The 71593-nt window shown below is 46.9% G+C and overlaps 1 protein-coding gene across 2 annotated transcripts; it reads right to left on the reverse strand.

Annotated features, from left to right (window-relative positions):
• Window positions 1–16552: 16552 nt before the first annotated feature.
• On the reverse strand, window positions 16553–46556 carry GARS1 (glycyl-tRNA synthetase 1). 2 transcript variants are annotated; one of them, XM_083466859.1, is made up of 17 exons: window positions 46536–46556; window positions 39556–39657; window positions 38294–38396; window positions 35398–35539; window positions 34685–34773; window positions 32748–32824; window positions 31101–31246; window positions 29480–29629; window positions 28596–28758; window positions 26601–26765; window positions 26369–26477; window positions 25847–25991; window positions 23821–23906; window positions 22517–22626; window positions 20812–20905; window positions 18692–18882; window positions 16553–16851 (listed from the first exon to the last, which is right to left on the reverse strand). In XM_083466859.1, exons 1-17 carry the CDS (start codon window positions 46539–46541, stop codon window positions 16726–16728), a joined length of 2004 nt encoding a protein of 667 aa, XP_083322985.1. In that variant the 5' UTR covers window positions 46542–46556; the 3' UTR covers window positions 16553–16725. The 2 variants fall into 2 exon arrangements, with proteins under 2 accessions (XP_083322985.1, XP_083322984.1); XM_083466858.1 differs by lacking the exon at window positions 46536–46556 and adding an exon at window positions 44911–45440 and having other exon boundaries at window positions 25847–25992; window positions 26370–26477.
• Window positions 46557–71593: the final 25037 nt, after the last annotated feature.

Raw genomic sequence — 71593 nt, forward strand, 5'->3', positions numbered from 1 at the left:
AGCTGGAGGATAGGGATGGGGGGAAACCATCCCCAGGCGTTGCTCTTCTAAACACTGATTCCCACCCGCATCCCTTAAATTAAGCAGACGAGAGATTCCTTCCTCCGGTAGCTTTCCTTGATTTGGCCGCAGAATTCCTTTGGACCTTTGCAGAGAGCAAGTTGACCATCGTCACAACCCCCCCCCCCCAAAAAAAAAAGCCTAAAGCAAGATCTCTTTCTTTCCAGCTGGTCACCAGGGCCGGAAAGGTAAGGCGAAAAAGCAAAAAAGAACTAGACCCGTCGGGTCGCACATTCATCCTGCAGCACGACCCCAACGGTGCAGAGCATCACAGAATTGCACCCATTGCTCTACGCGCATCCGGATTGGGGCGCAATTGCTTCTTCCTCGGCCATCGCTCCGTTGCGCTTTGGAAAGAGAGTCCACAACTCCCCAGTTTTTATCAAAGGGGCTCCTGGCAACCACATGATCCCAGCATCTGCTAGCGATTGCACCTCCGTGTATCGGTGGCTGGGTATCCCCAATGAAGAGAGTCCCGCTTTCATAGAATGTACGGTTGGAAGGGAGACCAGGGTCATCTAGTCTGACCCCCTGACACTTTTGGCCAACGTGGAATTCGAACCCACGACCCTGAGATTAAGAGCCTCATTCTCAACCCACTGAGCTATCCCAGGACTTCCCATTGGAGGTGGCCATTATGGGAACAGTACGCTGGGCTAGACCAGTGGGGTGGGGCTTTGGCCTAACTCTGTAGAGCTCTTTTTTAATAATTATTACACCCTTCATCATTTTAATGAAATTAGAAGACGTTTAATATCAATTCACGAAATCAGCAACATTTAATGATACGTCCTTTTGAATGTTTCTTACGATATGATAATCTTCATTGTCATTGTCCCATACAGAACAACGAAACTGAAAATCTACATCAGACATTCAAAAACCAACAAGCCTTCTATCCCAGCTATCCCACCTGGTTAACCCCCTAAAAACTCTGATACCCCATAATTAAATATGATATACTCCCATAGAGACTACCTCACACTGTGTTTATAACCCTGTACCTTCTTCCAGAAGGCAGAAGCTGAAAGAGATCATTTCCGGGGTGCGCACTATCCTGCACTATCTCTGCAGCTTTCTTATGGCACCTGGAAGCATAGATTTGATTCAAGGTGGGAAGAGTGCACCCAATTATTCTCTTATCACCGTCAGAGTAATAATAACAATAATAGTTTTTGTTTTTATTATTTATACCTCGCCCATCTGGCTGAGTTTCCCCGGCCACTCTGGGCAGCTCCCAGCAGAACACCAATAACAATAATAAAAAAATCAATAGCCTCAAACATTAAAAACTCCCCTAAACAGGGCTGCCTTCAGGTGTCTTCTAAAAGTCAGAAAGTTGTTTATTTCCTTGACATCTGATGGGAGGGCGGGTATCTGTATCATGCATTTAAAGTATTTTAAACGATTGACCATGGGATAACATATTAGGACAAACATAATATGTTATAACTAGTGATATTCTTCCTGTAGCCTGGGGGGGGGGGTAAAGAACACAGATCTCAATGCAAGCATGTTTTTAAAATAAAAATTAATAAAAACTGCTACAAAAAGAAAAAGAACATGCTTTGTGGGTGGAAAGTTCCGGATTTATATATATTACCTACAGTGTTGCATTAACATCCCAACTTTTCCTCCGTGGAGCCCAAGGCGTCGTTCATGGTTCTGCTCCGCATTTAATCCCCAACAACAGCCCTGCGAGGTAGTTTAGGCTGAGAGAGGCAGCGACTGGCCCAGGCTTACCCAGTGAGCTTCATGGCCAAGTGAGAATTCGAACCCTGGTCTCCCAGGTCCTAGTCTGGCTAATCCCTAGCATCTCCGTTTTGACAGCGGAGGGAAGCTATCCCTCAGCAGTGGAGCATCTCCCCCTATTTTTGCAGAAAGTCCCACTTTCAATCCCTGACATTTCTAGGTAGCTCTGGGAAAGAGCCCTGCCTGAAATTCTGAAGAATGCTGCCAGTCAGTGTTGGGAATACAGTGGTACCTCAGGTTACATACACTTCAGGTTACATATGCTTCAGGTTACAGACTCCACTAACCCAGAAATAGTGCTTCAGGTTAAGAACTTTGCTTCAGGATGAGAACAGAAATCGTGCTCCGGCAGCGCGGCAGCAGCAGGAGGCCCCATTAGCTAAAGTGGTGCTTCAGGTTAAGAACAGTTTCAGGTTAAGTACGGACCTCCGGAACGAATTAAATACTTAACCTGAGGTACCACTGTACTGAACTGGGTGGACCAATGATCTGACCTGGTGAAAGGCACCTTCCTGTGTCCCCATGAGAGTGTGAGGAAGCATGGGTAGGCAAACTAAAGCCTGGGGGCCGGATCCGGCCCAATTGCCTTCTAAATCCGGCCCATGGATGGTCCAGGAATCAGCGTGTTTTTACATTAGTAGAATGTGTCCCTTTATCTAAAATGCATCTCTGGGTTATTTGTGGGGCATAGGAATTCATTATTATTTTTTTCAAAATATAGTCCCCCACAAGGTCTGAGGGACAGTGGACAGACCCCCTGCTGGAAAAATTTGCTGACCCCTGTGACCATGAGATGAGTTCAGGTGCCCTGAGGTGAGAGTAGAAACAGCAGCTTCCTTATCTCTTATCTGTGCTATTCTTATAGCCTTCCTCAACCTGGTGCCCTCCCATCAGACGCAACCAGGTTGCCAAAGGCTGCAGTTGGGCAAATTCTCCCAGCTTTGAGTGTTTGCTGCAAGGATGCAGAAATTTGCCTTGGGCACAGATTCCAGCTATAACTTCCTGCCTTTTTCTAACTGCGAAGAGATCCTTCAAAACATGAATTCGCCAAAGCGGGGGTTATTACAATACCACAGGGGTAGCCAAAACAGTGGTTTCCAGATGATGGACTCCAGTTCCCATGAGCCTCAGCCAGCTTGGCCAGTGGCGAGGGAGGATGGGGGTTGGAGTCAAAAACAGTTGGCTGGTCCTACTGTATTAGCATCTTAAAAAGCAGAGACATCACCTTGCCAACAAAGGTCCGTATAGTTAAAGCTATGGTTTTCCCAGTCGTGATGTATGGAAGTGAGAGCTGGACCATAAAGAAGGCTGATCGCCAAAGAATGGATGCTTTTGAATGATGGTGCTGGAGGAGACTCTTGAGAGTCCCATGGACTGCAAGAAGATCAAACCTCTCCATTGTTAAGGAAATCAGCCCTGAGTGCTCACTGGAAGGACAGGTCGTGAAGCTGAGGCTCCAAGACTTTGGCCACCTCATGAGAAGAGAAGACTCCCTGGAAAAGACCCTGATGTTGGGAAAGATAGAGGGCACAAGGAGAAGGGGACAACAGAGGACGAGGTGGTTGGACAGTGTTCTCGAAGCTACCAGCTTTGGTCAAAAGCTACGCAGTTTGACCAAACTGCGGGAGGCAGTGGAAGACAGGAGTGCCTGGTGTGCTCTGGTCCATGGGGTCACGAAGAGTCGGACACGACTAAATGACTAAACAACAACAACATCCTATCTCCTCTCATTCTCCTGTTTTCCAATCTACGAAGAGTCGGACATGACTAAACAACTAAACAACAAACAACAACTGTATTAGACTTTCATCAGCTAGGGCAGTGTTTCCCAACCGGTGTTCCGCGGCACACTAGTGTGCCGTGAGACACCGGCTGGTGTGCCGTGGGAGGGAGGCGGGCGAGTCGGGCGGCGAGAGGCGGCGGCGGCGAGGATCCGCGTCGAGCCGGGGGCGGCTCCGCGGTGCTGGTGCCGAGCGGCGGGGCAGCGCGCGCAAAAGGGAGGAGCGCGAGACAGCGGAGGAGGAGGAGGCCGGCATGTCCGGGCAGCAGCAGCAACAGCAGCAGCAGCAACTCCCGGCGACGGCTCCTCCTCCGCCCGCTATCGCCGCCACCACCACAACAGCCGCCGCCGCCTCAGCTGCCGCCGTCCCTCAATCCCTCGCTCTGCTGCCTCCTCCCACCCCGGCAAGGGGAAGGGAAAAAACTTTCACTTTTGTGCGTCCCTCCCGGCGTGACGCTGCGCGCTGACGTCACGGGGCGGGGCTTTAATGGTGGTGTGCCGCGAGATTTTTTCCCGGTAAACAGGTGTGCCGTTGCCCAAAACCGTTTGGGAAACACTGAGCTAGGGGACCTGTGTCTTCACCCTCTTGCATAACTCCTTAACTCTTCCCCCCTATGGCTAGCAAGAATGGAATAGATTATGCAAATGTTGATGGTTATACAAATGTGCCCTGTTTGCATAATTTATACAGGATTGGCCAGAATTTGATTTTTCTTGGCACGCACTTTGGATGGCACAGATGTAGCATTTACATTTTTTTAAAAAAATAGATGAACCACTGCATACACAAACATTGCTGCCCATTTAGCAAGTGGTATCTATGGTGCTAACCGCTTGGGGAGCTGATTGCGTGCGTTGTCCTGCTAAAGGGACAAAGAGGATTTCGTTTGCCTCAATGCAAAATGGTCCTTGACCATTGACAGCAATATTCAGTGCCAAGGTGAGCTGCAGGTAGCTGTCCGGGTGAGCCAGGATCTGTGCCAGACACTCAGAGGTAAAGAAGAAAGCCAGGAGTCTAAAAATAAAAATATAATAAAAAATAACCATTCCGCTCTCATCGCAACAATTCCCATAGTGGTTTAACCGTTAATTGCACTTCCCAGCAAACTCGGAATTGTAGCTTAATGGAGTGAGGTTGAATCCCAACAATACAAAATTACAAAATTACCTTTTCTGGGGGAGTAGGCAGGGGGGTGGGACTCCCTGGTCCTGAATCGGGTAATTGTGCCCCTAAAGGACCAGATGTCAAACAGATAAATAACTCAGTGACTTTTAGAAGACATCTGAAGGCAGCCCTGTATAGGGAAGTTTTTAATGTCTGGTGTTTTATTGTGTTTTTTAATATTTTGTTGGGAGCCGCCTAAGGGGACTGGGGCAACCCAGTCAGATGGGCGGCATATAAATAATAAAATTATTATTCTTGTCGGCGGCGTCTTTGTGAGGGAAACAGGGGTCTCCTAAACATCTCTCAGGACCCTTAACAAGCTACCCCTCCCAGGGGAACACCATAACTGTGGTACCGTGGTGCTTTAAATGTACAGCGGTACCTCAGTTTTTGAACGTCTCCATTGACGAACATTTCGGTTTTCGAACGCTGTAAACCCAGAAGTAAATGCTTTGGTTTTTGAACATGCCTCAGAAGTCGAACATGCAACGTCTGCTGAGTGCAAGATCCTGAGGCTATTGAGTTTTCGGTTTTTGAATTGTCTTCCGGATTGGATTAAGTTCGAAAACTGAGGTACCACTGTAAAGTGCAAAGGAGGCCCAGTCTGAAACAGGGAAAAGGCTTTCAGTGTCATGCATGCTTCCACCATGGGAGAACCATCTCTGACTCTATATTGAGAACCCTTATGCTTCTGTTTAGCCAGCTAAAGGCTCACCAATGTGATATACAGTGGTACCTTGGTTTTCAAACTTAATCTGTTCCGGAAGTCCACTCCAAAACAAAAGCGTTCCCAAACCAAAGCATGCTTTCCCATAGAAAATAATGCAAAATGGATTAATACGTTCCAGACTTTTAAGAACACCCCCTAAAACAGAAATTTCACATGAATTTTACTATCTAATGAGACCATGGATCCATAGAATGAACGCAATAAACAATGTATTGCAGTCACACAGTCAATCAATCAGTAGCTGAACTGGGTTCCACATGGTCACAAAAACGAAAACGAAAGAGCCGCAAAAACAAAAACGCAAAATAAATAGCAAAAACAGACAGATCTCAGCGTAACACTTAAAATGGAAGTGTGGCACTCAAAACAAAAGTGTGCCACTCAAAACGGAAGCGCAACAGTCAAATTGGATGTGTAACACTCAAAATGGAAGCATGGCACTCAAATCAGAAGTGTAACACTCAGAACAGGGCATGTTCAGCTTTTGAAAAAAGTTTGCAAACCAGAACACTTCCAGGTTTGCAGCATTTGGGTTCCAAATTGTTTGAGTACCAAGGCATTTGAAAACCAAGTTATCACTGTATTTGAACAGCAAAAAACCTTGTTGCGCCTTCAAGACTTAACAGATTTGCTATTATAGACTCTGGAAGGGACTCTAGTCCACAATAGCTTGCTCCCTAATACATGTGTATGTCTTTAAGGCCACAGGGCTGCTCTTTGAGCTCTTTGAGCAACAGACAACGCCTCCAAGAAATGTTTATATAGATGAAGAACGTCTCCAAAGCACCCCTTGTGCAAGGCTGCCGTGGATTCCTAGTCCCTTCATAAAACTATAGTTCCCAAGGTTTCTTTGTTGGGAACCAGCGCCAGTTGAAAAATCTGGAAAGTGTCTTACATTTATAGTGTGGCAGTAAATTTCATTTAAGGGATGCAGGTGGCGCTGTGGGTTAAACCACAGAGCCTAGGACTTGCTGATCAGAAGGTCGGTGGTTCTAATCCCCACGACGGGGTGAGCTCCCATTGCTCAGTCCCAGCTCCTGCCAACCTAGCAGTTTGAAAGCACATCAAAGTGCAGGTAGATAAATAGGTACCGCTCCAGCGGGAAGGTAAACGGCGTTTCCGTGTGCTGCTCTGGTTCACCAGAAGCGGCTTAGTCATGCTGGCCACGTGACCCGGAAGCTGTACACCGGCTCCCTTGGCCAATAAAGTGAGATGAGCACCGCAACCCCAGAGTCATCCGCGACTGGACCTAATGGTCAGGGGTCCCTTTACCTTTACCTTTAAATTTCATTTTACGTTTATGGAAGCTATAACGAAAACTGCCGTTAAAAATCCTCACATCATCTGAGGCCACTGATGCATCTAGCTCAGTCTAAACCACTGAGCCTCTTGGGCTTGCCGATCAGAAGGTCAGCGGTTCGAATCCCCGCAACGGAGTGAGCTTCCGTTGCTCTGTCTCAGCTCCTGCCAACCTAGCAGTTCGAAAGCACGCCAGTGCAAGTACATAAATAGGTACCACTCCAGCGGGAAGGTAAACGGCGTTTCCGTTACTTAAGAAGAAGAAGAAGAAATCCAACTCAAAATAAGTCCCAGCACAAATCTCACCCTGGTTGCAAAAAATGTGAATATAATTCCTTCCCCCCTCCAAAAAAAAAAAAGCACTTCATTTTTCACTTTCCAATATGTTCTTATGCAAAAGTTTGACTCATCCCTCAAGGGCGCATTCAGTTTGTGAATAGTAAAGATTGTGCATAGTTTAACAAAAGGCCCAGGGAGAACTAATTAGCATCCAAGATACAGTAAATGGATGACTTGTTCAATCAAAGGAGGTCGAGAGAATCTCGTTTGCTAATTCCCCATCTGATTTGCAAAATAAATCGGCTGCGCAACAGGTTGTGGTGAGCGGTGCAAGCAGTCAGATATCAAGCAAATAAATATGGAGGGTGAAAACCCAGGATCGCTAATGCCAGCAGATCAGTTGTGTAATCCCTCCCAACCGAGAATATTCGATGAGCGACGTGCTCTGTCCCATTCTGGCTCCTTTGCTTACGGAAACAGTCTCATGTTTGAAAATAAAGGTTGCCTTTATGTAACTTCAATCATGTTCTATAGATAACGCAGAGAACAAAACTGTTCGGAAACATTTTGTCCTCTGAGCACAAACGTTGGACAAGATTAACATTAGATTAACGTTGGGAACATCATAATCCATCATCTAGGAAGGGAGAAAACTCTTATTTCCTTGGCGCTTGTCAATTTGGAATTTAGTCATATTTTACTACAGCAAATACATCTTGCTGGCTTTCCCCGCAAGTTTCCTAGAGCCACAGTCACTTTACGGTTTGAGTAGGACTACAAACTTTCACATATTAACTAGGGTGTTTGATGAAATCAAGGATGGAGAGGTTGGACAACTACAGCTCCCATATTTCCTCATTATTGACCCTGAACTTTGAGGCTGATGGCAGCTGGGAGTCCCAGCAACATCTGAAAGGTCGTTGTGCAGATGAAGTGGAATAAATCCATATTAGCAGTCTGCATTTGAGTAGCATGTAGATAATTGTAATCGACTCTGTTGGGAGTTATAGTTCACGACGTCTAGTGGCCAGCAGAATGGGAGAGATTGCACATCCATAAGGCGGTGGGGACAGAAAGCAACTTGGGTTGACCTCTTAAACATAAAGGGTAAAGGGAGCCCTGACCATAAGGTCCAGTTGTGACCAACTCTGGGGTTGCGGCGCTCATTTCGCTTTACTGGCCGAGGGAGCTGGCGTACAGCTTCCGGGTCATGTGGCCAGCAGCGCACGGAACCAGAGCAGTGCACGGAAATGCTGTTTACCTTCCCGCCGGAGCGGTACCTATTTATCTACTTGCAGTTTGACGTGCTTTCGAACTGCTAGGTTGGCAGGAGCAGGGACCGAGCAATGGGAGCTCACCCCGTGGCGGGGATTCGAACCGCTGACCTTCTGATTGGCAAGTCCTAGGCTCTGTGGTTTAACCCACAGCGCCACCCGCGTCCCCAGGTTGACCTCTTAAAAATAAAAGACAAGGTGCCTGTGAACCAAATTTCTATGATAGGCGCCACATTTTAGAGCTGGCCACACAGAAGTTGGTGGACACAATCAGAAGCCTCCAAGTGCCTGTAGCTGCTGCTGCCTGCTATCTATAGATCAATCTTCTGTCTCTCTTAACAATGCCTGATGCGTTCCACTCCCTCAGGAAGTACCTGGTCTCTTGCAGCCAAGCAGAGCAAGCAAATTATGGCTCCCCCGGGGTACCAGCTTCTGGGAGCTGAGGTGTTTTGGGCCCCCTTGATATCTTTTGAGAGGGGGCCATGCCCTTCCAATGTTGAGGGGGTGGAGGAGGCTGGGCGGCTCCAGGGGTTGGCTTTTTCTCCTCCTCCTCCTTCCCCCGAGGGGAAGAAGGGTGGAAGAAATCATCTGCCGGTAGCAGCACCAGGAAGAGGAGGAGCCTCCGGCCAGTGACACGTGGCTAGTGCCAGTTTTACGTATAAGGTAAACAAGCTATAGCTTACAGTCCCACTCTCTTGGGAGCCCCACAAAAATGTAAAGGGGGGAAAACTGCATGTACATTTCCAAAATATAAGATAAAAAAGAAATAAAATAAAACCTACATACAGCAAGAGTGTTTTGTGTTGTGTAGGCTCCTATGAGGTAAGTCATGGGCCCCACCTGCTAGCCTGCTCCCTAAAATATCACTGATCTGCTCATTTCTCTATATAGGGTGCCTACATTCTAGGTTAGAGCTTAATGATGACCTCACTACAGTGGTACCTCGGGTTACAGACACTTCAGGTTCCAGACTCCGCTAACCCAGAAATAGTACCTTGGGTTAAAAATTTTGCTACAGGATGAGAACAGAAATCGCGTGGCGGCAGCAGGAGGCCCCATTAGCTAAAGTGGTACCTCAGGTTAAGAACAGTTTCAGGTTAAGAACGGACCTCCGGAACGAATTAAGTTCTTATCCAGAGGTACCACTGTATTAATATACTTCTTCTTAATTGTATTTCAGTTCAACAATTACTTTGATAAAATACATATTTTGTTATGTGCAAATGGCTTTAGATACCTATGAGGTCCATAAATGACCATATAGCATATATTCGACACAAAAAACAGCAACAATTTGTTGTTGACGAAGGACAGCTGGACATATAAAGGGCCTCATTACCTTCAGTAGCTTGGGGCCTCATCAAACATAAATCTGGCCCTGCACATGGTCACCGCATTCAGCTCCTCCCAACATCTTGATGTCATGCGCGCAACAACGGTACAACACGTCACGCAAGTAACATGCCCTTCCCCCAAGCTTTTGCCTCTGGGCCTCTTTTATTCCTCTTTGCTTCCATAAAATGCCACGTTGTGGTGAAGGAAACATGAGTGGATGCCGGTGCTGGTGACTGAAGATTGCTAGGTGAAACAGCAACAGCCAGACCAAGAGCTGCTACAGGCCACCTGAGGCTTCCTAACACAGATGGGCTGCTGCCTGACTCAGCCATCGCCATCTCCTTCTGAGCAGCACACTCCTGTTTTCGGAGGAGCGCCTGTCCTTTTTGGCCGTTGATACATTTAATCCTTCCGTGGCTTTCTCTGAAAAGAAGGAGGCGAGGACTGAACGAGCGCAGTCTCACGCACTCCAAGGGGAAGCCAGCTGCGGATTAAAGCAGACAGCAGACATGCTACACAGTCGCCCAGCGCATGAATAAAGAAGGAGCGCATTGGCAGGAGCGCACTGCACCGTCTTGAGCCTCTTATGCATATGGAAGAGTTCATCCCTCCCCTGAGCGGGGACAGGAGCAAGCTGAGCAAATAAAGGAATTGAAAAGGGATTACGGTTGAGCAAACCTGGATTTCCAAGGTACAGCTGCCTGTTTTGCGATGTTCCCCTTTGAGATCGGTAGCATTTCATCCCCTGGCTCAAACGATGCTCTCCAGACCAAGAAATACACCGCCTTCGCCTCTTATCACTTTCCCGGGAATGCATGCTTCTTATGCGCTGCCAAGCACATCAGGACATTGTCGGTGCTCATTTCCTTCTGAAATGGCCCGCGAGAGCATCAGATGCCACTCATGGGGGTCCCCTGCCTTTCTAAAGGGGCTTTCCTTCTTTTGAAATAAATTTTTGATTTACAAGAATGTTGTTTAGTCGTTTAGTCGTGTCCGACTCTTCGTGACCCCCTGGACCAGAGCACGCCAGGAACTCCTGTCTTCCACTGCCTCCCGCAGTTTGGTCAGACTCATGTTTGTAGCTTCAAGAACACTGTCCAACCATCTCGTCCTCTGTCGTCCCCTTCTCCTTGTGCCCTCCATCTTTCCCAACATCAGGGTCTTTTCCAGGGAGTCTTCTCTTCTCATGAGGTGGCCAAAGTATTGGAGTCTCAGCTTCACGATCTGTCCTTCCAGTGAGCACTCAGGGCTGATTTCCTTCAGAATGGAAAGGTTTGATCTTCTTGCAGTCCATGGGACTCTCAAGAGTCTCCTCCAGCACCATAATTCAAAAGCATCCATTCTTCGGTGATCAGCCTTCTTTATGGTCTAGCTCTCACTTCCATACATCACTACTGGGAAAACCAGAGCTTTAACCATACGGACCTTTGTTGGCAAGGTGATGTCTCTGCTTTTTAAGATGCTGTCTAGGTTTGTCAACGCTTTTCTCACAAGAAGCAGGTGTCTTTTAATTTCATGACTGCTGTCACCGTCTGCAGTGATCATGGAGCCCAAGAAAGTAAAATCTTTCACTGCCTCCATTTCTTCCCCTTTTATTTGCCAGGAGGTGGTGGGACCAGTGGCCATGATCTTCATTTTTTTGATGTTGAGTTTCAGACCATATTTTGTACTCTCCTCTTTCACCTTCATTAAGAGGTTCTTTCATTCCCCTTCCTGGATCACTGCCTTGTCGTGGCGAAGGGGCTTGAATAACTCAGAGAAGCTATGAGCTATGCCATGTAGGGCCACCCAAGACAGACAGGTCATAGTGGAGAGTTTTGACTCAACGTGATCCACCTGGAGCAGGAACCGGCAAGCCACTCCAGTATCCCTGCCAAGAAAACAGTGATCATGGATCCCAAGAAACTGAAATCTATATAACAAAATCAATTCTGAATCCAAATATCAAGATTACTCTGAATCTACTAACTTCCCTCCATCGCTTCCATGGGTCCTATTGATACTGTTTTCCACTGCATATCAATACTTCTCCAAATTTTTAATCTTTCTAAAATATCCGTACATTCCGTTACAAGTGCGTTAAAAATCCTGCTAATGTTTTAACCTGCTTGCAATGATCTTGTATATAAATTATAAACTTTCCCCATTCTTTTTTAAAGTTCTTGTCTTCTTGGGTCCTAAGTTTCCCAGTTAATTTCAGCATAGCCCATCAACTTGGTTTGACATTCTTCTCTAGTCATGGTTCCCTCTCTGGGCTAGTAGCGTCTGTGCAGCTGTTGTCCCGAACATAAACAGTTTTTTCTGGTCCTTTGTGATCTCGATGCCTATAATTCCTAATAAAAAAAGCTTCTGGGTTTTTTTTTAGCAAAAGTTATTTTGAACATTTTTTTCATTGCATTGCATATCATTTCCCAGAATTTTTTAATTCCTTTACAGGTCCACCACATATGATAAAAGGTACCTTATTTTTCTTTGCATTTCCAGTATATATTTGTACATGTTCTACACATTTTTGCTCATTTAACTGGGGCACATCATTTTCATATAGTTTTCTTTCAGTAAAGACCACGCCGTAAATTTCCGATCTGTTTTCCAGAGCATCTCCCAGTCTATCTTTTGATTGCTCGGCGGAGATAGCTTGACTACAGTAGTTCGGGCATTGGTGGTTTCAAGACAGGGTTAATGCAATACACTCTTTACGTGGGGCTTCCCGGAAACTGCAGTTAGTGCAAAATGGCACAGCATGCTTCCTGACAGGAGTGAGACCTTGTCAGCATGTGCCATCTCTGCTCAGAGACTTACATATTTGTTACTGGCACATGTTTAATATTGAGCCCTGACCGGCTTATGCAGTGCAGGGAAAGGACCCAAGAGCTAAGGATTTAATCCCCATAGGAAGTCCAGCCTTAGAATCATAGAATCATAGAGTTGGAAGAGACCACAAGGGCCATCGAGTCCAACCCCCTGCCAAGCAGGAAACACCATCAGAGCACTCCTGACATATGGTTGTCAAGCCTCTGCTTAAAGACCTCCAGAGAAGGAGACTCCACCACACTCCTTGGCAGCAAATTCCACTGTCGAACAGCTCTTACTGTCAGGAAGTTCGTCCTAATGTTTAGGTGGAATCTTCTTTCTTGTCGTTTGGATCCATTGCTCCGTGTCTGCTTCTCTGGAGCAGCAGAAAACAACCTTTCTCCCTCCTCTATGTGACATCCTTTTATATATTTGAAGATGGCTATCATATCACCCCTTAACCTCCTCTTCTCGAGGCTAAACATGCCCAGCTCCCGTAGCCGTAAGGTATATGTTCTCAAATTCAAAATTCAGGACTCCTGTAATGTTCTTTTATTGCTTAGTGTTATACATTTAGGTCTGCGGCCCCCTCTGCTGGAAATATAGATTTACTACACTTCTCAACTTCAGGCATCCTTTGTCAATTAGGATGGAAACTTTGAAGACAATTAATTTGCTTGCTTTGTCAATTGAACATTTTGAGGGGTTTTTTTAAAAAATAATCCAGGGTCACCTTTTAAAATCAGGTAGTTTATATTACTAGTTATTACTGATAGTGTTTATTAGCTTGGCCTTGTTTTTTTCAGAGTGTGCTGCTTCTTAAAAAATAATTATGCATGCTAAACAAAGAGAGATTTTCCTTCATGAATGCTGGGCACTGCTTCACTTTGTGCAACTGTTGTTTGTCTGGTCGGCTGTCTTTGATTTTCGTGTTTGTGCATATACTTGAAATTCACTTCTCAGAAAAACAGTTCATCAGTGGAAATTGTACAGTGGTACCTGGGGTTACTTACGCTTCAGGTTACATATGCTTCAGGTTACACTCTCTGCTAACCCAGAAATAGTGCTTCAGGTTAAGAACTTTGCTTCAGGATGAGAACAGAAATTGTGCTCCGGCAGCGCGGCAGCAGCAGGAGGCCCCATTAGCTAAAGTGGTGCTTCAGGTTAAGAACAGTTTCAGGTTAAGTATGGACCTCCGGAACGAATTAAGTACTTAACCCGAGGTACCACTGTATTGCAATGTTACCAGAGAGCAGAGGAGCACTGAATTCCCCCCAGAAAGGGGGGAAGTTGGCATATAATTGATGTTGATGTTGGCACATAAGTGAAAGGCTCAGTTTCACAATTTTGTTGAACTAAGAGGTTGATGAGGTTGAGTTTTGGCAAATTCCTGTTTCGGAGTTTGTGTCAGCACTTACATTTGGGAACACCTTGCCTATTGCTACCAGGCACCTAAAACATTTTTGTTTAGACCAGCCTACCCAGATATTTAGAAAGTCAATGAAAGTTTTTATCTGCTTTTAGTCCATTGTTATTCAAACTTTCTGAAAGTCTTAGATTGTTAATTTTTCTCATTGATACTCTTCTTATCGATCATTTTATCGTTTTTTAGGAGCCACTTGAATGTTTGCCTGTTTTTACACCAAGCAGTGTATAAATTTTATGAAATGAATAAAATAGATAATAACATAGCCATTGGGCTGACTGCTGGGATAAATGAGAAACTGTTGCTGAAGAATGTACTGTAAGTAATCAAGTTAAATTGCATGATTACGTCCAGAACTGACATTTCCCAAAAGCGGCCTGTTAGCCAATTGCAACTCAGAACTGCACACAATGTAGTATTTTGCCCCATTAATGGACTCGGATGGGTAGGCAACCTAAGGCCCAGGGGCCGGATCCAGCCCAATCGCCTTCTCAATCCAGCCCATGGACGGTCCAGGAATCAGCATGTTTTTACATGAGTAGAATGTGTCCTTTTATTTAAAATGCACCTCTGGGTTATTTGTGGGGCATAGGAATTTGTTCATATATTTTTTTCTAAGTAGTCTGGCCCCCCACATGGTCTGAGGAACGGTAGACCAGCCCATGGCTGAAAAAGTTTGCTGACCCCTGGACTAGGACAAGAACAAACCTGAGTGTGAAATCACCAGAATGAGGACTAAGCTATTGAGAGGTTCGAGGTTTGTGCCATCTAGTCAATCTCCTTGAAGGTGGATTGAGACCCATGTTTTAATCTGTAGCTGGCGTCACTCCCAAGAGGGAAGGAAAATCTCCCCCAAATTATGGCATTTACCTGCTTGAAACCCATCTCAACATCTCAAGGTGCAAACTCAAGACCTATCAAAGCTCTAGTGTGAGTTTGAATTTGAAGGATCTTTGCACTGAAACTGGTTTTTTTTTAGTTTGACATGCTCAAAACTCAATTTAAGTCCATATATGTGTTAAGATCCATTCCAGTTTTAGTGAACCACTGGAAACTGAAGAATATAGCCCTCTATTATCTGCTACATCTGCACATCTGAAACAGTCATTTCGGCTTCCTGAGCAGAAAGAATCAGTGTGGAGGGTGTGATGTGTTTAGAAAGGAAAGGAGACAGAGGAATCAGAAACTATGAATAAAATACACAGTAACCATGGTACTGGCTTCAGAAAGTGTGTTAAAGAGTTTGGGACAGCGGGTGGCGCTGTGGGTTAAACCAGAGCCTAGGACTTGATCAGAAGGTCGGCGGTTCGAATCCCCGCGATGGGGTGAGCTCCCGTTGCTCGGTCCCTGCTCCTGCCAACCTAGCAGTTCGAAAGCACCTCAAAGTGCAAGTAGATAAATAGGGACCGCTCTGGCGGGAAGGTAAACAGCGTTTCCGTGTGCTGCTCTGGTCCACCAGAAGCGGCTTAGTCATGCTGGCCACATGACCCGGAAGCTGTATGCCGGCTCCCTCGGCCAATAAAGCGAGATGAGCGCCACAACCCCAGAGTTGGTCACAAATGGACCTAATGGTCAGGGGTCCCTTTACCTTTAACTGATGAATGCACTGACCCCAGTACACAGCATAAACACAACAAACCCTAGATTTACACATCAGTTCAACCAATGAGGTAATGAGATGAGCTCTATTTTGGGTATCCTATCTGTAAAATAATTAAATAGATGTTTCCATAAGACTGGGTAAAGGGATGGATGAGCAAAGGAGCACACATTATTGCTCCCAATTCTTTATAGTTCGGAGAAAACCATCCAAAACCAGGCTGGCCTGGTTAACACATAGCACTATGCCACTTGGTTTTTTCCATGGCTATGGTTGGTTTAACAAGTCACGAGTTAACCACGGAATTCTCCCACAGATGAACAAAGCATGGCTTCTCCAAAGCCTGGGTTTTCCCCCATCTGCTCTTACCTTCTGCCTTTGTAGCTTGGTCAAGTTCTGGGGTGGAGTGACCAAATAAACCATGGGTTCACACATCACGTCAAGCCTTTGTTACAACAAACCAAGGTTTTGCGAGCCAGTAACAAACCACAGCTTCAGACCATGGATTGTTGGCAGTAAACAAACCATAGCTGAGCTGCTAACCAGGGCTCATTCATCATGGTAAGCCACGGTTTAATGAACCATAAAGTAATATAGGTAAAGGTACCCCTGCCCGTACGGGCCAGTCTTGCCAGACTCTAGGGTTGTGCGCTCATCTCACTCAAGAGGCCGGGAGCCAGCGCTGTCCGTAGACACTTCCGGGTCACGTGGCCAGCGTGACAAGCTGCATCTGGCGAGCCAGCGCAGCACACGGAAACGCGTTTACCTTCCCGCTGGTAAGCGGTCCCGATTTATCTACTTGCACCCGGGGGTGCTTTCGAACTGCTAGGTTGGCAGGCGCTGGGACCGAACAACGGGAGCGCACCCCGCCGTGGGGATTCGAACCGCCGACCATGCGATCGGCAAGTCCTAGGCGCTGAGGTTTTACCCACAGCGCCACCCACTATAAAGTAATATAAACCATGGTTTAATATTATCTGGAAACCAGGCCACTGAATATCTGATGGTGACAGCACCAAGGAGAAAGGAGACAGAGAAAGCAAGCTTAATGCGGCAGTGTTTTTAGTCTTTTAACTGTGTTTATTGGATCTGGGAGTTAAAATTAGGCAGCAATTGGAAGTGAAAGGGGAGATAACCAGACAGTCCCTGTTTTGAATAATACACATGATAAATTTCATATTAACATGAACAGTAAAAAGTCGACTTCTTGTTAAGTTTCCGGGGAGTTTGTTTCATTCCTCTATTGTCTCCTTTTTGCCAGTCTCTTGTCCCTCGAAGAGTGGATACTTGGCCTCCACGTCAGCCCAGGTTATGTTGCCGTTTGCAAGGTCGCGAACTATGGTGGGAAGCTCAGAGATCTGGAAGCAGGAAAAAGAAAGTGCACTTTCAGACTCCAGGATCAACACAGAGCTAATCAACTTTCTCAGAAGAACCACGGGGCTCAGTCCTCTTGAGACGGCACTGTTGCAGAATGTAGGCAGCCAGTTGCACCCAGCAACAGGTGAGCTCCTTCTTAGAACTGTAAAGTTGGAAGGGATCACGAGGGTCATCTAGTCCAACCCCCTGCAATGCAAGAATCTTTTGCCCAATGTGGGGCTTTAACCCACCTCCCTGAGATTAAGAGTCTCGTGCCTACCGACAGATCTACACCTTCAAAGGCGCATTGGACAGGATAAACACACACCAGATCACAAGTTAAGATTCTTGTGTGCATTCTCTACTTCACTAGGCAAAACTCCCATCAGTCTCACTGCGTGGGCACTGCTTCCTTTTTCTCAGCATATTTCTGGATTATAATAAGGAGCCCAGGAAAATCCTATCCTTACCCTTGAAATAAAGGTATCTATCGAGGCTCAAGTTATAGGCATGTTGCAGCTGGTGTTTGCTCCCCCATGAACACAGAAGGGTCATGGTTCAGAGGTATTAATAATAATAATAATAATAATAATAATAATAATAATAATAATACCCTGCCCATCTGGCTGGGTTTCCCCAGCCACTATGGACAGCTCTCTACAGAATAATAAACACAATAAAACATCAAACATTAAAAACTACCCTAAACAGGGCTGCTTTCAGGTGTCTTCTAAAAGTCAGATGGTAGTTTATTTCCTTAACATCTGATGGGAGGGCGTTCCACAGGGTGGGCGCCACCACCGAGAAGGCCCTTTGCCTTTTCCCCTACAACCTCACTTCTCACAGAGGGAACTGCCAGAAGGCCCTCAGAGCTGGACCTCAGTGTCCGGGTAGAATGATGGGGTGGAGATGCTCCTTCAGGGATACTGGGCCGAGGTCATTTAGGGTTTTAAAGGTCAGCACCAACACTTTGAATTGTGCTCGAAAACGTACTGGGAGCCAATGTAGGTCTTTCAAGACCAGTGTTATGTGGTCTCGGCAGCCGTTCCCAATCACCAGTCTAGCTGCCGCATTCTGGATTAGTTGCAGTTTCTGAGTCACTGTCAAAGGTAGCCCCACGCAGAGCGCACTGCAGTAGTCCAAGCAGGAGATTCTAGAGTATGCACCACTCTGGCAAGACAGTCCACGGGCAGATAGGGTCTCAGCCAGCATAACAGATGGAGCTGGTAGACAGCTGCCCTGGACACAGAATTGACCTGTGCCTCCATGGACAGCTGCAAGTCCAAAATGACTCCCAGGCTGAGCACCTGGTCCTTCAGGGGCAGTGTTACCCCATTCAGGACCAGGGAGTCCTCCACACCTGCCCGCCCCCTGTCCCCCAAAGACAATACTTCTGTCTTGTCAGGATTCAACCTCAATCTGTTAGATGCCATCCATCCTCCAACCACCTCCAGACACTGTGCTTGCAGGAGCAAGGACCCCAGCATTTCCAGGTTGGTCCAGAAATGGACGCAGCCAGAAACCCTAGAGAGCTGCTGCCAGCCAGTGTAAGCAATACTGGACTAGATGGACTAATGACCAGACTTAGGATGAGAACATAGGACAGCTGCCTTATACTGTCTTCCCCACCATCAGTGGTTATAAGAGGGGACTTGTCTCATTCTCTCCATTGAACGTGTTTTTAGGTCCTTCTGCTTCTACCTGCACCCACACAGATCCTGGCACCAATCGGGCCACAGTTCAAAGCAAGCAGGACTTTCCACATCTTTCTCTTCTGGTTGCTTGTCTCGAACCTCCAACCTGCCCACCCCACCCCCCCACAACGCAAAGGGCACAGCCTACCTCAGCTCGTATCTGGCGCATGGAGTCGCGGTCTCGCAAGGTGGCCGTGTGCGGCGACCGGTTAACCGTGTCAAAGTCAATCGTGATCCCAAAAGCCACGCCGATCTCATCCGTCCTGGCGTAGCGCCGGCCGATGGATCCGGAGGAGTCGTCCACCTTGTGGGAGACCCCGTTTCTTGTGAGGGCTTCGGCTGCGAGAGGAAACGAAGGTGCGCATCGTTTTATTGAGTCGGCCGGCTTTATAGAGAATTTAAATGGGCGCAGAGAAGAAATGAGCGTCCCCCAAAGATTGCCAGAAGGATGACTGGAAACCTCAGCTGATCAAAGGCAAGCCCAAGTTTGTTTTATTTAAAGGGTTGGATATTTGCGCAGCCCTTGATAATTGGGTGGATTGTCTAATTTAAACCACATATACCCAGAGAGAGAGCTGCAACTGCAAACTAAATTCAGCAACGTTGCCATGAACTAGAATACAGTGGTACCTCAGTTTACAACCATAATCCGTTCCAGAGGTCTGTTTGTAAACCAAAGCAGGCTGTAACCCAAGGCACGTTCGCCAATGGGGCCTCCCCCCAAAAATTGTCCGTAATCCAAAAAAAATGGGTTGTAATCCAAAAAAAGTTTGCAAACCGGGACACGCACTTCCGGGTTTGACATGTTTGTAATCCAAAACATATGCAAACCAGACTGTTTGCAAACCAAGGTACCACTGTACAATATATGAGACCACGAAGCCCTTTGGATACATTATGCCTTCCCTAATGCCAAAAGGAAAAATCATAGAATTGTAGAGCTGGAAGGGACTCCAAGGCTCATCTGGTCCTGCAATGCAGGAATCGTTTGCCCAATGTGGGACTTGAACCCACAACCCCCGAGATTAGGAGCCTCGTCCTCTAATAACTGAGCAAAGGGCACCTGAAGCCAAAAGGGAAGCGTATATCCTAAATATGAACCAGTTTCCACGGCCAGTTGTGGTTTTTTCCTGTCGGGGAATGCTCAACCACAGGCGAGGGGAACTCTTTCAAGCCCAAGGGCCACATTCCCTCTGGGTTAACCTCCTGAGGGCCACATGCCAGCAGATGGATGTAGGGTAAAGGGTAAAGGTACCCCTGACCATTAGGTCCAGTTGTGGCCGACTCTGGGGTTGCAGCACTCATCTCGCTTTAGTGGCTGAGGGAGCCGGCGTACAGCTTCCAGGTCATGTGGCCAGCATGACGTAGCCGCTTCTGGCGAACCAGAGCAGCGCACAGAAACGCCGTTTACCTTCCCGCCGGAGCGGTACCTATTTATCTACTTGCACTTTGATGTGCTTTCGAACTGCTAGGTTGGCAGGAGCAGGGACCGAGCAACGGGAGCTCACCCCGTCGCAGGGATTCAAACCACCGACCTTCTGATCAGCATGTCCTAGGCTCTGTGGTTTAACCCACAGCGCCACCCGAGTCCCTGCAGATGGATACAGCCAGAGGCAAAAGCAAGCAGAGCAATAGGTGCAACTGCAGGCTACATTCCACACTTGTGCCAGTGGTTTCTGCATCCACACATCTCTCCATCCAGCAAGCAAGAGGCATGATCACAGTTCAAGCATGCATGCTGGTCAGGTGAAGAAGAAGAGGAGTTTGGATTTGATACCCCGCTTTATCACTACCCTAAGGAGTCTCAAAGCAGCTAACATTCTCCTTTCCCTCCCTCCCCCACAACAAACACTCTGTGAGGTGAGTGAGGCTGAGAGACTTCAAAGAAGTGTGACTAGCCCAAGGTCACCCAGCAACTGCATGTGGAGGAGCGGGGAAGTGAACCCGGTTCACCAGATTACGAGTCCACTGCTCTTAACCACTACACCATGCTGGCTGAAAGCACTCCAGGATAGGGCAAGGCAAGGCCAGTGAGGGGCAAGGTCTGGGATGAAGAGTCCTGAGAGATAAACGAGTCCCAAAGGGTTGCATTCAGATCCTGCCCCTGAGGTTCCCCACCTCTGCTCTAGCACAATGAAGTCGCATCAGTGAAACAAATAGTGTAAAAAAACCTGGTCAATCCCCTTTCCTACTGAACACCCCCAATTCATCGATGCAGTCGCAGCTTTGTTAACACAGGGCAGCCCGGAAGCATCGGGAGCTACTCACATAGTTCCTTCACGAATGGAATGAATTCCTGGTTTTGGCTCAGAGGAAGGACAGAGCACTTGAACGGCGCCACCACAGCAGGGAAACTGAAGTACTGGGGAGAGAGAAAAGCGAGACAGGTGATCAGGCAGGGGAAACCGACAGATCCAGAGTGGAAGAGTCTTCATCTGAATTTGACGGGAATTAGGGGGAAAATTGGAAGGTTCCCCACCACCACCAACTCTGCTCTACATATGCTATGAATTATGTGACCAGAAGACTCTGATTTTGTGCTCTGATTAAGTAGTGAAAAGAACATTCATTTTGATCTTGCAATTTGGACCTTCGGCTGCAGATGCTTATCTTTTCTTTCTTTTTTCCCCAAGTCGAGATTCCTTCACGCACCCAAATTAATGGGAAAGGAAAAGCTGAACCTCAATCTTAAGAGGGGCAAAGGGCACAGAAAAATAGGCAGAATGGAAGCTACTGAGGATCGGGCGGAATTAAATACAGAAAGCTAGAACCTAGGTTTGTGTTCATACAATCTACTCCAGGTGACCAAATTGTTCTTTCCATATATAGAGATAATTTATTACGGTCGGAGAGCAGCTTATAAAACACACTTGGGGGTACATTGCCAGAAAGAAAACAAACAGTTAAAACAATGTACAACAATGAATTTAAAATTTATAAGTGCAATAAGCATATAGACACTTAAAACTTTAAGATAAGCTACCGCATAGATATGACCCAGAGTCACCCATGGAACCAAGTTTGGGGATTTTGTTCACGAACTAGTTTGAGTCGGGGGATGGTCTGCGCCTACAGATCTGCACACAGAATCTGGTGGCCATCCGGGTCGTCTTATGATCTTTGCCTAACAGGAAAAGGCTTTGCATATATACAAATATTGGATATGTGTATAGAAACATAGGACCATTTAACATATGACCATTCAAAAATAAGGCTGGAAGCCTAACTTTTTTTACAACACACACACACTGGAGTTAGAGAGCTACCATATTTTTTGCTCTATAAGACTCACTTTTTCCCTCCTAAAAAGTAAGGGGAAATGTGTGTGCGTCTTATGGAGCGAATGCAGGCTGCGCCGCTATCCCAAAAGCCAGAACAGCAAGCGCGATCACTGCTTTCACTGCGCAGCGACCCCTCTTGCTCTTCTGGCTTCTGAGATTCAGAATATTTTTTTTCTTGTTTTCCTCCTCCAAAAACTAGGTGCGTCTTGTGGTCTGGAAAAATACGGTATTTCATACATTTCAGATTTCCTACAAAGAAATATTCGGAGTAGGAAAATGCTTATCATGACATGTGGAGTGTGGAGTGGGGGTGCAAGTGTTTCACGTGCCCCAACATCAGCTGCTCTTGTGCTTGTAGCTGTCACACTTGTTTGCACACTCCACACACATGAATTGCATACCTGGAAATGAGTTGTGTGCAGGAAGTCATAATTGTGTCAGGTAGCCTGACACAATTGCTGCTTGTCTATGAGGTTACTATTACTCCCATTTTACAGACGGGAGAAACGGAGCGGAGAGAAAGAGCTATGACTCAAGGCCGCTGGGGGCTCAGCAGGGCTCTAAACCAAGTCTGCAATGCCCAAATCCGGCCTGCAATGCCGGGGCTACAAAATCCGCAGAGCCTCCCATAGGAAGCCATCAACATACATCAACTCTGAAACCAAACCAAAGTCACAGGAGGGAAATCCTACCGTCCGTTGCTCATCTCCCTCCCGGATGCGGAACGTGTGCTCAAATATCGTGTACATGATTCTTCCGATACCAAACGAAGGCTCAATCACATTGGGGACAATCTCTTCCACTAGAAAACAGATAGGCAAGAAAAAACGGTATGTTTTGCTAGGCCAGCTCAGGTTGAAAGGCATAGAAGCTTTTCGCGTTCATAACAATTCTGCCCAACAGCAACAGGGCTCAAAGGTTGCCGCTTACTCAAAGGTTACTCTCTCAGTTTGACTGTACGGAGCAATTATATCAGGCTTCCTCAACCTTGGCCCTCAAGGTGTTTTTGGCCTACAACTCCCATGATCCCTTGCTAGCAAGACCAGTAGCCAGGGATGATGGGAATTGTCGTCTCAAAACATCTGGAGGGCCGAGGTTGAGGAAGCCTGAATTATAGTAATAGTAATACTAATTGTAATTTATTACTTGTACCCCGCCCATCTGGCTGGGTTTCCCCAGCTACTCTGGGCGGCTTCCAACAATTAAAAATACATCAAAATGTCACACATTAAAAACTTCCCTGAACAGGGCTGCCTTCAGAAGGGAACAGCCAGAAGGCCCTCAGCACTAGACCTCAGTGTCCGGGCAGAATGATGGGGGTGGAGAGGCTCCTTCAGATATACCGGGCCAAGGCTGTTTAGGGCTTTAAAGGTCAACACCAACACTTTGAATTGTGCTCAGAAATGTACTGGGAGCCAATGTGGGTCTTTCAAGACCGGTGTTATGTGGTCTCGGCGGCCGCCCCGGTCAGCAGTCTAGCTGCCGCATTCTGGAATAGTTGTAGTTTCCGGGTCACCTTCAAAGGTAGCCCCACATAGTGTTGCAGTAGTCCAAGCGGGAGATAACTAGGAATGCTAGTGGCCTCGGTGGAGGTAAGGCACTGCCATGGGAACTGTGCATCCCAGTCAAACCAAGTGAATGGCGTCTGATCACATTTATAATGGTTTGCGCCCCCTGACCAAAAAAAAAAGCCATTTCAGTGCTTGTCACACTGCCAATGAAAAACAGCCATTCCAGCGTTTCTCAAACTTGGGTCCCCAGCTGTTAATGGACTACAACTCCCATCATCCCTGACCGCTGGGGTCCTGGTAGCTAGGGAAGATGGAATTTGTAGTCCAACTACAGCTGGGGACCCAAGTTTGAGGAACACTGCATTGGGCTGCAATTAGATGTGCTACAGTGAATGGGAAGGAAGTCTCCCACTGATTTGGGGCAGGGGACAGTCTTCTGGTTGTGATCTTTACTCTTTTATAGCAGCAGGTATGGGGAGACCTACCATGTAAGGTTTTCTGAAACCTCTTCACGCCGACCATGTCCTTTGTTAGTTGAAAAGTTTTCCCTTCTGTTTCAAAGGTAAATTCCCTGAAAAGAAAAGGGGACTCAGAATCAATACCAGGCTCTTTTCCTTCCAGAGGATGCTGTGGAGTTAAAGGAAAACAGCAGCAGCAGTGCCCTTCCAGTCCAAAAAGCAGGTCCAGCAGATGCCAGGAGAAGTTGAAGGTCATCAAAAGTATTCCAAAATTCCAAAAAATAGTTATGAATGAACAACCAGGTCAGCTCAAGTATTCCTAACAACATCCTGACTAGGTTTATACTTCCTGAAAGTAAACATCTGAGGACGAGCAGGTAATCCTTCTCTGCAAGCTTCATTCAATGGATTTAGACAGTCCAACATCATCTCCACAGGCTTGGTGCTTGGGTGCCAACCCCTAACCTCTACGATCACTATGCTCACGAAGTTTAGAATACTGCATCTTGAGATTAGGGATTATAGAAATTAAGTAAATATTGCAAATGCTAACAAAAATGGTGGTTACGTATTTATCTATAGGAATTACTATAAACCTCCAACTCAAAATATTACGGTGGTGTACAATAAAATCATTAGTAGATAGGTAGCCGTGTTGGTCTGCCATAGTCAAAATAAAAAAATTCCTTCCAATAGCACCTTAAAGACCAACTAAGTTAGTTCTTGGTATGAGCTTTCGTGTCTGAAGAAGTGTGCATGCACACGAAAGCTCATACCAAGAACTAACTTAGTTGGTCTTTAAGGTGCTATTGGAAGGAATTTTTTTAATAAAATCATTAACGTCTCATAAAATACAGAGCCAAGGCCAAATCAAATTATTTCTCCCTTTTGTTCTGAGAGTGTTTGGGGAGAAATTTGTTCCTTTTTTAAAAGGCACTAGTAGGGAAATGCAAACCATGAAATGAAGGGGATTATGGGAATTGGAGGAAAGTATTGCAGATGGAGAACATAGAGGGGGAAAGACTCAGTCAAATCAATTTTGCAACATACTGATTAGCCTAATAAAGGTATTGCTCTATTGTGGATGTATGCCATAGGTAGGCAAACTAAGGACCGCGGGCCGGATCAGACCCAATTGCCTTCTGGATCCGGCCCGTGAACGGTCCAAGAATCACCGCGTGGATCACCAGCGCGCACGTTCTTTCCCTCTCCCTCACACGATGATGATGGCGGTGGCGCCTCCTCCCTCCCTCCTCCTGGCTTCTCCCCGCCCTGTCCAGAGAAGGAAGGGGGCTGGGCTTTGTTGGAGCCAGCAGCAGCAGCGCTCAAGCTACTGCCATCTTAAGCAGCCCCTCTCCAGAGCCCTTTCACACGCTGCTCATCATCCCTCCACCAGCACCGCCAGCCCCTGCCGCTCACAGGACACAGGTAAGCAGCCACCAGGGCTCGTGCTGCTCTTGAATCATTTTTATTTTTTCAAAATATAGTCTGCCCCCCCCCCAAGGTCTGAGGGTCAGTGGAGCAGCCCCCTGCTGAAAAAGTTTGCAGACCCCTTGGCAAATGAGCATTTCCTGATACTTCTATGGATTTGGGGATTTATTTATTTTTAATGCAGGAAAAGTAGTGTCAATTGGGAGGCTTTGCTGACTGGCGGCCGATTCAGTCTCCTTTCATCTTCTAATCCCAATTTTTAAGTAAAAATTGCTCAGGCTTTTTCAGATCTTTCACAAGCTCTTTCGCCCTTGCCAAAGCTCTTCAGTGTGCTGGAAGAGGATCTATGTACAACTGGTTCTTGTGATCCAAGAGCAAATTTCATCTACGAAAAACAAAGATTTCTGCAGACATACTACAGAGTTGACACAAATGACAGTTTGCCAGCCGCATTGTCAACAAAACCCGAGATGGTCCGAGATCAGAAAGCGAAGCCCCAGAACCAAAGCACTCTCTGGGTGACAATTCAGTCGCAAGTTATTTGTGCACCAATCTGAGCATCACGGCACAAATTGGTGGGTGGAAAGTGCCTGATTCACCTCCCTTAGGCTCAAACACTTACCCTTTTTCGTTCAACAATTTCTCCATCTCATTGATGTAGCACTCATCACAGATGGAAAGGTATTCCAGCACCAGTTTGGCGTCCTTTTTGTAAGCCTTGCCAATGGCTCCCTTATTTGCTTCGAACTGAACGACGTTGGCTGTTTTGTGCAGGTTACGTTAAGGAATCCCAAGGGAACAGGAGGAACATGAAAAACTTAAAACAAATCCTTATTTCCAGATGAATAGGCCTTGGACTCTAATGTAACTGAAATAGAAAACTATCTTTAGAAAGATGTTTCCCGCAAAAGCATTTTATTTTAAAATCCGATTTAAATTTTAAAAAATCTGTTTTAAATAAAAAGAATCATATCTGTGTGTGTTGTGTGTGTATGTAAAATATCATTGATTTTTCAGGAAGCTTCAAGAGAGCTTCCTGAATTTACTTCCAGCAGCCTCACAAACGGAAAATCATTAGTTGAACCCACACATCCTCCCAGCTCGATTCCCTGTCAGTTAGAACTGTTTTATTTCTGAAAGGATATGGGTTCCTTCAGAGGCTTTTCAGCTACAAGAGGAACTTTGGTGGCTCTGGCGTGGCAAGAGAGGTCGTAGCAAGAGCGGTCAGCACAGCCAACAATTTCAATCCACCCCTGAAAGAAGAAAAAAGGGTTCGCCTCTGTTCAGCACACCACCGCGTGAGTTAGCCAAACTCTCTCCTCTCCCCGCCTCCCCTCGATTAATACAGAAGCCTCTGCAGCTATCAAATCACTTACGTAGGATGTTTTGGACTCTGCATCCCAGCAGTCGCAGGCGTAGTGGGCCATTTCGTTCTCCATGTGTTGTCGGAAGCGCAGCTTGTTTGGAGAGATGCCGACTTTGACAAGGTAGAGGTAGATGCGGCCAATGAAGTAACCGAGCACCGAGTTATTGATTACACCCTGAAAGGAGAGAGAGAGAGATGGGATGCCCAAAGCCAAAAACTGCTTCCTCAAGTAAATGTGCACTGAAGAATTGATGCCTTTGAATTATGGTGCTGGAGGAGACTCTTGAGAGTCCCATGGACTGCAAGAAGATCAAACCTATCCATTCTTAAGGAAACCAGCCCTGAGTGCTCGCTGGAAGGACAGATCCTGAAGCTGGGGCTCCAAGACTTTGGCCACCTCATGAGAAGAGAAGACTCCCTGGAAAAGACCCTGATGTTAGGAAAGATGGAGGGCACAAGGAGAAGGGGATGACAGAGGACGAGATGGTTGGACAGTGTTCTCGAAGCTACCAGCTTGAGTTTGACCAAACTGCGGGAGGCAGTGGAAGACAGGAGTGCCTGGTGTGCTCTGGTCCATGGGGTCACGAATAGTCGGACACGACTAAACGACTAAACAACAACAACAACAGTGCTGCACACCTTGTGTTCAGTGTTAGAAGCTCAGGTGTACTGTATAAGCTAATCGCAAAATGGCACCTTAAACCTAGGTTGCGGTTGCCACAATGGAATGTCTAGGTGCCTCTTTTTTTTACAACAGTTTTTTCTATTGCAGATGTTATTGTGGCTGTTGTTCATTTCTATACCGCTTTATATTTTATATTTATAAATCTCAAAGAGGTATATAACACATTCAAACTTCAAACTGAATGATCCAGAATTAAACAAATTCAAGCTTCAAGGACAATATTTCAGAACCTCCCGAGTGGCATTTTGCTTTCTCCGATCACCAATCAGAGATCTCCACATGGTCGCAACTGGACCTGTGCCAGTTGCAAATCGTGCCTGGTGCCTAGGGAGTTTCGAACACTGCTTGAGTTGTAGTACAAAATACCGGGCCCTTTTCCATGAAATATCAACAGCATCCTCCATGTATTGAATAAGGAAAGTTAAGTTAGGACCAATCTATCAATTCCACAGGATTTTGATGCTGAGGTGTTTAAAGGCTTGTTCACAGCTGGGCAGCAGGCCCACAACCAAATCTCAACAATGGTTATCAGAAGCGCATTTTTTTGTCAACGTGAAGATTCCTACGTGTAGTAACGGCAAACCCAACATGGCTCTGCCTTGGAAAATCAGAGGATTTTAGTTCTGGAAAGGTGCTGAGACTTTCCATCATAGTTATAGGTAGGTAGCCGTGTTGGTCTGCCATAGTCAAAACAAAATAATAAAAAAATTCCTTCCAGTAGCACCTTCGAGACCAACTAAGTTTGTCTCTAAGAGCCTAGAGCCTAGGACTTGCCAATCAGAAGGTTGGCGGTTCGAATCCCCATGATGGGGTGAGCTCCCATTGCTCGGTCCCTGCCCCTGCCAACCTAGCAGTTTGAAAGCACGTCAAAGTGCAAGTAGATAAATAGGTACAGCTCCAGCGGGAAGGTAAACGGCGTTTCCGTGCGCTGCTCTGGTTCGCCAGAAGCGGCTTAGTCATGCTGGCCACATGACCCGGAAGCTGTATGCCGGCTCCCTCAGCCAATAAAGCGAGATGAGCGCCGCAACCCGAGTCAGCCACAACTGTACCTAATGGTCAGATGTCCCTTTACCTTTAAGTTTGTTATTGGTATGAGCTTTCGTGTGCATGCACACTTCTTCAGATACCAGATGCTTTCCATCATAATTAAGGCTAAACTTGTAGAGTGAATACAGAATTAATCTGTGTTGCTTCTTGTTCAGAAATTGCAATATGCAGACCTCATCTAGTTCTCCACAAAGGTGAGTATCTAGCAGAATTCATGGTGTTCTCTTCCACATTTTCTTCACACGCTTCTACTGCAAAACACACTTTCAGTACCTGCTCAACAGCATCCCCCAGACGCATGGAATGAGCCGACTGCCCACTGGTCTGGGCTTTGGAAGAGTACAAGAGGATGTGAAGGTCTGCTACATTCTGGAACTTAGGGTGATGCTTCTCACTGGGATCCACAAAATGCTCAATTTCTGCCATTGTGAATTCTCTAAAAGACAAAGGCATGCCCTCAGTTTAGTAGCTATTCTGCTTGAGAGCCACTATAACATCTTCCATAAAGGTGAGATAACCCACAAGCTCTGCACAACACCACGTACACAGGTCAACCCATCTCAATGTCTCGTGGCCTCCCAGACTCAGAGAGCTGGAGTCACCCAGTGGACACTGGGATAGGGAACCCAAGGGCAAAGTTCATGCTAAAGCTGCGAGCATTTGGCACCGTATATTCAATTATAAATTATACAATTATTTATTCAACTGTAAAGAGAACGAACAGAGAATATATAAAAGGTCCACCACTTTTTAGCCACCCAAAGAACAAATAAGTGCAGTGAAAATCTCAAGAGAGTTGCAACAGTAACCCGTCTACCTAAAACCATTTCCCCTTTCTCTCAAAAAACCCACACCAAATATCTGCACTGTGGAATGTTCTAGTTCTGGGGATCCAGTTAAAGTCAATGTGGGAAAGCAAAGTAAAAATGACAAATATTCACAAATTTATGATATCCCACAGACAGTGCTGTTGATATTTCCAATGATTATGCAACAGGGTCTTCTTAGAAATCAACTTGTAGAGAGGTGACTGCATGGGGAACATTTTAGGAAGACACACCCATAGTTCCATTCCCTTACAAGTTGAGAGAGAGAGAGAGAGAGAGAGGAAGTCTATAGTTTTAACAAACTCTGTCATAGAAGAATGCTTACAGTACCTGACTCTAATGAGGCCTGAGCGAGGAGAGATCTCATTCCTGAAGGAATTCCCAATCTGAGCAGCAGCAAAAGGAAGTTTGCCTTGGTTAAATTCCAAGAGGCGTTTAAAGTTCAGGAAGATCCCCTGCGCAGTTTCCGGTCTCAGGTAACTTTAAAAAAACACACAAAGGAAATCCAACAATGAAAGCAACTGAGAAGCAGGAAAATAACTCTCCTGAGAGCAGACGGGCCTAGTTCCCCAACTTTTTTATCTGGGGCAAATTGTCTTGCAATCAAAAAGTACAACCAGCATCTCTCTCCCCCGACTGCTCAGACTCCCTTTGCTGGCTTGCTTGGCTGGGGTGAGGGGAAAAAGGTTCTGAGCCTCAATAATTCCCCCTGACCCAATCCCAAATTTATTATTAAGGCTTGCATCTGGTTCCATATTCTCAGTGTCTTCCTGCTCATGTGCTTGTTTTTCTAGGAACAGGAACACTAAATACTGTTCGATTTTAAACCAATTTTCACTTTATTGCTTTACTGCACCCTATGATACAAGTAGCTGACAGCCTGAGGCATCACTGCTGCTTATCCGTCTTAGAGCCACATAATTAAACACCGGGAAGACCTGAGAGCCAGTGTGGTGTAGTGGTTAAGAGCGGTAGTCACGTAATCTGGGGAACCGGGTTCGCGTCTCCGCTCCTCCACATGCAGCTGCTGGGTGACCTTGGGCCAGTCACACTTCTTTGAAGTCTCTCAGCCCCACTCACCTTACAGAGTGTTTGTTGTGGGGGAGGAAGGGAAAGGAGATTGTTAGCCGCTTTGAGACCCCTGAAGGGGAGTGAAAGGCGGGATATCAAATCTAAACTACTCCTCCTCCTCCTCTTCTTCTTCTTTCTAACAGCAACAGCTGTTCAACAGTGGAACGGATTCCCTCAGGAGGTGGTGGACTCTCCTTCCTTGGAGGTTTTTAAGCAAAGGTTGGGTGGTCATCTCTCATGGATGCTTTAGCTGAAATTCCTGCCTTGAAGGGGGTTGGACTAGATGACCCTCAGAACCCCTTCCAAGTCTGATACTTTTCTAAGCTTATAAAATTAAAGATTGCAAGGCTGGTCTAGTCAAAGAGATAATCTGCTGCAAATAACCCACACAGCAGTAAATTTGGTCACCTTTATGTTATATTAGGATAAGAACAAAAACACCCCACATGGAGCTGAGTTGACTACCGTAGCCTCGTGTAAATATTTCCTGTCAAAGGCTCAGGATCGATTCCCAAGCCGCTTCTTGAATTTAGCTCATTCCTAGCTCCATGACGCCTAGCCCTTGCTAAATCTTCCCACCCCAAAATTCCCAAATCACATGTGGGAAAACATCACTACGCTTGAGCATTTGCGGGTTTGGGGTGCGGGAAGCACTCTTAATTGTTTTATATATCACTACCCCAGTCCCTCCTCCATCTTTGGTAGGTTCAGCAACACACACACACCACCCCAAACAAAGATCCCCAAGACCTCCTCCCGGGGAGGGTTAGTTGACTATAAGAACACCACAATGGAATGTATTCAACTGTAGCACGAGTCAGTCACCCTCGCCAAGCCCAGTAGGTCACAAGAAATATGTCAACATCCATGCTTAATATACCCTGGCATGTTTCCTCCAGGCCCGATAGAGGTCTTGAACATAAGATTGAAGGACACCGGAGGACTGAGGTCATTTCCAGTAATGGGAGACTTCACGTTGTAGTTCACAAACAGATCCGCAAGCTCTTCCTGGCCATAGTTGTCCAACTAGGAGCAAAACATGAAAGGCACATCCATTTAACAGGAAACTGCAGCAAATACTTAACTCTATCCACCCTGTCTCCTCTTTAAAAGACACCAGCCCCTTATGAGAAACTGCAACGGATTAATCCTGGCATTTTATTGGGGGAAGCAACAAACATGGATTTGCCAGCGCAGCCTCTTAAAAGGGCATTCTGGTGATGGGATAAGGGGCCAGAGCAACACAGACAAACAGAAACACTGTCACGTGTTTCCCAAAGCGTGCTATGAAGAGGGCTGGCAGGGAAAGAGCCAGGCTGGGGAAGCTGTGGCCCTTCGGATGCTGCCAGACTACAACTCCCATCATCCTTCACTGCTGACCATGTTGCCTAATGGGAGTGAAGGCCAACCAGATCTTGAGGGCCACAGATTCCCCCTCTCCCTACTTCAGAAAGTAAATTAAAAAGCCCACAATCCTCCTATATTTTCATGCCCCAACCCAATGGCAGCTGTTTGTGAGGATCAGGAAACCAAATCTGCAAGTTGAAGGACGTTGAGATAAGCGCACAATGGATACGAGGAGGAACAACCGCTTTTGCTTCTCTTGCGAGGTTATGAACTGCTGCAAATGCCTCCTAGGAAGGAGGGTGGTCCATCTTTCCCTTTCTCTGGCCAACAGCTACTTCTACAGGAGGACAGAGTCAGGAGAGGATGGGCGACAGCAGTGCAAGTGTCGACTGCCTACACTGAAGCTATCAAGTGTGTGTTTCCGCCACACACACGTCTTGCATCTGCTTTGACGAATGGGGAGTTCTCTTCAGGGAAGCAGACATGGGTGCAGGGGCTCCAGCTGCTTATTTCCATTCCTTCCCCTTCTTACTCACATTGGGTCAATGAAAAATGAATAAGCCAACTCCCGCCAAGTGAGCCAGGGCCACAAGCCGACTGCATCTTGGGCCACCCTCAGCACAGGCAGGTGCCACAGCTACAGCTTGCCAAATTTCAGTTCCCCCACCAGGTGGTTGTTATTATCCCAGCATCCACCTTGTTTTATCCAAAGCGAAAGGAAACAGATATATAGACATGGATCAGCTAAGAGCTCCCTTTCAGCTTTGCTCAATCTACGGAAAAGCAAGTTTCACAAATGTCAGCTGCACAGATTTGGACAAGCAGGACTAGAAATTATCCAAAGGCCAGAAACAGGGGAGGAGGAGGAAGTTTCTTACTTGATAGGCTTCACGCTACATGTGGAGCTCTGAATTTGCCTGTAACGGAACCACAGAACCAATTGCCCACCACTGTGCAATTGTAATAGATTCCCAGCAGGTATGCGGAACAAACCTTTACAATCTACACACCGCAACGCAAAGCACACAGCCACTCCACCAAATGAATTCGCCCTGTAGAAAACTCATTTGTGAGATGTCAACTTCCAAGTTCGTCCAGTGTCTTAATTCTTCCCAGGGAACCCAAAGTAAATAATTGAAAGCTTGCGCCTCCGTTTCCGTTTGCACAGCCACATACTGACCTGTGTCAGAACATTCTCCATTTCAGCCTTCTTCTCAGCTGTACATTTCTTGTCCGACATCAGCTTCTGTAAGTGAGCTGCAAGAGAAGGCAGAAAGAAGCGTTCGTGGCCTACCACAAAGCCCACCAGAATGCAGATTCTAAGAACTAGATGGGCAGTTTCCAAATATAGGTCTTCAAGGAGCCCCCAAGATCCCCAAAGTGGAGATCAGTAATGATAGGTTTCTCAGAGAAACATGTCTATCATATCCGTCATTAGTGACTTCCTTCTGCAAAGCACAGCTATAGGAGAGAGTCCCATGCTCCCAGTTCAAGGTGAGCCTGAGGCCCAACCGGTCTGACTTGTGCTCAAAAACCCTCCAGGCTTCTCTATAGTGCATAGGTAAAGGTAAAGGTACCCCTGCCCGTTCGGGCCAGTCTTGCCAGACTCTAGGGTTGTGCGCTCATCTCACTCTATAGGCCGGGAGCCAGCGCTGTCCCCAGACACTTCCGGGTCACGTGGCCAGCGTGACAAGCTGCATCTGGCGAGCCAGCGCAACACACGGAAACGCGTTTACCTTCCCGCTGGTAAGCGGTCCCTATTTATCTACTTGCACCTGGAGGTGCTTTCGAACTGCTAGGTTGGCAGGCGCTGGGACCTAGCAACGGGAGCTCACCCCGCCGCGGGGATTCGAACCGCCGACCATACGATCAGCAAGTCCTAGGCTTTACCCACAGCACCACCCGCGTCCCTACTATAGTGCATAAAGGGTTCCTCAACTCGAGTGTCAATGTAGAAAGAGTTTTTGAAGATAAATGTCTGAAAGCAACCGAATCGGGGAAACCAATTTGGCTCTGCCCTTTCTCCCAACATGTTCAGGGAGAGAAGATCCTCAGCCCTCCCAGAGCTGGCACAATTTAATGTTTCTAGTATCATTTTCACAGAATAAGAACAAAAAGTAGAAGCTGCTGGGTTTGGGCCAAAGGCCCATGTAGTCCAGCATCCTGTTTTCACAGGAGCCAACCAGATGCAACAAATTCACCAAACCCGCAGTTCCCAGTAGATGGTATTGTGAGGCATACAGTGGACATAAGAGCGTAGCTGTCGTGGCTAGTAGCCACTGATTGCCTTATTCTTCATGAATTTGTCTAATCCTCTTTGAAGGCCACCCAAGTTGGTGACCATCATGCCTTGTTTTGAAGCGATAAGCCATAGTTTCTGGGTTTGTCCATAAGAGGAAGTTGCTGGTTAAGTGCTGGGTCCTGGGTTTGTTCCAGGCATAGGCAAATTCTGGCCCTCCAGATGCTTGGGACTACAATTCCCATCATCCTTGACCACTGGGTCCTGTTGGCTAGCAATGATGGGAATTGTAGTCCCAAATACCTGGAGGGCCAGAGTTTGCCTATGCCTGGTTCAGCCGCTTATGCAAAGGGGGAATTGAAGTGGCCAGGAAGAGTCTCCCAGCATCCCACATACAGCTCATTCATATTCTTGGCTTGTTGGGTAGGAGTGTGACCTGTATCTGTATCTGGATGGTGACTGTCAGTATTTCTTGTGGAAGCGAATTCTAGAGTTTATGTGCTGTGTAAAGAAGCACCGTCTTTTCACAGCACGTAGTTAAACTGTGGCATTCACTCCCACAAGAGGCAGGGATGGCAACCAACCTGGAAGGCTTAAAAAAAGGGATTAGAAACTGCCTAAGTCACTCTTAAGACGGCATTCCGTTTCCAGGCAAATTTCTAGTCCTGACAGCTGCAGAGAAAGGAGGGAGGATATTGAAAATATGGTGCTGAAGATATGCCAGCCCAGCATAATACATGGCTTATGCTAACTTGGCTTTCGCTTGGGAGAGGAGAGAGATTATAACTTTCAATCTAAAAACATTTGTTAGACCAATGCTGAGGCAAGGGGGGGGGGGGGACATGCGAAACCAGTCCTGCTCTCAAAGCACAGCATACCTTTCAGGAGGTGATCAGCTCGAAAACACTCCCCGTTTTTCACATCCTTCACCATGAAGTCTGCAAATTTGTCTACGTGGCCCGAGGTCCTGCAATGGTCAAGAGTAGCGTCAACGTGGAAGGCATCAAGATGTATTTTATTCATCGGTGGATTTATAAACCGATTCACAATGCAATGCTACCCAAACAGTGTGTGATTAAAAAGATATATATCACAGACTTAATGGATTGCTTTCAGTAAACCAAAAGCAATACTACTGTGGTAGAATTCACATTCTGCAAAATGGCAGGGTTATACTTCAGGAAACATCCTGAGCAGCCATCTACCTTCTCGCCGCAGCGATACCTATATAAGAGCAAGCGCATGCATATACATACACAGAGAGAGATACCTCAGTTTAAGAACAGTCCTGTTTACGAACGATTCAGTTTATGAACCCTACAAAACCAGAAGTAGTGTTCCGGTTTGCAAACTTTACCTCGGTCTACAAACGGAAACCGAATGGTGGAATAGCACTGGCGGCGGGAGGCCTCATTAGGGAAAGCGTGCCTTGGTTTAAAAACAGATTCGGTTTAAGAACGGACTTCCAGAACGGATTAAGTTCGTAAACCGAGATACCATATATAACACTTTTTTTCACTTTCTTTTGTAGAACTGAGAAAACTTCTAATAAAATATTAATAATAAAACAGTAGTATGACATGCTACTTACTTCAGAACCGGCTCTGGTGTGAGCATGGTGCAGTCTATCTCAAGAATCTGCTCTTCTTGGATGAAGTGCTGCCTCCAGGCATGAACGACATTGTTCTTTAAAGCACAACCCACAGGACCAAAATCATACAGGCCACTCACACCTGCAAGAGAGACAAGCTGTGAACACACACACACACACCATTCAAAATAAATAAGTAAGAAAACAGAATTCTGGTCTGCAATCTACAACATGAGAATTATAAAAAAAAATTGCAACATTTTATCATTGCCATAATATAGAACATAATTAATTGTTATCTCCTTACTACAGTGGTACCCCGCAAGACGAACGCCTCGCAAGACGGAAAACCCGCTAGACGAAAGGGTTTTCCGTTTTGGAGGCGCTTCGCAAAACGAATTTCCCTATGGGCTTGCTTCGCAAGACGACAGCCCATAGGGAAATCTCCGGGACAGCGGGGAAGCGCAGCGCGTCTTCCCCACTGTCCTCGGACCTCCTCCCGCCGCCGGACATCTGAACGAAGCTCCGATGTCCGGCGGGGGGGGAACGTCTCCTCCCGCCGCCGGACATCGGAACGAAGCTCCGATGTCCGGCGGCGGGGGGGGAACGTCTCCTCCCGCAGCGGGACATCGGAACGAAGCTCCGATGTCCGGCGGGGGTGGGGGAACGTCTCCTCCCGCCGCGGGACATCGGAGCTTCGTTCCGATGTCCGGCGGGGGTGGGGGAACGTCTCCTCCCGCCGCCGGACATCGGAACGAAGCTCCGATGTCCGGCGGGGGGGGAACGTCTCCTCCCGCCGCCGGACATCGGAACGAAGCTCCGATGTCCGGCGGGGGGGGGAACGTCTCCTCCCGCCGCGGGACATTGGAACGAAGCTCCGATGTCCGGCGGGGGTGGGAACGTCTCCTCCCGCCGCGGGACATCGGAACGAAGCTCCGATGTCCGGCGGGGGGGGGAACGTCTCCTCCCGCCGCCGGACATCGGAACGAAGCTCCGATGTCCGGCGGGGGGGGGAACGTCTCCTCCCGCCGCCGGACATCGGAACGAAGCTCCGATGTCCGGCGGGGGGGGGGAACGTCTCCTCCCGCCGCGGGACATCGGAACGAAGCTCCGATGTCCGGCGGGGGTGGGGGAACGTCTCCTCCCGCCGCGGGACATCGGAACGAAGCTCCGATGTCCGGCGGGGGTGGGGGAACGTCTCCTCCCGCCGCGGGACATCGGAGCTTCGTTCCGATGTCCGGCGGGGGTGGGGGAACGTCTCCTCCCGCCGTCGGACATCGGAACGAAGCTCCGATGTCCGGCGGGGGGGCGGGAACGTCTCCTCCCTCCTACGAACATCGGAACGAAGCTCCGATGTCCGGCGGGGGGGGGAACGTCTCCTCCCGCCGCCGGACATCGGAACGAAGCTCCAATGCCGGGCGGGGGGGGGAACGCCTCCTCCCGCAGCCCGGCATCGGATGGCTGTCCTGAAGACTTGGGGTGGGAGGAGGGTTTTCCTTCCCACCGCCAACATTCAGAATGCTGTTCTGAATGTTGGCGGTGGGGAGGAAAAACCCTCCTCCCACGCAAGCCCCGGGAACAGAGGAGAAGCGCTGCACGCCTTCCCCTCTGTTCCCGTACCTGTCCTGAAGGCTTGCGGTGCGGAGAAAAGCCCTTCTCCGCACCGCCAGCCTGGCAAGCGGTTTCCCTAGGAACACATTAATTGATTTTCAATGCATTCCTATGGGAAACCGTGCTTCGCAAGACGAAAAACTCGCAAGAAGAAAGAACTTGCGGAATGAATTAATTTCGTCTTGCGAGGCACCACTGTACTGCTGGCTATTACACAGTTCATTTTTTGCAGATTAAGGCAATTAACTCATCCTACCAATAACCATGAGAAACTTCCTTTTGACATTGAGAGAAGCATCTCCTGGCAATTTTTACTAGGATGCAAGCACCACTGAGCTCAAGATCAGTGAGACACACTCCAGGTAAGTATGCATAGGATTACATCGCAAGTATTTTGCTCCACCAGTGGAGATTAAAAGGTCTGTTACAGTAATACCTGTTTAAAATAACCTACAAAAACCAGATATAATATTTGTATAGATTTAAGTAAAGCAAAGGCTCTCCTCAAAGGGAATTTACAAATTCCTATAAAATTCCTATAAAGTTTAAACCCATAAAAAGAATTTGCTCGTGATGTACTATGGAGCTGTGTTAGAATTAGACCCAAGCAACAAATTGCACTAAATGACAGTATCATAAAAGGAAAAAGGTAAAGGACCCCTGACAGTTAAGTCCAGTCGCAGACGACTCTGGGTTTGCGGTGCTCATCTCGCTTTACAGGCCGAGGGAGCCGGCGTTTGTCCGCAGACAGTTTTTCCAGGTCATGTGGCCAGCATGACTAAGCTGCTTCTGGCTCAACGGAACACCTAAACCAGAGCAGTGCACAGAAACGCCGTTTACCTTCCCGCCGGAGCGGTACCTATTTGTCTACTTGCACTTTTTGGTGTGCTTTCGAACTGCTAGGTTGGCAGGTGCTGGGACCGAGCAACGGGAGCTCACCCCGTCATGCGGATTCGAACTGCCGACCTTCTGATTGGCAAGCCCAAGAGGCTCAGTGGTTTAGACCACAGCACCACCCGCATCCCCTGACAGTATCATGCACCCACCTAGAATTTTTAGCACCATTCAGCTTAATGCAGATGGTAAGCTAGATCCCTGACATTTTTCAATATTTTTATTGTTAAATCTGATTTCTATGTTACTGCTTGCCTTATGTTTAAAACTGACCATTACATCCTGTCTTTTGCATTTTATCATGGCCTAAGACTGCAAAAATAAATAAATGGTGAAGAACACAGGAAATCATGCTCTAAAGAGCCCACAATTACAATTATAAATTGTGTACCTCCATAAATAGAAAAAGCCTGGTCGTAGAAAAACCTTCGCTTCAGAGTATCTTCCATTTTAGCTCTGTCCACGATATCATCCTTCGGCTGCAAAGCTAGCTCCTGTAAAAAAAACGAATGATAGATTTCAACTAAAATAGTTCTTCCCTGATCCGATTATTCTCTCTCTTTCTCTCAGTAGCACACACACCTCCTTCTTTAGAGATACATTGCCCGGCATAAAGCAGAATAGTGCTGGGCGTCTTCTGCTTGTATCTGAAGCTGCCCAACATCTGTAAAAGCTCTTTTTAAACACTGTCATAGGGCATGCTGCTTTCAGCTGCATCGGAGCCGGGACTCTGAAGCGCACATGACAAGGAGCCAGTGATGGAAAAACCTCCAGAAAAGTAGCTGAAGTCCTCAGTTAAGTGTTTAGGGGAGCTTCTCACAACCCGGTGCTCGCCAGATGTTTTGGACTACAAGACCATCAGTCCCACCCAACACAGGTGCACTTGCACCCAGGGCTGATGAGAATTACAGATCAAAACATCTGGAGGGCACCAGCTTGGGGGAGGATAGCTTACAAAAACAGATGGCTTAGAAAGCAGCCTATAGACATGGTGCAATCAATAGACACCCTTCAAGAAATTTCCTGATAACACAGGTGCTACTGAAAAAAAGGGATCTCAGTGTTAGTCCTATTACTAACATGCTTTTATTTAGCACCAGAAGGAAACTGACCAGCTCTCCTCAAAGATAATATAGCACCAACAACATTGCTGAATATGTTTTTAATAATGTCCGTTGATTATATTTCCATACTTTACTGTGGTTGCAGATCACTGTGTGACTTACACATTGGGAAACGATGCAAAATTTTAATAAGCCTAACATAGCTGGGATGCCAAATTCCAAAAACTTAAATGATGTTTAAAAGAAAGAAGAAAAATGCAAATGGTGTTTATACGGCCCCCAAGACATGACAGTCTCTGCCCATGAGTACCAACACTTAGAATCTGGCATGCCATCACTAGCCATAATCAAGAAGAACCACAGTTTGGCATTTGAAGGAAATGCTGAACTATGGTTAATCTGGAAATAGACACTGAAACTTCCAGCCACCTCCTTGAAGACACAATGGAGGAAGAAAAGGGGAGGGGAAGCACAAAAGTCTGAAGTTCATTGTAACTCGTCAGTGCAACCCTAAACCTTGGTCATTTACGCTGGCATAAAGGGGAGTGGGAACCAAAAGTCAACCAAAAAATTGACTCCCAACACTCACCTTTGCTTCGAGGATTCTCTTGCGAGCCTTGAGTTCAGCTACTGCTTTGTCTACATCCACCTGGGGAGCCTTCTCTTCCTTCAACTTTCGAACAAGTTCGCCCTAGAAAAAGAATTGCAAACAGTCAATACGGGTTCAGCTCTAGAAGAAATCCCATGAACATAGCGGGGGGGGGGGAGGAATTGCCAGCAGAAACAGCACTTTTCTTCCACTTAAACTCACAACATACACATGGATTTGAGGGACAAGCGATACCTGACCCACAATGATGTTTAAACCAGTACAACTGCCTTTTGAAGGCGGTGGGGAGGTGAGCTCTCACAAAGAAATGCACAGCGCGTGGTACGTCACAGTCTATGTATGTTTACCAAGAAGTCAATTCCCACTGTGTGAACGCAATTTACTTTCTAGGAAGTGTGTCCAGCATTTCGGTATCATTGATTTTCTGAAAGATGTGACAGTAAACAAAAACAAAAAATTGACAGAAGCAAGTTATTACGGCATTTCAATAAAAGCCGTAAGATTTTGAAAGACAGCAATGCAACTGACTGCAGACATCTTGATAAAGGCTTAAGGATGGTTTCACCGTGGGTTGATAAGAATGTAGGTTAGAAAAGTCATTCTTACTAGGATTTCTTATCTCACATTCACAACAGTCCTGCGAGGATAGGCTATGACAAATGTCCCTTCCACATGGTATCTACTGGGTCCCATGGCTAAGAACCACCATAGGTCTTATATCCCACACTTCAGTTTCCACACAAAATTCAATACTAGTTTTTCCTTATATGGAAAACAGAGCAGGGCAACGTTGCTGTGAAACTTAGGCGGATAGAACTCCAAAAGTCCCAGGTTCAATCCATAGAGTCTGTGTAGAACTTTGGAACGCCTACTCAGAATTCCCAAGTAGTTTGTCACAAATTATGCATATGGAGTCTTGCAGTGAATATATACACAAAGGGTACAAACCCTGGTGAGTCACAATCACAGTTCCCCAGATTTGGGGTGTGGGTAAGTGCATATATGGGGAGGGGCATACACAAAAGTCGACACTCAATAAGTCTACTGTCTTGACTGCTCCCAGCAGGTGAGATTGTATGGAGCTGAAGAAACCAATGCAAGGGCTTAGCTGGATATATTCCACGACAGCCTTTGCCAACCTAGTGCTCGCCAGATGTTTTGGACTATAACTCCCATCAGCCCAGCCAGTTGTTGTCCAAAACATCTGGAGGGCACCGGACTAGCAGAATGCCTTAAGGATTAGATTCATTTTTTTTAAAAAAAGACTATAAACTCCATCACCTTCCTAGTTTCACACATCACAGTTTAGCATCAATCTTCCCCCTAAATAGATTTCCCTTACTGAAGGTCTCAAATAGGACCGCATTTTTTATAATAAGTCCTTTCTACACTGGTAAACCGTTCGCTCCACCGACAAGCAGCTGGCAGGAAGCGCAGAAGTCGAGGGCAAAGGAAAATATGAGCAGGAGGGAAAGAGCTTCAGATGTGGAAAGAAATCTCCATCCTTATGAGATTAATCAAAGAAGAGGCAGGCACGCCAAGCATGACAGACCACAAACTCATCAGGGAGGAAGCGAAAGAGAAACCCGACAGCGTCCATTGCTGCAGCCAGACTAACAACGAGCTTGATTCTGAATGTGAAAGTTTGACTCGAAGTCACTGCAGTTGCAGGCTAACGTGGCAGAAGGGAGGGAACTGAAGGTTGTTTTTTAAGCTAGAAAAGAAGGGAGCGAGAAGAAGGGAGGAAGAGGGGGTTGGCTGAGAGATAAAATCTCAGGAAAGCAATATTAAAAAGACATTTGAAATCTGCAGTCACCAGAAATGAAAGGGGGGGGGAAGCATGCATTTTTAAAAAGCCAGCAGCATTTGCCGTTTCGCATGTCAAGAAAGAGAAAGTCCGGAGCACACAGGAAAAAGGCAGAAATTGAGGCGGGGGGAGGAAGGAAATGCCGACAGGATTCATTTATTTGAGAGACCTGCCCAACCCAAAGAAAGTGCAACGGAGCTAGACTGATGTGGCAGATTTCACTGCAGCTTTGTCCCTTATGGCAGGGAAAGGGATCCACCCCTCTAACACTGAAGCCTATTGCATCAGGCACTGCTGCAGGAGGAAAACATTAACCCAGCCCAGGACTGATTTTTCACTCAAGGAGATCTGTCCAGAGGTGTAATTAAAGTGCTTCTTCCTTCCCTAATGACGGGGACAAGCCAACAGTCCATACAACCTCCTCTTCATTCACCAGATCTTAATCTCTGCCAGGCTAATTTCACATCACACAGCACACTCTCTGTGCCTGGCAAAAGTCCCTTCTCACACCAAGCTTTACTTTCAGCATTTCATTATTGCAAGTATGAGAAAGCAGGAAGATTCCTGTTTAAGAAAACGTTCTGTGTTTGTGTGTCAGCTATTGAGATTCCTTTTAAAAGGATAACCTCCGACTCTTGCATCAAGCCACCAGAACCTGATTCAGCAAGATCTCCTTAGAACCAGGTAATTTGGGATGGTGTATGATGATTCACAAGAAAAACAAAGCTGAAGCATACACTAATTAAGATGCTACCCATCCAGTTATGTAAAGACACCCATCTGAGTCCATTTTACATGACTAGCTAAGCAAGAATAGACTGTAAACTTAGTGGCATAATGGGGAATTTACACAAAAATAACCATGTATCTAAAGATCAGGTATATAAATAATCTGGGTGTGCAGGGCCTTCTGCTCAGTTGTGAAACAACCAAACAGATCCAATTTTGCATTAGACTGGAATATATAGACATACACCCTCCAGGATGCAAAGATATAAAAGAGTATTGCAAGAACCAAGCAGATCTGAAAGTCAGATGGTAAGTGGGGAAGCACAGCTCATCTCCACCATGTGAAATCCCCCACAAAAAAGTTAAGGAAATTTAACAGTACAATGCTTTAAAGCAGCACTGTCTATCAATAGGCTTTCATCCCTAGTGGGAGTCTAAATATATCCCCGAATCCTTACAACTATTGTATTATTACAACTACAATTTATTTATATAATCTGCTTTTCAGCCCAAAGGCCCCCAAAGCAGTGAGCAGCATATTAAACTAATAAGAACATATATTATGCTTGATCTTACCCGAAAGGTCATGAGAAAATGCTTAATTTGCTTCTTTTCAAATGAACAAAAATGGCTACAGATCAGAATCAGAAAGCGCAGAGATTCAATTCTTTACTGCAAGGTATCACATCTGTCTACAAAAGGAGTGTCATAAGGTGCAGGGTAAAGGTTCATTAGGAATAATGCATTCCAAGTGAAACAACTCTGTAGAAAGTGCAATCCCCGACTAACCTAGGACCACTGAACCCTTCTTAATAGACTTCGCTTACTTCTTAATAGACAGGTATAGAGCATTGTGCTGTGCAAGACATGCAGGAGAAGAAAACGATGCTCTCTGTGTGGACTCCACTCTGCTAAAAATGGGTTTGAATCATCATTTCACACTGTAGGGGGGAAAGGGGACCATAAACACATCCCTCTAGAGAGTAAACAGCTGGAGCAATCCAGCTGAAGAAAATGAGAGGAAAGACCATCCACAGTATATGGGACATCAGGGGGAAAGAGTTCATATCTATCTTGTTCTCAGCTCAGCTTATCACAGTGGGAGAGGAACTGCAGAGAAGCATATGAGTTTATAAAAGAGGAAGGCAGGAATCTCACAGAAGACCCAGATCTATGTTCAGGTAAATCTCACCCACCCAAATGGAATATGGGGACCTAGTTATATGAAAGAAAATGCAGCAGAGAAATTAGCTGTAACACAAGACAAATCTCAGGAACCTGGGGAAAGGACCCACTGCCACACACACAAACACACACAACTGGCTCTCTATGAGAACAGGAACGCCACAAAAAGACACAGCACTTTAATTCAAATGTACATGGGGACTTTCCTCAAACAGAATTAAGGAATGTCTGTATGAATCCAACTTTAGGTAGATACAGATAAGTAACTAAAGGGGGGTTATTCTAAAGCAATGGTGACTTCCTACACACCTCAAAGCTACAGTGGAAAGCCTTGGAGAATAACCAGGAATTAAGCGTTTGTATGTATCTCTTAATTCTACAGCTACATCATGAATGGGGGGCAGAGTGACATGCAAGTCGGGACAGAGAAAGATGACTAGGATGAGAAAGCTTCAAACAGAGGAAGCACCTGTCCTAAATCAAGTTTTGAAAGGACGCCACATCACGACACGCAAATCAAGGGTTGGTTAGGATCCCCCGAAAACACCCAGGATCCAGAATCCCAAGAAAATCCCACACAGAGTTCCAAGCGTAAAGGACAACCAGGGGCAGCTGCATCCTCAGATCAGAAGGCTCCCAGGACAATCCTATACGTGTGGTTGTTCAGAATCGAGCCCCACTGCACCCAGCGGGGCCTTACACCTGTGTAAAGCGCCTTTGCAGCCTGACAGTATTGCTGTCAGGTGCGATTATTCACCTCTTTCCCACTACACAGATCCAGACTGCAAGGGGAAGCCTATTGAAAGGGGGGAAAGAGAAGTCCTCTATAGACATATCCCTGTGTGTTTGTAACTATATATGTCTTTCTCTCTCTCTCTCTCTCTCTCTCTCTGTATCTCCAGATAAATGTGTGCATCCCTATTTATATGTATGTGCATCTATTTATCCCTATGTGTTATGTGCATATATATATATAGATATATATGTGTGTGCGTATGTATGGGTATATAAGTATGTGTGTATATCTGTGTATTATGTTTGTATGTGTGCACAGTGGTACCTCGAATTAAGTACTTAATTCGTTCCGGAGGTCTGTTCTTAACCTGAAACTGTTCTTAACCTGAAGCACCACTTTAGCTAATGGGGTCTCCTGCTGCCGCTGCACCACCCCCGCACAATTTCTGTTCTCATCCTTAAGTTCTTAACCCGAGGTACTATTTCTGGGTTAGCCGAGTCTGTAACCTGAAGCATCTGTAACCTGAAGTGTCTGTAACCCCGAGGTACCACTGTATGTGTGTGTGTGTGTGTATATATATATATATATATATATACACACACGGTGTGTGTGTGTGTGTGTGTGTGTGTATACACACACACACACACACACACACACACACACGGGGGGGGAGAGAGAGAGAAATGCAGATTCTAGAGACCCTCATCCAGATTGGGGGGGGCGGGGTGGGGGGCAAGATCCTAAGATGAAAAGGCGAGAAGCCCCCGACCCAAAGTATGCGGAGTCCCCCCTCCTCTTTCTAACACAGGCAGCCACCCCCCCCCCACTGATGGACAAAGGACCCCCCCCTCCAAACAAGCCCCCTGTCCAGCCTCACCTGCTGCCGCACCGCCTGCCTGAGCGGGGCGAGCAGCGCCTCGGCGGCGGGCCCGTCCATGCCGGCGCCGGGGTTGCTGGTCCACTGGGAGGGCGAGAAAGAGGAGGAGGCGGCAGGGACGGCGGAGGGGGACCCGGGGCGCCTGGTGACCAGGGTCCGGCCGGCGGGGCTGGGCTGGAGGCCGAGGGAGGCGAGGGGGCTGAGGAGGAGGCTGCGGATGCTGCTGCTTCTGAGGCGGCCGAGCGAGGCGGCGCGGAGGACGCTAAGGGGCCACGGCATGGAGCGCAGGAGGGCGGCGGCGGAGGCGGCGAGGCCCGGCCCCCAGCATGATGAAATCCCCGGCCGGCGAGGCCGCCCTCTCCGCTCGCCCCGCCTCGAAGCAGGCGGACGCGGCGCCCGCTCCGCCGCCGCACTTTCGCTCCTTCTCTGCCCCGCCCCGGCCGCGGAGTCGCAGGCGCAGATTCGACACGGGCCAGCGGGCGGGATCTAATCCACGCAGGCCTCGCCTTTCCCCTGGGACGGAGTAGGCCGCGCCGGTTGCTAAGGCAACGGCCAGGCCTCCCGCCGCCTCAGAGGCCACGTTGGGGCGCTGCGAGGCCGAGCGAACAAAATAAAATAAAAATAAACGGAGGGTTGGCGGGGAAGCAGGAGCACTTGCTACCTGGAAATGTTGGGGAGCAGGGGGAAATATTATGGGGTGGGGCGTGTTTTTTTAAAGCCAGGCCTCGGTTCAGCCTTTCTCAAACTTGGGTTCCCCAGTAGTAGATAGGTAGCCGTGTTGGTCTGCCATACTCAAAATAAAAAAATTCCTTCCAATAGCACCTTAAAGACCAACTAAGTTAGTTCTTGGTATGAGCTTTCGTGTGCATGCACACTTCTTCAGATACTTCAGATATCTGAAGAAGTGTGCATGCACACGAAAGCTCATACCAAGAACTAACTTAGTTGGTCTTTAAGGTGCTATTGGAAGGAATTTTTTTATTTTGGGTTCCCCAGAGGTTGTTGGACTACAACTCCCAGCATCACTGATCACGGGCCCTGGTAGCTAGGGATGATGGGAGTTGTAGTCTTCAGAACAGCAGGGACGCCAAGTTTGAGAGACACTAATGACCGGTGAAAAAACACTGCAGGAGGACAGGAGTAAAGACCACAGAGGAAATATATGACCTTGTACCACATATGTTCACCCAATGCAAGAAACCCTAGTCTGAATGAGTCCCAGATTTAAGAATTCATCAAACACATTTTGAAGACTACAGGTCCCATGCTGCAGTGCAGCCCTGCTCAAATATTCTTTGTCAATAATGGAGCATGCAAAACTAGCAGCTGCACAATGCCGAAGTCTTTGGTGCTTCATCACTCCCCATCTCCCTCTCTGAAAACTGCAGAGACTCCACTTCTGGAGTCCACACAGGCACATGACAGCAGTCCTTCCCACTGGCTGCTACCAACACCCCTAGTCTCCTCCTTAAATACTACAAAGTCCATGTTGCAGGGCAAAGGCGATCAAATGCGTGTACTCAACAGGTGCGTGCAATCATGGTTCAGTTTCCCCTCATTGTTAACCACCATCCGATCTATGCGGTGGCACAAATCCTGGCAGTTTTAAGTTGCCCACGACTCACTTCCATAAAGCAGCGTGCTCACCACACAAGACTGGCAGACCTTCATCTTGTTGTTGGGCATCTCATTCTCTCATACCCTTTCGGAGAGGGTTGTCCAGCTCAGCGTTGATGGAGAGGTTTCTGGTTATGGTGGAACCCAGGTAGACAGAATGGCCTTCCACCTCAAGCATATGGTCGTCAATGCTGATGTGTGGAGTGCCAGCGACGTCCTGACCCAGGTTGTTGGTCTTCATGAGGCTGATGGTATGGCCGAGCTCCCTGCAGGCTTGAGCAAAACAGCTGATGAGTCTCTGGAGAGCTTCCTCAGAGTGTACAGTCATCTGCAAACAACATCTCAGGTAAGGACCCACCACACTTTTGTGCTGGTATGGAGACTTGCCAGGTTGAACAGACCCCCATCACTCCTTGAATGGAAGTATGGACCACCTTCTGCAATGGTCCGGTTTGCGGGCGGTCAAAGTCCTGGCGGAGGATGGCGGGACCTGGGGCAAGATGGCAGGGTGGGAGCAGGAACGAGAGTCCGGAAACCAGGAGTCAGGAAGCCAAGGGTCCGAGGATCAGGAAGCAAGGAGTGAAGAAGCCAAGGGTCCGAGGATCAGGAAGCAAGGTGTCAAGAAGCCCAAAGCAGGAAGCATGTTGCTGTGGCAAAGAGCCAAAGGGAAATGCTGCCCTTATATCCCTTCTGGGCTCTTGCCACCAGGTGCTGTGAGTTACCAATCGGCCTTACCTGTGCGGCCGCACCTTGCCTCTTGAGAACAAACTTAGGAAAGCCCCAGTTCTGCAAATCCCTACCAGACACAGGGCCTGGCTCCTGCACACACTCCTGACACCTTCAGTCAAGATGAAGGCATCTGAAAGCACCATCAAGAAGAATGTGCCAAAGGGAGTTGGGGCAAGAAAACAGCCCTGTTTCACATGGCTCTTTGTAGGAAAGGTGTCTGAAGATGAGCCATCATACTGGAGAGTGCCGAGCACGTTCTTGTGGAGGAACACAATCATCTTGTGAAGTTTAGGTGGGCATCCTATCTTGTTGAGCAGTGTGAAGAGTCCTTTTCGGCTGACTAGGTCAAAGGCCTTCGACAGGTCTATGAAAGTGATGTACTAGGGCTGTCATATGTCTGGATTTTCCCGGACATTAGCAGGATTTCAAAGGCAGAATTGACGTCGGGGGATTTCTCAAAGGCGGTGCTTTCTCCTGGATCTTAGGCAAGTCAATCAAAAAATCGCGTTGTGGCACAGATCTTTGTTCTCAACGCCGTAAGAGGAGGCCATGGAGGTGTGGCATGAGGGAGGAATTGAAGGAATTTCTGCACTTCTGTTGGGATTTTGGCCTGTCCTGGGTCTTTCCCACATGCCTGAGAGTTGATGGCACTGTTGATTTGAGGCCTCTCTTTCTCCTTTGTGCTATGGGCTCTCCTTAACCTGAGATGGACCTTGCTTGCCACCAGGGAGTCATCCATGTGGTATCTCCATGTGACCCGAATACAGTTCAGTGCTGATTTCCTGGTGACAATCAAATCCAGCTGGTGGACTTACTATCCTTGAATTTCTCTAATCTTTTGAAGGGATCTAAGCAAGAAGCTGTCAAAATTTGCTGTGCCTTGCAGCAAATTACATAAGTAAATTATGCATTGTACAAAGAAGTACTTGCCTTTTGTCTCCCCTGACTGTGCTGCCAATGGGTTCTTGAATTATAAGTGGTGGAGATAAATTTCACTCTCATCACAAAGAGTTTTATAAGCTTCTATCCTGCCTCTTCCTGAGGTTCAAAAGTAACTTTCCTCTTTTGGCATATTGCTACGGTAGCTCAAGCAATTCAACACTGGGACCTACTTTATCAGAGTATTTAGTTTAAAATTCCCTGACAATGTACGGATAAGTGACCAAAATAAAAAGTAAGAACAGTTTGAGAAAGTCAGTAGAGAAAATCTCATTTATTGGGGAGGGGGAATTTGCCAAAGCTAGAGTTTTCCTGGGATATGCAACCACTGGGTATGGATTACTTGGCTTGTACAAAAGCAGAGATAAGTGCTCTTTGGGAAATGCAAAATTTAAGGCAGCGACAACATTTGTTCTGCAAAATTGAAGAGTACAATATTTAACCGCAGATGTATTTGAAGGAAAATACTGGAAAGTGTCCGTAAAGTTAAAGCTATGGTTTCCCCAGTAGTGATGTATGGAAGTGAGAGCTGGACCATAAAGAAGGCTGATCGCCGAGGAATTGATGCTTTTGAATTCTGGTGCTGGAGAAGACTCTTGAGAGTCCCATGGACTGCAAGAAGATCAAACCTCTCCATTCTTAAGGAAATCAACCCTGAGTGCTCACTGGAAGGACAGATCGTGAAGGTCAGGCTCCAATACTTTGGCCACCTCACGAGAAGAGAAGATTCCATGCAAAAGACCCTGGTGTTGGGAAAGATGGAGGGCACAAGGAGAAGGGGACGACAGAAGATGAGATGGTTGGACAGTGTTCTTGAAGCTGCCAGCATGAGTTTGACCAATCTGCGGGAGGCAGTGGCAGACAGGAGTGCCTGGCGTGCTCTGGTCCAGGGGGTCACAAAGAGTCGGACATGACTAAACAACTACTGGAAAGTGTCCCTATGAATTGTGAGGAAGAAGAACATACATCATCACCACCAGGTGTTTTTTGAATCCTGCACAAACACACAAGAAGAGGGTGTGTTGCGTTGTAAGCGAACACTGTTGTCTCCATCTGCTCATTGCAGACTGGAAACATACGGCTGATCGACACGTGCTGTAAGGGGGATGTTCAGGAGAGAGATGTGGCGTTAAACAAACCCGCAGTCTTAATGCAAGCAGCAATCCTGGCATATTCTCCAGCATCCCCAATTGCAAATGCCACTTTTTGGTGCAGGATCAATCTGTCATATCCATCACAGCAAGACCTGAGGGCACCTTGCTGTGAAGCCATAAATCATCCCCACTGTACGTTACAAACCTGAAGTGGCAGAGGAAACAAGCAGATATTATGATCTTGGTAAGAAGGTTACATGTCTTTCCAGGACAGCATCCTCCAATCTGCTGCATCCTAGATGGTGCTGGAATCTAACCCCCATCATCCCCGATCATTGGCTATGCTGGCTGGGGCTAATGGGAATTGAAGTCCAAAAACTAGAGTGCACCAGGGTGTGGGAGACTGTTCCAGGAAATGGTGGCCTTTGGTCCCACGGCTAGTTGCAAAGCAGGAATCTCCATCACGCTTGCTGTTGCTTTTTGCTGCATTCTATATTTTACCTGGCACTGTCTGGGGTTTTTTTTGGCTCCTGGCCCTGATAAATCACTGTCCCTGTTTTGTAATTTGAAGAGGTGCTTTTCTCCTAAAAGAGCCTTTCCTAAAATCAACCGTCTTGGAAACTATGATTGGCAGGTGAAGCCTCAAGGACTGCCTCTCTACATATGAACCTACCTGGACCCTGAAATCATCCTCTGAGGTCTTTCTTCACATGCCTCCTCCATGAGAGGTCTGGAGGGTGGCAACACGAGAACGGGGCCTTTTCTGCAGTGGCTCCCGCTCTATGGAATGCTCTCCCCAGGGAGGCTTGCTGGAACCTTCATTATACAACTTAAGGCACCAGACAAAAACATTCATCTTCAACCAGGCTTTGGGTTGCCCTTTTAAACGTGTTGTGGGATAGGGGATTTTAAAAAATATATATATAAAAATTTGGTATTTTGTGTTTTTTATATTGTAATTTACAATCTGAGATTTACAATTTAAATAAATAAATAAATGGTAACGCTGCCACTGGGGGCTGCCCAGCTGGTGTTGAGCCATGGCAGGGACTTTTTTGTGATGGCCCCCCGTTTCTGTATACAACAAGATCTGTGTTTCACCTGTGAAATGTTGTTCTTTTAGGGCTACCCCACGTGTTACCTGGCCCACTGTTTAGATCAGACATGCCAACTATTACACAGCAAAGCAGCAATGCTCTTCCCAGAGGTGTGAATGTTGCCCCCCCCCCCGTTTTATGAAGTGTGCCTGAACCGCACAGTTAGTTCCTCAAGGGTTTCTGGTTTGTGAAGGTCTAGGGCAGGTTTCCTCAATCTCGGCCCTCCAGATGTTTTGGCCTACAACTCCCATGATCCCTAGCTAGCAGGACCAGTGGTCAGGAATGGTGGGCTATTGTAGTCTCAAAACATCTGGAGGGCCGAGGTTGAGGAAACCTGGTCGAGGGCCCACACAACAAATCCTAGCTCAGGAATGGGTGACCTGCAGACCTCCAGAACTCATTGAACTCCCATCATCCCCAGCCAGCATGGCCCAATGGTCAGGGATGGTGGGAACTGTAGTCTCCAGGAGGTCTACTTATGGGGTCTTTCTCCATACTGGGACCCTCCAGAGGTCTCCAATATCTCCCCCTCCGATGTTCAGGTTCATGAGAACCGGATCATGAGATACTGGTTGGCCAACTGGTACTCTTCAGGTGGGACGGATTTGGCCACATGGCCCCTAGTTGCTGACTGCTATGGTAGACAATATGTATGGAAGTGAAAGCTGGCCCATAAAGAAGGCTGATTGCCGAAGAATTGATGCTTTTGAATTATGGTGCTGGAGGAGACTCTTGAGAGTCCCATGGACTGCAAGAAAATCAAACCTATCCATTGTGAAGGAAATCAGCCCTGAGTGCTCACTGGAAGGACAGATCCTGAAGCTGAGGCTCCAATACTTTGGCCACCTCATGAGAAGAGAAGACTCCCTGGGAAAGACCCTGATGTTGGGGAAGATGAGGGCACAAGGAGAAGGGGACGACAGAGGACGAGATGGTGGGACAGTGTTCTCGCAGCTACCAGCATGAGTTTGAACAAACTGCGGGAGGCAGTGGAAGACAGAAGTGCCTGGCGTGCTCTGGTCCATGGGGTCACGAAAAGTCGGACACGACTAAACAACTAAACAACAACAACTTGGTAGACAATAACAGGGCCACATTCCACAATGGGCAGAGTCCCCAGTCCGCAACAAACTGACGCCATCAGGAGAATCCCAAAACAATGCTGAAGTCCTGAATTTCCTGTGGACCAGCACCTGCCCCCCACCGCCTTGTCCAAATAACTCTCCCGCACTACGCAACTCTGAAGTTTGTTTTCTAAGGGTTTCGAGACCACAGCTTGTCCTGTTTCGAAGTGCTTGTGCGAGTGCAGCTTCCTAACTGTTAAAACAGCTGGGAGGGGGGAAATTAAAAATGGAAAGAACTTGTCGTTCCGCACAATGTAGGAAAATTCCTTTGTGTTTCAACTCCCTCGCTTCATTTGCATTAAAAATAATCCCTTACCGAAGAGGGGTTATGTAACTGTTGATGTGAAGCGGCTAGTCAAGGCCGCTAGATGGCAGACCTCCTCCTTCCTTCTTTCTTTTTTCAGATGTATTCTTCCTGCTCTCCCTTTTCCCCACACACAAACTCCGCTCCCCCTTTAATGAGGCCTCTTTGGGTTTTGAAATTTCATCTGGCTTGGTTTTGCTCCCCACCCCACTTTGCACAGAATCTACAGCATATACCAAAGTTTCCGCGCTAGGGTGCCTCACAGGAGGAGTGGCCCTTGCAACAGAAAACACCCCAGATGCATCCAAAATGGATTGCGGCAGTTCTTGGAAAGTACTTCGGATGCCTCGCCCCCACCCCCCTATTTCCACTTCTTCGTTTTTGGAAGGGTGGGGAATTCGTGTGGTTTTGCACACATAGCATTGGGATCACACTAACACCATACATTTAAAAGCACTATATTACCACTTTAAACAGTCATGGCTTTCCCCACCCCCACCCCCTGAAGGATTCTGGGAACTGTAGTTTGCTAAGCGTGCTAGGAGCTGCTATTCTAATATGAAGTAGAAGAGAAGAAGAAGAAGAGGAGGAGGAGGAGTTTGGATTTGATATCCCGCCTTTCACTCCCTTTAAGGAGTCTCAAAGCGGCTAACATTCTCCATTCCCTTCCTCCCCCACAACAAACACTCTGTGAGGTGAGAGGCTGAGAGACTTCAGAGAAGTGTGACTGGCCCAAGGTCACCCAGCAGCTGCATGTGGAGGAGCGGGGAAGCGAACCCGGTTCCCCAGATTACGAGGCTACCGCTCTTAACCACTACACCACACTGGCTCTCAGTGGCCCAAAACCACAACACCATCTTCCAGGGCTGCATTTCCGCATGAGACACGTAACCCATGCAAGATCACAGCACCCCCAAATTGTTTTTTCAGGACACTGATTTTGCACGTGTTTTGGGGGCACTGTGCCTGAAAAAAGTGCAACCCGAAATTCTACAAGATTGCTGCAGCCATTTTGGCCACTGTCCCCTCACGGGGAAAAATAGGATGTCCCGTTTTTCCCAGGGCAGCTGACGGGTTTGTTATTCCTCCTCCCAGAGCTACAATTCCCAGAGTTCCCTGCGATGAGAGATTGATGGTTTAACCATGCTGGGAATTGTAGGTCTTGGTGGGGAATGGGGTCCTCCTAGCAACTCTCAGCAACGTTTAATTTTATTCATCTATTGCATTTATATACCATTTTTATTTTCTTTAATTCGCTCAAGGCAGTAGACATGGTTCTCCCCGTACTCACTCAACCCCTCACAAGGACACTGTAAGGTAGGTTATGTTAGAATTCCTGCTCCATGATTGCAGTCATGGGATTGTTGTCTATCACATGACAGTGTATGTTTTGGCTCCACAAAGTGGGAAGTGACAGAGACAGGATGTTTGTGTTACTGTGTTCCGTGAAGTAGGACTGTTGTCCTTTGTTCTTTTTCTCTTTGCTGTCTGATGCTAGAGAGAGAGGGAGCCATGTTGCAGTGCTCCATGTGTGCTTATATGTAAATAGATTAGCCAAAATTCTGAGTTGCTGAGGTCTGTTACGCAATTTGCACAAACTCTGCGGATCCCTAAGTGTGCCGGTGTCTGTGGGCATCGGTCGCTGTGATGTTCGGGCTGAAGAAAGCTTTTGAAGCTCCCGAACGGTCGACCAGGAGGGAGAGAACATGCCAGTCGGGCATGTGTCTCTTCCAGGGTCCTACTCGAGTGTAAGATGAGCTCCTGACAGGTTAGGCTGAGAGGCAGTGACCAGCCCAAGGACACCTAGTGAGCTTTGTGGCTGACGGGGGCTGTGAGTCCCATATAACCCCTCGCAGGGACGCGGGTGGCGCTGTGGGTTAAACCACAGAGCCTAGGACTTGCTGATCAGAAGGTCGGCGGTTCGAATCCCTGCAACGGAGTCAGCTCCCGTTACTCAGTCCCTGCTCCTGCCAACCTAGCAGTTCGAAAGCACGCCAAAAGTGCAAGTAGATAAATAGGTACCGCTCCGGCAGGAAGGTAAACGGCGTTTCCATGCGCTGCTCTGGTTCGTCAGAAGCAGCTTAGTCATGCTGGCCACATGACCAGGAAGCTGTACGCCGGCTCCCTCGGCCAATAAAGCGAGATGAGCGCCTCAACCCCAGAGTCAGTCACGACTGAACCTAATGGTCAGGGGGTCCCGTAATATAACCTCTGGCTTATGTCATAATGAATGTGTTGGTATTTCAGGCGCCCAACACTATTAGTGGATCTTGCTGGAATTTTCAGGCAATGCGGGTTTTTGAAAAAGATCATTTCCTCCTTGTAGGCCAGCGATTTATCACCAGCCAACACAATAGGAGAAGTAAGGGAGTGGGAGGAGGCAAGGAACCGAGGGGAAGAATATGTTCTGTACTGCGTAAGGGTTTGTAGAAGGAAACTCAGAACCAAAGAAGAGGGCTTGAAGGAGCTTTCGAAAAGTAGAGGTAAGACTTTTATTAAGAGGCAGAGAGCAGTGTTCGCAGGGAGAGGTCAAAGACACGGAAATTGAAGGCCTAATTGAATATTAGATGGAGCAGAGAGAAGGGAACAAGAGGGCACTTGAGCAAAGGAAGGAAGGAGCGTGATGTCGAGCTTTCAACAAGGCCAGCTCTACCATTAGGGAGAGTGAGGATGCTGCCTTAGGCGGCAGATTCAGGGCGTTGGGGAGCAGACAGAGCTGTCTGCCAAGTGCAGTGGAAGCCAAAGCCCTTTCCGCCCCTGCAGCGGAGAGGGTGTTGCGGGCAGGAACCTCCCCCCACGTCCGCGGGGGCTTCCCTTTCCCCCGCGAGACTTGGGGGAATCCCCGGGCGGGTCTGCCACCCAGCCCACCAATCGGCGGGCGGGGGAGGCGTGGCCCGGGCTATTTAGGGCCAGGCACGCCCGGGGACCGCCCTCTTTTCCCCCTTCGCCAGCTGCAGAGCGGTTTTCCCATCCCTCCCACCCTTAGTTTAGCTAGACTTGGCCTTGCTATGGACTCCGGTTGGTCGCCGCAAGGGGCCTGGTAGGAATTTTTCCAAGTTGGCGCAATTTCTTGCCTTTTGGTTTTTTCGCCTACCTCGTAGCAATCGTCACAACTTTCTCGGTATTGGCGGTTAGGCATTGGCACGGGGCAATGGTTAGACAAATGGAGGGGGGGAAGGAAGCGCCATCACCTTCCCCCAATGTGTAAGGGGTAGTCCGGTAGAGGACTCCGGGGGGCGTGGCCTTGTCCGAAGCCTTGCGAGGTAGGGCCCCCGGCACACCCCCGAGCGGTGACACCCGTGGGATCCTAGTTGGCGTACTTCAACAGGACTCCCGCGGTTTGTGTTCAACCCTTCCCGGTCACCATGCCGGGTAGTCGATAGGAGCCAATGCCTAAGGCCAATACCTTCAATTTTCGTAATCAATAAAGTTGTGGCCATTTACGCCCATTAACCTTATATCATTGTGTCTGTGTCTTCATTTCACTGGGGGGAGGTAACTTGCCACGCAACCCATCATCACCAGTACAATTCTGTTGCCAGTCTGGTTGGCTTTTCTATGTAGGTTGGCGAAGCCACCACCTTGACTTTTGCCTCGGGCAGCAAAATGTCTTGGGCAGGCCATGGCTTTAAAAGTAAGAAAGGGGCATTTATAGTAAGTATGGCAAAGAGAAGGAAATCAGTAGACCGAAAGAAAGAACTGATTTGACCCCAGGATGCCCTCGCTCAGTTTTGAGGATGAGAATTCTCCAGTTTCCCTCTGGGCGTGCAGATATTCACCCTATGTGTCATTTGTTGGGTGTCAAGCATTGCCTTTGGGTATCAAATGATTGTGTGCGGGAGTCAAGGTCAGACAGTAAGCCAAGAGCGGGCAGGAGGAGTGGCTATGAGAAGGAGGGTTGTCTTATTGACTCTCTTTATCATGTAGGAGTCAGGAGTCATTGGGCCCAGAGATGTGGGGATCCTCTAACCCTCATGGTTGCCCACCAAGGCTGTAGTTAGGTGCATACCCTTGAGTAGTGTCGTTAGGCTTCAGCCTTGCTCCATCCACTAAGACTGGCTTCATGTTTTAGCTGGAACACTGGGGGCAATCCTCTTCCTGACTACTCTGTGTTGACTCCTGGCTTAGCCACTGTCAGAACAGTATGCTGGACTGAATGGGCCATTGGCCTCATCCAGTCGGCGCTCTTCTTCTGCTTCTGACTCTCCCTGTTCTGATTATCAGATCAGATCTGACATCACTCCTGGTGTTATGTACTGAGTTGAATAGGATCCAAAATGCAGCAGTCTGACTGGTCCTAGAACAGTAGGATTCAGAATGCAGCAGTCTGATTGGTCCACAGGAGCCACCCTATCCAGATCACGTGGAAGTGAATCTGCAACCTGATTGGCCTACAGGAGAATCCCGGAATTAGTCAATAACGTGGGACCCATTGTGTAAATAATGTATATAAAGCAGACATTCTGGGGGAACTTCCATTCTTCCTCGCCACTATGAGCTGAATAAAGAGCATGAAATCCACTCTCGACTCCGAGTATATTTCATCTGGATTTACTCTTGACAGTTGCCCGTCATCATACTTGCGCTGTTTTGATTACTGCATCTCTCCAGATGTATCAGACTACAACTTCCATCAAGCCCAGCCACAGGGCAGGCTGCAGAATCATAATCAAACTATTATGTTTACACACAGCAGTGGACTATCCTGTGCTGAAATGAAGGCCTTTGCCAAGAATGGAGGGGTTGGCTCACAAACAGACTCCCCAGGCTTTTCGCCAAGGCCTTATGGAACAGAGGAATGTTCAGCCTCTACCTTAAAGCTTTGACTCTTGACCAGCTGCTTTTAATGGTAAGAACGAGCTCCCGGTGAGAAGTTCTGGACATCTGATGAAAACTTGGTAATTTATGTTCTAATGCTTTGGTCCGCTGAAGATCAAAACCCAAATCTGTTTTCCAAATGAAATCCCGATTCGGCTTCTGCTGTGAGCTAGACATCCCCCCAAATGATGTCACCAGCAGCGGATCTGAACCCACATTCCTCCAACTCAGCTGCAACCCTAATGACATGAATCATAGCCCAACCAGACAACCTCTACAGTTCCAGTTGGTGGCTCTCAGGGCTTCTATACACCTGTGGTGCATTTAAGCATGATGGTGAGCAATTCTCCAACCACTTCCATGTTTGCATAGGAGCACCAAAAAGCTTCTGTGATATCTGTGGCGTTCAGGGCATGAATAAAGTCCCTCTGGCCATTCCCCTATACAGTGGTACCTCGGTTTATGGACTTAATCTGTTCCGGAAGTCCATTCTTAAACCAAAACCATTCTTAAACTGAGGCACTCTTTCCCTAACGAGGCCTCCTGCCGCCAGTGCCCTTCCACCGCTTGGATTCCATTCTTAGATGGAGGTAAAGGAGGTAAAGTTTTCAAACCAAGACACTATTTCCAGTTTTGCGGAGTTTGTAAACCAAATCGTTCTTAAACCAGACTGTTCTTAAACCGAGGTATTGTGGACGCTCGGGTTGTCAACGTGATCTGTGCGGGAGGCACGTTCGCAATCCACAGCATTTGCAACCCTCAGCACCGCATCTGCACATGCGCAGGTTGCAATTCGGTGCTTCTGCACATGTGCAAAGCGTGATTTAGTGCTTCTGCACATGCGCGACCACCGAAACCCATAAGTAACCCGTTCCGGTACTTCCAGGTTTCGGCACATCCGTAACCCAAAAAAACGCAACCTGAAGTGTCTGTAACCCGAGGGATGACTGTACCGTTTTACTTTAATTGTCCATTGAGAGCAGAGCTGGAGACTGTTTTTTTCTGGCTGAGGGTCACATGCCCTGCTAGGCAGAGCCAGAGGCCAAAAGTGTGTAGAAACAAACTGGAACTCCTGGTGGGCTGGGTCGGTGCTGGAACATGTGCAGAGGGGGTCAACCCAAATGATCAAGGACCTGGAAACCAAGCCTTAGGAGGGACAGTTGAGGGAGCTGGGTATGTTGAGAAGAGGAGACTGGGAGGTGATGTGATAGCCATTTTAAAATATCTAAAGGGCAGTTTTTCTCCTGCTCCAGAGGGTAGGACGCAAACCAATGGCTTCAAGTTACAAGAAGGGAGATTCTGACTAAACGTCAGGAAGAACTTCTTGATGATAAGAGCTGTTCAACCATGGAATGGTCTCCTCGGGAGGTGGTGGACTCTCCTTCACTGGAGGCTTTCAAGTAGAGGTTGGATGGCCATCTGTTATGGATGATCTAGCTGAGATTGCAGGCGGTTGGAGCCTTGGGCTCCCTTCCAACTCTTCAAGTCTATGGCTCTATGGTGGAGCCAGTGCTGGCATCTTTGTGCCCTAAGTGGAGGAGGAGATGTCAACACCAGCTCAGAATTCAACTGGGTATCTGGTGTGTCCTTTGTGGGCAGCTGGAGATAATAATAATAATAATAATAATAATAATAATAATAATAATAATAATAATAATAATTTTTATTTATACCCTGCCCTTCCCAGTTCAGAAAACAGGGCTCAGGGCGGCTAACAACAAATTTAAAACGCTTAATTGATGCAACAAAAAACAGCATAAACGCGAATAAGAATAAATTCAGAATTCAAAAATCAATTTAGGGGGAAAGTCCATCCAATAAATATTAGATGATCACCAGGGCTAGCTGGCTAGGTTAGTCCTATTTGGGCCAGCGAGGAGACCAGGGGAGAATTAGCTGTGGGATCCCAGAGTGGGTAATCTTCAAAAAAAGGGGAGGGGGGAAGGAAGGGGAATAAAAGATCAGGCTAAGTTCAAATTGAAAGCCAGGAGTAATAGCTCTGTCTCACAGGCCCTGTGGAAGGAAGTTAAACCCTGCAGGGCCCTGATCTCATGGGACAGAGCATTCCACCAGGTTGGAGCCATCACTGAGAAGGCCCTGGCCCTGGTGGAGGATAATATGACTTCGTTAAGGCCCGGGACCTGGGGGGCAGGCTCTGGAGGTGGACATAGAGGTGTGTATGTGGCTGGCACAGGACGTTTCACTGCTGGGATGGCGGCACAGACGGGCAGAGTGACCACCCGCTGGAACCCACCCTGGGATCATCCGCTGGCAGCTCCTCAAGCCCCTCCCACCTGTCATCCTGCTCTGACCAGCACCTCCAGTCCTCATGGCAGCCCCTTCCCAAATCACGTACAGCAGATCCGGCTGGCTCACCATGTTTTGAAGCTAAGTAGAAATGCACAGTGCCATCTAAAGACACTTTGCACAAGAAGCTGCTTTCTACTGAGTCAAACCGTCTAGCTTAGTATTGCCTGACCTGTCTGGGAATTTAGACAGGGTGGTCTCCCATACCTACCTAGAGATGCTGGGAATTCAACCTGCGGCCTTCTGCATGCAAACAACTGCTCTGCCACTGAGTTATGGAAGTTCCTTCAAAAGTATGAAGCCCAGAGTCTATAATTAACTAACTCTGGGGAGTCTGAAGTCCAACCCCAAACGATGTCCTTCTCTTGTTGGACCTCTGGAATCCATAAAGTGTGTAATCCTCCGAGGGTTGAGCTCAAAGGAGCACTCTGCTCTGTAAATCTTTTACTCATTCTTGGTGTCTTTTTGACAATGTGGGTGAAGCACAGCCTAATAGTAAGACTGGCTGGCCTCCAAGTTCTCACACACGGCGATGAATTCAAATCTGAATTCTCTTTAATGCAGGAAATCCGAAGATACAACACTGAAGGTCCTTTCTTTATTCCCCGTGCCCCCAGTGAGTGCCTTGCAGAGCATATTAAAACTAATTTAAAACACCGCCCCACATTAATGGTTTTTGGCTCAGGCACCTTTGAAATGGTTTTGGTCTAACTGTCAGTTGTTTTGTTCCTATACATATAACAGATAATATCTTAGCTTACTCAAAATAAGACTGTGACCAATTTCAGTACCACCTGCGAGTTATCAGGAAAGATAAGAAATATACAAATGTAGGGAGAGAGAATGGCTTGACCCCCACTAGTGCAGCCTTTGTGAACAGGTGTGTGAATCCAAATTTATTTCTATGGTTTATCTCTGTAGGCCATTCCATAAGTGTAACTCAATGGGATTTACTTCCGAGTAGACACTTTTAGTTAAAGCTATGGTTAAAGCTATGATTTTCCTGGTAGTGATGTATGGAAGTGAGAGCTGGACCATAAAGAAAGCTGATCGCTGAAGAATTGATGCTTTTGGATTATGGTGCTGGAGGAGACTCTTGAGAGTCCCATGGACAGCAAGAAGATCAAACCGATCCACTCTGAAGGAAATCAGCCCTGAGTGCTCACTGGAAGGACAGATCCTGAAGCTGAGGCTCCAATACTTTGGCCACCTCATGAGAAGAGAAGACTCCCTGAAAAAGACCCTGATGTTGGGAAAGATGGAGGGCACAAGGAGAAGGGGACGACAGAGGACGAGATGGTTGGACAGTATTCTTGAAGCTACCAGCGTGAGTTTGACCAAACTGCGGGAGGCAGTGGAAGACAGGAGTGCCTGGCGTGCTCTGGTCCAGGGGGTCACGAAGAGTCGGACACGACTAAATGACAAAACAACAACAACAGACAGTTTTAGGACTGTACTGAAAATACCCTTGTAAATACCCTGTAAATGTGATCTTTTCGAGCCCCACACGAGCCCAAAGTGTCACAACACAGTTCTGTGTTTTATCTTCTGTGCCTGCAAACTAATAATTTTGCTTTAATTTTTTTCCCTTTCCCTTTTTAACTTCCCTTCCCTCTCCGTTATTGTCACCCGAGTGCGATCAACCATAAGTTCAAGGCTTTATTTCAGGCAAGACTGAAACGTATTTTTCTGTCTCAAGGGCAGGACTCGCGATGCAGAAGGATTTTAAAGCAGGGAGGGGGATAGAACAATTCTGAGAGACGGGAAGAAAGCAGTCAGGGGAGAACGGGAGCTCTCTATTTTTGCGGCGCCTTCTTTCATCTGTGTCTCTCTCTGCATGCGCTGTGAGCTCTGGTCCTTTTAATCTAGCCGTAGTCTCTTCTGCGGACGATTTGCATGACAAGCTTTTCAACCTGACAGCCGAGCTTTCGCATTAAAAATAGGCACTTCCACATGGACAAAAATAAAAAGTAAAAAATGCAACTTCATTTCTCCTCTGCTTACAGGTTTGGAGCAAGGGACTACTGAGAACGCAAGTAGAACAGGTGAAAAAGATGATGATGATTATTATTATTATTTTGGCCATGTGGAAACAGGATTACGGCCACACCAGCATACTCTTAGGCATGGGTTCAGAGACAAGAATCACCATCTAAACCAGACACTGTGAACTGAGGCCTGCACCTTCCTCAGATACTTTTGACGGGCAGTGGCGTAGCGTGGGTTGTCAGCACCCGGGGCAAGGCAAGTAATTTGCGCCCCCTAACCCGTGGATTTGCGCCCCCTAACCCGTGGATTTGCGCCCCCTAACCCTAACCCCCAGATGTTGCGCCCGGTGCGGCCGGCCCCCCCTGCACCCCCCACGCTACGCTACTGTTGACGGGCAAAAATAAGTCCTCAAACTGCAGGCCCTACAAGTGTCCCTATCTTCCAGGGACAGTCCCAGATTTACAGAAGCTGTCCCAGTTTCTGATTTGATCCTGGATATCCCGCTTTTCCTTAGGACGTCCCTATTTTCCTTGGAGAAATGTTGGAGGGGACGGAATAGGGACACAGGTGGCGCTGTGGGTTAAACCACAGAGCCTAGGACTTGCCAATCAGAAGGTCAGCGGTTCGAATCCCCACGATGGGGTGAGCTCTTGTTGCTCGGTCCCTGCTCCTGCCAACCTAGCAGTTCGCAAGCATGTCAAAGTGCAAGTAGATAAATAGGTACTGCTCCAACGGGAAGGTAAACGGCATTTCTGTGCGCTGCTCTGGTTTGCCAGAAGCGGCTTAGTCATGCTGGCCACATGACCCGGAAGCTGTATGCAAGCTCCCTTGGCCAATAAAGCGAGATGAGCACCGCAACCCCAGAGTCGGACCTATTTTCATTGGAGAAATGTTGGAGGGGATGGAATAGGACATCCCTATTTTCATTGGAGAAATGTTGGAGGGGATGGAATAGGACGTCCTTTTTTCCCCTTGAAGAAATGTTGGAGGGGATGAAGTTATGCGACCCCTGAGCCATCTGAAGGCAATCCTGTATAGGGAAGTTTTTAAAAACGTTTTAATGTTTTATTATGTTTCTATATATGTTGAAAGCTGCCCAGAGTGGCTGGGGCAACCCAGTAAGATATGTGGGGTATAAATTGTAAAATCATCATTATGGAACAGGACGTCCCTATTTTCATCAGAGAAATGTTGGAGGGTATGTCATCGCTGACCTTTGGCCACACAGTCTGGGGTTGGTAGGAGTTGGGTCCAACCACACAGTAGCTGCCTCCCAATCTAATTCCTCCCACTTCCGCTCCTGAATTTTCCTACGTTTCCTAAATTTCCTCTCTGTTTGTTTACGCCAAACTTGGACAACCCTTACCAAAAAAAAAAAAAAAAGTATCCCGAATGCCCAGTTCATAAATCACATTGGCATTCATTTATCTCCTAGGCTACAGAGACAGCAGTAAATAATGAAATCAGGTTTCGGTACTTGGGGAAGAAATTGAGGGAAAGAAAATTATACGAGTGTACTGGGTGATGGAACTCAGAGGGACAAGGTATCTTGCAGCGGGCTGCCTTGCACCTGCAAAAAAGAAAGCAGGGAATCAAGTCAAAGCAAATGAAATTTAATTCAAGGGGGAACGTGAACCGAACGCAAATTTGCATTCTAGATACAGTGGTACCTCAGGTTAAGTACTTAATTCATTCCGGAGGTCCGTTCTTAACCTGAAACTGTTCTTAACCTGAAGCACCCCTTTAGCTAATGGGGCCTCCTGCTGCCGCTGCGCCGCCAGAGCACGATTTCTGTTCTTATCCTGAAGCAAAGTTCTTAACCCGGGGTACTAATTCTGGGTTAGCGGAGTCTGTAACCTGAAGCGTATGTAACCTGAAGCGTATGTAACCCGAGGTACCACTGTAGTGCATAGGGACAGATTAAGACCTTTATAGGCCCTATGCACTTAAAAGTTTTGGGTGCCCCCATATATATCAAATCCAAAATATAAACAATAAACTGTAAAATAAACTTTTATTTTTCGAAATGAAGCAAAAACAGAAAAGTAAGAAGGAAAATAAAGTTTATTTTTGTATACTTCCACTTGAAAATGTTTTCGCCTCCTTTTTCTAATTGCCAAGTCTTTGATCAGATCCTAAAAACTAAATTTACGTAACACTTCTGCTTCTATACTTAGTAGAGAGGAGGCACCAAGCCTGCCTTGTTGCACAGTTGTTTTGTTGCGATTTTTTAAATATACTTCGACTGAGAAAATGGATGCTCAGCCGAGCACTCTGTGGCCATGAATGTTCAAAATCCGGCAATGGGAAATTTCTGTGGGCTTATTTGGCTTAATGGTTAATCCAGCCCTGATAGCGAGGAGGAACTACAAGCCAACAAGTGAAGCAGTCTGACATAAAGAAAGACACAGGAATTTTATTTCAGAGGAGCTGCACAAATAAATGCAGGGGGAAAGGACACACAACTGTTTGAAATCTCAAGTCACGATGATGGTGATAAGTTTACAGTGCAACCTTGTGCGCATTTGCTCAAAAGTAAATCGCACTGAGTCACCAAGTTTCATGGGTGTTATGTACTGAGTTCAATAGGATCCAAAAGGCAGCAGTCTGATTGGTCCTAGAACAATAGGATTCAGAATGCAGCAGTCTGATTGGTCCTAGAACAATGCAGCAGTATGATTGGTTGGCAGGAACCACCCAATCCTGCTCCAGATAGAAGTGAATCCACAACCTGATTGGCTTACAGTAGAATTCCGGAATTAGCCACTCATGGGCAGCCTATTGTGTAAATAATGTATATAAAGCAGATACTGTGAGGGGACTTTCATTCATTCCTACTCACCACTATGAGCTGAATAAAGAGCATGAAATCACTTTGCGACTCTGAGTATATTTCACTGGCGACGAAGGTGGGATCCCGCTGAGCTGACTGCCACACACAGCACCGCAGCACCGCCACCTGCCGCACCGCTGCCTCGCACCGTGTATCCAGGCTTCAGCTCCGGGACACAAGGAACTCAGAATGGCAGCCAACAGCAGCTTCTCGCCATTCAACCCAGCATCTGGAGACTGGGAAGCATACGCCTCCCGTTTCACCTTCCTCCTAGAAGCCAAAGGGGTCACCGACGAAGAAGACGCCAAGAAGAGGGCGATATTCTTCAGCGTCTGTGGAGAGGAGACATTTGAAATCGCCCGGGCTCTCCTTGCGCCTGAAGACGTCGCTACTGTTCCATACAAAACAATAATGGAACAGCTGAAGGGGCACTTTTCGCCGCAGCCCTCAGTGGTGGCTCGTCGAAATGCTTTCTACGCAAAGCGGCAAGCCCCTGGGGAAACCATAACTGGGTTTGTGACCTCTCTCCGCCAAGCCGCCCGGTTCTGCAACTTCTCAGAGCTGGAGAACATGTTTCGTGACCGCCTCGTCGGTGGCCTGAAGGATGAGAAGCTGCAATGACGCCTCTGTGCCAAGAAGGACCTAACCTTCCAGGTCGAGTATATTTCAATGGTGATTCCTCCCAGGCAGAAACACAGCTGCCTAAGGGACCCCGTGGCCCAACAGAGAGAGGTTTTGTGCTGGATTGGAAGGACCTGAGTTTGAATCCCTTTGCACCACAAGAATGGTATCCCGTGTAATCCATTTATCAGATTTTCGCTTTTAATCCAGACATGTGCTGGGCCACTACGATAAACAGGACGCCAGACTAGATGGACATTTGGGCTGACCCGGCACCAAGGCTCTTCTTAAGTTCTGTTCAGATGGGGTCACCTGCCCCAGGTAACTTGCGGATTTGATGAAAGTGTCAAATACAGTGGTACCTTGGTCCCCAAACTTAATCCGTTCCGGAAGTCTGCTCCAAAACCAAAGCGTTCCCAAACCAAGGCGCCCTTTCCCATAGAAAGGAAAGCAAAATGGATCCATCCGTTCCAGACTTTGAAAAACAAGCCTTAAAACTGCAATTTAACATGAATTTTACTGTTTAAGGATCCATAAAATGAAAGCAGTAAACAAATGTATTGCAGTCACACAGTCAATCAATCAGTAGCTGAGCTGGGTTCCACAGTCACACACACACACAAAGAGCCACAAAAACACAAAATAAATAGCAAAAACAGACAGACCTCAGCATAACACTCAAAATGGAAGTGTGGCACTCAAAACACAGGGCATGTTTTGCTTCCGAAAAAAGTTCGCAAACCAGAACACTTCCTTCCAGGTTTGCAGTGCTTGGGTTCCAAGTTGTTTGAGTACCAAGGCATTTGAGAGCCAAGGTACCACTATACTGGTCGTTTCCAAGAGTTCTTTTGACTTGTGAAACAATGAACGGCCTGACTGTTTTCAAGCGGTGCTTTGCAATCTCTGCAGCTCTTCCGCAATGTTTTGACGTTGTTTAACCTAAGGTGAACTTTTTATTGTTTTACTGACTGAATTGCAGTCGTTATATCCTAAGCTGCTTCAGGAAATAAAGTCGCTGTGGGTTGTAAATGGGATAGTAAAGCAATATTTGTCTATAGCTGAGCATTGCACTTTATTGTTCTATTGTTCTGAGATCCAGTGCGGAGGGCCTTCTGGCGGTTCCCTCATTGTTAGAAGTGAGGTTACAGGGAACCAGGCAGAGGGCCTTTTCGGTAGTGGCACCCGCCCTGTGGAACGCCCTCCTATCACATGTCAAGGAAATAAGCAGCTATCCTATTTTTAAAAGACATCTGAAGGCAGCATCTGTTTTTAATACTTAATGCTGTATTGTTTTTAACACTCGATTGGGAGCCGCCCAAAGTGTCTGGCTCAGCCAGATAGGCGGGGCATAAATAATATATAATTATTATTATTATAACGATTTTTTCCCCTCCTTGTAAAAATGCTTTCTCTTTTCAAGGTTTTTGTGTGCAGATTGAATTAATAGTGATCATTCTAAATCAAGGAATCATTAGCTTATCAGCTTTTTAATAATATGGCTGATCTAACTCATAACTCTCTCTCTCTGGTTCAATTTTTCTATTCATATCAACTTATATAATTTTTTTCCTGGGGGTTTTAAAGAATGGGACGAATGAAATAAGTTTATGTAACATTTTGTTAGTGGAGACACTAGATAAGTAGTTAGGTAGGTAGATAATAGATACATACCTGCCTTTCCCAAACAGTCACCCGTCATGTTTTGTACTACAATTCCCACCAAACTGGCACCCTCCATGTTTTGTACTACAGTTTCCTCGCCAGCGCAACCACATCGCCTGCGGCTGGTTGGAATTTGCTTTTATTTGTTTGATTCGGTTTATTTATGAAACACTTCCCACAAAACATCTCGGAAAGATTTCGCAGCAGAAGCGCCAACAGTAAAAACAATGAAAAACAATTCCATATGTAAAGGAACAATACACACACACAGACATACATATACACAAAAACACACTCTTATGTGAAAACTGTTTCCAGTCCAATACAGAGACAGGTTGGGATAATGATCTTCACTTAAAAGGCTGTTTGAGTGGGACAGAAGTCTTCAACAGGCAGGGGAGTGCTAAAAAAGGTAAAGGTAAAGGCAGGGCCGTCTTAGCCATAGGTGCTAGGGGTGCGGGGCACCTGGGTGCTGGGCTCTCAGGGGCACCAGGCCGAGAGTCCGGGGCCTGAGAGTTGAGTCCAGGGAAGAGCCTGCCTGTTGGTCAGAGCACCGCAGCGGACTCTTCTGCTGTGGGCGGCTCTGCACCACGAGTTCAGGGGCGACCGAGCCAGCAAGATGCTGAGGCGGCCGGCTGGCTCTGTCCTTCTGCGCACCTGGGACTGGGCAACCTGGGAGGGGCACCAGGTGGATCTTTGCACCACGACGCCACACCTGCTTAAGACAGTCCTGGGTAAAGGACCCCTGGACGGTCAAGTCCAGTCAAGGGCAACTATGGGATTGTGGCGCTCATCTCGCTTTCAGGCCGAGGGAGCCGGCGTTTGTCCGCAAACAGCATTCCGGGTCATGTGGCTAGCATTACTAAACCGCTTCTGGCGCAATGGGACACCGTGACGGAAGCCAAAGCGCATGGAAACTGTGTTTACCTTCCAGCTACAGCGGTACCTATTTATCTACTTGCACTGGCGTGCTTTCGAACTGCTAGGTTGGCAGAGCTGGGACAGAGCAGCGGGAGCTCACCTCATCACAGGGATTCAACCCAACGACCTTCTGATCGGCAAGCCCAAGAGGCTCAGTGGTTTAGATCACAGCGCCACCTGCGTCCCTGCAAGGGAGAGGAAACAGAGAGGACACCTGTCTGTTATACAATGAGGGCGGGACTTCCAAGGGCTGGGGCCACCACACTAAAGGCTCAACTCCTATAAAGCATGGAATGGTCCTCCGGATAAGATGATATCAGCATGAAAGCACTGCAGAGCACAGTGATGGGTTGGGTATATATGGAGTGAGAGGTTCTTTTGCATATCCTGGTCTTGAGCTGCTTAGGGCTTTGTACACCAGAACCAACACCCTTGGGAACCAACTACATACCCTCCAACATTTCTCTGATGAAAATGGGAGTGTCCTATTCAAGAAGAAGAAGAAGAAGAAGAAGAAGAAGAAGAAGAAGAAGACCCCACCCATTAGACTGGGTTTTCCCAGTCACTCTGGGTGGCTTCCAACATATATTAAAACATAATAAAACATTAACCATTAGGGAGGAAATTCCCTCCACAGGGCTGCCTTCGGATGTCTTCTAAAGCTTATATAGTTACTTATCTCCTTGACTCGGAGGTTGCAGAACTCCATACCCTCCAACATTTCTCTGATGAAAATAGGGACATCCTAAGGAAGAGCGGGACATTCCAATCTGGGACAATTTCTGTAAATATGGGACCTCTCCTGGAAAATCGGGACACTTGGAGGGTCTGCAGGTGGTAGCCTGTGGAATTCTTTCAGCCATGGTGCAACATGGTAGTGATTGCCTGCGCCATTGACCAGTTGAGCTTTTGCATTTTGCACTAGCTATATCTTCCCACTCCCCTATTGTAGCACCCTGCTTGTGGTTAACGCTTAGCTGGAATGAAATATTCAACGCAGCAATAGAGAAATTAATAATTTATTTGTCAGACAAATAAATGAGAGACACAGTGGTATATGGATACCAAAGCTCTGCCCACTCCAGCCCTGATGGCCAGTGCTTATATTTCCTCAGCCCAGCCCCCTTGCTCCTCCTTTGGCTGCCTCTGTCCAATCAGCCTGGTTGAAATTCCTATTGGCTGTTTGCTAGAACCAATCATAAAAGATACACCCATTTCCTATTACCTTTTATGGGAGACAAAGAGCTATATTTCCTTCTATCTATAAATGGCAAACAAGTAGCCATATATCTTACATTTGCCTCGATTAGGCACCTTAATTATCAGATAACCTTTGGCCCCTGTTGCCCTATTCACTGCAAAACAGATGGCTAAAACAGATGGTGCATGGTTTTTAATTTTTATCTTAAACAGAGATCTTGGGTTCACCTTCTCACACACCATCAATGAAATAAGAATCTAACATAAGAATCTAACATTTCTTACTTTCTAAATCCTTTGCATAATTACATTTAAGCCAATATATTTCATACATAACATATATAGATTTTTAAAAGAAAAGGAACTTAATAAAAACACTTTCGGTTTACAACCCTTCTTTCCCTAGCCAGCTGCTGTTTCTATTAGCTCTTGCCCTTTTTAACCTTATGAAAATATGACTCGAGTCTTCTGTTAAACAATAAAACTTACTATTTACCAACTCTTAATTTGGGTTTTTGCAGCTTGATTGTATTCTGTAATTTGTATGGTCAGTGTGACCTTTTGCTCCCAGCCTGTAATTTCCTTTTACAACCCTGAGGTGCTCGTCTCCTGCTTATAGATCAGTGGGCCCTGTTTAGGAAGATAAACATCTGCCAAAGCACCCAGCTGGTTTCTGCCTGGCATGAGAGATACAAAACATTTACAAATACATATTTTTTAAGCTCATTTTAAAATGCAGGTCTTCATCAGATGCCTCATTATAAGGAGTGCATTGTGGGTACCTAGCCTGGAGTTGTAAGCTGGAGGGCAGCAGGTTGGCAAAGCTTGCTCCACACATAGGAGAGGTGAAATGAGTTAGGAGGGGGTTCGGACTGGAAGAAACCATGGGTCCCGTTCCAAAATGGCAACCCTGCATCTGTGAGAGTGGAATGTACAGTGGTACCTCTGGTTATGCACTTAATTCGTTCCGGAGGTCCGTTCTTAACCTGAAACACCACTTTAGCTAATGGGGCCTCCTGCTGCTGCTGTGCCGCTGGAGCACGATTTCTGTTCTCATCCTGAGGTAAAGTTCTTAACCCGAGGTAATATTTCTGGGTTAGCTGAGTCTGTAACCTGAAGCGTATGTAACCTGAAGTGTATGTAACCCGAGGTACCACTGTATAAGGGGAGGCTTGCCCGGCCGCTTCCTTTGTTAAGGTGATGGTTCTGGTTGGCTAGAGAAGTAGCGCGGTTTAGCATATCCAAAGAAGTTTTCCTGTGTGATAGAAACAAATGTGTGGACCTTTCTCCCACCCCAATCACCTGCCCAGGCTCACCAACTCCCCCAGTGTGTGTGCATGACAACTATGCCCCACTACGTGAAGGAGCGTCTCCACCCCCATCATTCAGCCCGGAAGCTGAGGTCCAATGCCGAGGGCCTTCTGGCGGTTCCCTCACTGCGAGAAGCAAAGCTACAGGGAACCAGACAGAGGGCCTTTTCAGTAGTGGCTGTGGAATGCACTCCAATCAGATGTCAAGGAAATAAGCAGCTATCGGACTTTTAGAAGACATCTGAAGGCAGCCCTGTTTGGGGAAGCTTTTAATACTGGATGAATCATTGTATTTTAATATTCTGCTGGAAGCCGCCCAGAGTGGCTAGGGAAACCCAGCCAGATGGGTGGGGTATAAATAAATTGTTGTTGTTGTTGTTGTTGTTGTTGTTGTTGTTGTTGTTGTTGTTGTTGTTGTTATATTATTATTATTATTATTATTATTATTATTATTATTATTTGATGTTGTATTGTGTTTCAATTTGTTGGAAGCTGCCCAAAGTGGCTGCGGTAACCCAGTCAGATGGGTGGCATATAATAATAATAATAATAATAATAATAATAATAATAATAATGTCGCCAGGAAGTGAGAGCTTCCTGCAGAAACCAGCAGAGAATATGCGAGAGATATTCCACCCATTAACGCCACAACTTTTCCAAGGGGCTTGTATGTAATGACCCATCTGACAGCAGCTCAGAGACGGTTGCGTGCGTTTTCGTACGAAATGTCATTTTGTGATGGGCGGATACATTTCCGGTCCCCGTGGGAAGCTGCCTTAGCCCAGGTCGGCTGAAACGATGCTGGATTCATTGTGCTGGGTGTCCAGTCTATGTGAGAATGCTCCAGCCGTTTTGGCGCATGTTAAGGCTTTGCTGAACTGAGATTGCCTTTAACGCAAAGACAGCCTCAGCCTGGAGAGAATAAAACAACTACAAGCATTTGGGAGGGACCTTCTGTCGACCGGTGTGCGCCTGCATGTTTAGGTCTTACTTCTTCCCCCTCTGCTCTCCGAGATGATTCAAAACAAAATGATGGTTGTTCCTTAAGATGCTGGGTTTAACATGTTGGAAATGTAGAGAGAAAGAAGGTACCTTTTTTCACATATGGTGGACGTGTCCCAAGGTACAGCGGTGCCTCGCAAGACGAAAAGAATCCGTTCTGTAATTCTCTTCGTCTAGCGGTTTTTTCGTCTTGCGAAGCAAGCCCATTGACAGATTAGCGGATTAGCGGCTTTTAGCGGCTTATCTGATGATCGGATCAGCTGATAAGCGGCTTAGCGGCTTAGAAAAGGGGGGGGGGAACCCGCAGGAACTCGCAAGACATTGTCGTCTTGCGAAGCAAGCCCATAGGAAATTCGTTTTGCGAAGCACCTCCAAAACGGAAAACTCTTTCGTCTAGCGAGTTTTCCGTCTTGCGAGGCATTCGACTTGCGGGGCACCACTGTAAAAGACTTTTGGGAAAAGATTTATAATGAATTGAAAAAAATGTTGAAAAATACATTTATTAAGAAACCAGAGGCCTTTCTACTTGGAGTAATAGGAATGGAATTGCCCCCCAAAAATGTTAAATTATTTTTGTATGCTACTACAGCGGCAAGACTGCTGTTAGCTAAAAATTGGAAATCTCAAGAAATCCCAACGGTGGAAGAATGGCAGATGATGTTGGACTTTTTGGAGCTAGCCGACCTGACTGGAAGAATCCGCGTCCAGAAAGAAGAGGAATATCAAGAAGATTGGAAGAAATTTAAGGACTATTTGAATAAATATTGTAATATAAATAATTAGAAGTCACTTGAAAGTACCAAACAGGCCTAGGATTAAAATAGGACTTAATAGTAAGTAAGTTGGATTTAGAACAGTAAGAAAAGAGAACAAGATAATTGCTGGAAATAATTTTAGTTTAAGAATGATTTTGGAGAGCTGTTATACACAGATACAATGAAATTCAGAAGGGAGGGATCTGAGGAAGTCAATTAACAATGTAAGAAAAATTGGGTTTTCAAGGGATATGTGTTTAAAACTTCTTTTTGTTTTTCTTTTCTAGTATTGTAATGTGTTTTCTCTTGTGTTTTTTTTCCTTTTTTCTATGTCATATTTGTTATAATTGTGAAAAATCTA

Source organism: Podarcis liolepis, assembly GCF_965112155.1.
Source record: "Podarcis liolepis genome assembly, chromosome: 12".
In the NCBI taxonomy this organism is placed as follows: domain Eukaryota; kingdom Metazoa; phylum Chordata; class Lepidosauria; order Squamata; family Lacertidae; genus Podarcis; species Podarcis liolepis.

What these genes read in the sequence shown, in the direction of transcription:
- GARS1 (XM_083466858.1), bottom strand. Translation starts at nt 45,189, where the DNA reads ATGCCGTGGCCCCTTAGCGTCCTCCGCGCCGCCTCGCTCGGCCGCCTC. An exon ending in TGGGGGATGCTGTTGAGCAG is followed by an intron (nt 26,766 to 28,595) that starts GTACTGAAAGTG and finishes CTCTCCTTTCAG; the next exon opens with GGTGTAATCAATAACTCGGT. An exon ending in TCCATTCGTGAAGGAACTAT is followed by an intron (nt 18,883 to 20,811) that starts GTGAGTAGCTCC and finishes TTCCTCTCGCAG; the next exon opens with CCGAAGCCCTCACAAGAAAC.